Source organism: Somniosus microcephalus, chromosome 12 (genome assembly GCF_052327205.1).
Source record: "Somniosus microcephalus isolate GS21.2 chromosome 12, FLI_Smic_1.0, whole genome shotgun sequence".
Taxonomy (NCBI): domain Eukaryota; kingdom Metazoa; phylum Chordata; class Chondrichthyes; order Squaliformes; family Somniosidae; genus Somniosus; species Somniosus microcephalus.
In genome coordinates, this window is record NC_140998.1 from 192,118,897 (window position 1) to 192,190,985 (window position 72,089).

At 48.4% G+C, this 72,089-nt stretch overlaps 2 protein-coding genes across 2 annotated transcripts; one reads left to right on the plus strand and one right to left on the minus strand.

Annotated features, from left to right (window-relative positions):
• Positions 1 to 5,401: 5,401 nt before the first annotated feature.
• Positions 5,402 to 12,817, minus strand: LOC147109809 (uncharacterized). The gene is made up of 3 exons (XM_086002386.1): positions 12,772 to 12,817; positions 11,280 to 11,636; positions 5,402 to 5,712 (listed from the first exon to the last, which is right to left on the minus strand). Exons 1-3 carry the CDS (start codon positions 12,815 to 12,817, stop codon positions 5,402 to 5,404), a joined length of 714 nt encoding a protein of 237 aa, XP_085858512.1.
• Positions 12,818 to 14,691: 1,874 nt separating this feature from the next.
• On the plus strand, positions 14,692 to 26,558 carry LOC147109810 (large ribosomal subunit protein bL17m-like). The gene is made up of 3 exons (XM_086002387.1): positions 14,692 to 14,712; positions 24,571 to 24,639; positions 26,277 to 26,558. Exons 1-3 carry the CDS (start codon positions 14,692 to 14,694, stop codon positions 26,556 to 26,558), a joined length of 372 nt encoding a protein of 123 aa, XP_085858513.1.
• The last annotated feature ends 45,531 nt before the right edge of the window (positions 26,559 to 72,089 follow it).

Consider the following 72,089-nt stretch of genomic DNA (forward strand, 5'->3'; position numbering starts at 1 on the left):
TGTAATTGACTGCCAGATGGTAACAAACAATCTCCAGATTACTACCAGTGCCACGTGCTAGTGAGTACAGATATAGGAAGATAGAGCAGATGACTGCGGGCTGGAGAGATGGTGTCAGAGGGGGGGCTTTAGATTCCTGAGGAATTGGAACCGTTTCTGGGGGAGGTGGGACCTCCACAAGCCAGACAGGTAGAACCTCAATGGGAAAGGGCCCAATATCCTCGCGGGGGATTTTGCTAGTGCTGTTGGGGAGGGTTTAAACTAGCTTGGCAGGGGGATGGGAACCTGAGGGTACAAGCAGAAGGGAGAAAAGCTAAGCTGGAAATAGATGATAGGGGTTCAGGTGAAGGGGTATTTAGGAAGGCAAATAGAAAGGAGAAGGCAATAGTGCAGGGCAACGACAGGGGTAATGATAACCAGAATGCATCAGGAAGGCGCAGAGCGTACATGCGTAAGAGTGCACCAGAAAATAGAGTCAGAGTAAGGGAAAATGGTAAGATAAAATTAAAGGCTCTTGTTATGAATGCTGCGTGCATTGAGATAAAGATAGATGAGTTGACGATAGAAATAGAAATAAATGGGTATGATCTGATAGCCATTACAGAGATGTGGTTGCAAGGTGACCAAGGCTGGGAACTGAATATTCAGGGGTATTTAACATTTCGGAAGGACAGGCAGAAAGGAAAAGGAGGTGGGGTAGCTCTGTTAATAAAGGATGAGATCACTGCAGTGGTGAGGAATTATATTGGCTCAGAAGCTCAACATGTAGAGTCAGTTTGGGTGGAGGTAAGAAATATCAAGGGTAAGAAGTCATTGGTGGAAGTAATCTATAGGCCCCCTAACAGTAGCTATACTGTAGGACAGAGTATAAATCAAGAAATAATGGGGGCTTGTAAGAAAGGTACTGAAATAATCATGGGTGATTTTAATCATCATATAGATTGGACAAATCAAATTGGCAAGGATAGCCTTGAGGATGAGTTCATAGAGTGTATTCGGGATGGTTTCTTAGAGCAATACGTTGAGGAACCAACCAGGGAGAAGGCTATTTTAGATCTGGTAATGTGTAATGAGACAAGATTAATTAATGATCTCATAGTAAAGGATCCCCTAGGAAAGAGTGATCATAGCATGGTAGAATTTCAAATTCAGTTTGAAGGTGAGAAACTTGGGACTGAAACAAGTGTTCTAAAGTTAAATAAAGGCAATTACAATGGTATGAGGACAGAGTTGGCTAAAGTGGACTGGGAAAATTGATTAAAGGGTAAGATGGTAGATCAGCAGTGACAGACATTTAAGGAGATATTTCATAAATCACAGCAAAGGTGTATTCCAGTGAGAAAGAAAGACTCCACAAGAAGGATGTACCAACCGTGGCTAACTAAGGGAGTTAAGGATGTTATCAAATTGAAAGAAAAGGCATACAATGTTGCGAAGATTAGTGGTAGGCCAGAGGCTAAAAAAAATTAAGTGGGAGAAGTTAGAGTACGAGATTAAACTACCAAATAATATAAAAACAGATAGTAAGAGCTTATACAGGTATATAAAAAGGAATAGAGTAGCTAAAGTAAACGTTGGTCCATTCGAGGAGGAGACTGGGGAATTAATTAATAATGGGAAATAGAGAAATGGCAGAGACTTTAAACAATTATTTAGGCTCGGTCTTCACGGTAGAAGACACTAAAAACATCCCAATAAGAATAGATAATCAAGGGGCTATAGAGAGAGAGGAACTTAAACAATCTCTATCACTAGAGAAAAAGTACTAGGCAAACTAATGGTGCTAATGGTCGACAAGTCCCCTGGACCTGATGGCCTGCATCCTAGGGTCTTAAAGAAGTGGCTGCAGAGATAGTGAATGTGTTGGTTGTAATCTATCAAAATTCCCTGGACTCTGGAGAGGTCCCAGCGGATTGGAAAACTGCAAATGTAATGCTCCTATTCAAGAAAGGAGGGAGACAGAAAGCAGGAAACTATAGGCCAGTTAGCCTAACTTCTGTCATTGGGAAAATGCTGGAATCCATTATTAAGGAGGTAATAGCAGGACATTTAGAAAATCATAAGACAATCAAGAAAAGTCAGCATAGTTTTATGAAAGGGAAATCGTGTTTGACAAATTTGCTAGAGTTCTTTGAGGATGTAAAAAACAGGGTGGATAAAGGGGAACCAGTAGATGTCGTGTATTTGGATTTCCAGAAGGCATTTGATAAGGTGCCACATAAAAGGTTACTGCACAAGATAAGAGTGCACGGGTTGGGGATAATATATTAGCATGGTTAGGGGATTGGCTAACTAACAGAAAACAGAGAGTCGGGATAAATGGGTCATTTTCCAGTTGGCAATCAGTAACTAGTGGGGTGCCACAGGGATCAGTGCTGGGGCCTCAACTATTTACAATCTATATTAATGACTTGGATGAAGAGGCCGAGTGTACTGTAGCCAAATTTACTGATGGTACAAAGATAGGTGGGTGAGCAAGTCTTGAGGAGGACACAAGGAGTCTGGAAAGGGGTATAGAGAGGTTAAGTGAGTGGGCAAAAATTTGGCAGATGGAGTATAATGTGGGAAAATGTGAGGTTTTCCACTTTGGAAGGAAAAATGAAAAAGCAAATTATTATTTAAATGGAGCGAGACTACAAAATGCTGCGGTACAAAGGGATCTGGGGGTCCTAGTACATGAAACACATAACGTTAGCATGCAGGTACAGCAGGTAATTAGGAAGGCTAATGGAATGTTGGCCTTTATTGCAAGGGGTATGGAGTATAAAAAGGTTGAGGGAAGGTTGATGTAACTTCACAGGGCGCTAGTGAGACTGCACCTGGAGCACTGCGTACAGTTTTGGTCTCCATATTTAAGGAAGGATATACTTGCACTGGAGGTTCATGAGGTTGGTTCCTGGGATGAAGGGGTTGACGTATGACGAAAGGTTGAGCAGGCTGGGCCTATACTCATTGGAGTTTAGAAGAATGAGAAGTGATCTTATTGAAACATATAAAATTCTGAGGGGGATTGACAGGGTGGATGCTGAGAGGATGTTTCCCCTAGTGGGGGTATCTAGAACTAGGGGGGCACAGTTTCAGGATAAGGGGTTGCCCATTTAAGACGGAGATGAGGAGGAATTTCTTCTCTCAGAGGGTCGTGAATCTTTGGAATTCTCTACCCTGGAGAGCTGTGGAGGCGGAGTCATTGAACATATTCAAGGCGGAGATTGACAGACATTTGAACTACAAGGGAGTCGAGGGGTACGGGGAGCGGGCGGGGAAGTGGTGTTGAGGCCAAGATTGGATCAGCCAAGATCTTATTGAATGGCGGAGCAGGCTCGAGGGGCTGATTGGCCGACTCCTGCTCCTGTTTCTTATGTAAACAAACAGTAACCGTGGAGTTCATGAGATTAAAGTTTCACCTGATGTTGCTGTCAGTGGATTATCTGTAGCGAGAGAAGTAGGTGCAGTTCCTACAGAAAATGACAACAAATTAACATAAATAAAGGAATTTGATCAAAATAGATACTGAGGCTGAAAATTATCGATGAAGGTCGTTGCAAAAACGACCCCAATGGTTGACTCATGTCCTTCGGGGAGGGACCTGGGCTACAGGGGACTCCAGTCCCACACTACTTGGCTCAATCTTACTGCCCTGAAGCAACCACGGATGGACAATAAACACGGTCTTACCAACATCATTTGCAGCTTAAGAACAAACTGAACAATTAGGTGTTTCTGGAGGTAGTGATTGGGGTTCAATGCATGTGAAGATTTGGTAGGAAATTTCCAATAGGTTCTGGATAGATTTTGAAATGTGCTTTGGGTTATACTAACACTGAAAAAGCTTCAACATAAAACAGCCATGTTAAAGTACGGGTGGAAAACTCATTAATTGTCATTACCCTGTCCAATAATATCACGGAGATGTTTCGACCTGCTCAAACGGCAATTAAAGTACTGGACATAGCAATGTCTTACAAAGAAGGTAAATGTCATTGGGATAAACATGACACATTCACTCCCTGCTTTCAAATACCTGCTTGGAGCGAAGTTCAGCAAGATTATGTATGGACAGGGATCTCCCCAAGTATAAGTCAGGTACTGTCAGTGTGTAAATGGATTCTGTAGAAACAGTCTCCCACCCACTGCTACTTTACACAGAGCATTTGGGTTTATTGCTAACAGATTTGGAACATTGCACAATACCCGCAATCAACTGTTGCCCATTTGTTGAAAGGATCCATAATTCTGGTACAAATTTCACTGTATTTACAGCTCACCGACCCCCGCCTCACACATACATACCAACATTGAATGGTTTACAATGTCTCACCTCCTGATTCATTCCTGCAGTTACCAGACTTTGGTCGGAGCGTTCCCACCTCTGAGCCAGAAGTGGTATGGGATTGAACAATGCGAGAGGATCACTAGTTTGACATCCAGTAGGATACACGGGTCCGGTGGGTGTGAGTGACCTCCATTAGGAAGCCCATAAGAGTCGCCCTCTGGAACGAACCTCCCTATTGGCTGGTGTAAGGATGGTTACAGCCATGGAAGGAATGTTCAGGTGATGGCCTATCAGACTGTTAATCTGCCTGCGAATCCTTCCACTGCTGCACACTGTTCTCCAAGGGAAGTGTATGAAGGTACAAAAACCCACATTCACCATGTGCTGCTGCACTGTCAATCTTCAGGATGCAACATTCTATTGAGAATAACATCAAATCCTCATAGAAAAAAAATCTAATGTCAATGGGAGTCAGGTGTAACACTCTACTGAGTGAGTTTTGGATGACACACAGGAAGATGGCAGCTGGTGTCGAGGCCAATCATCACAGCGTTAGGACTTCACATCTGGGGTAACTCAGGCAGGCATCCTTGGCCCAACCACCATCCAGATGTTCTGTCAGTAACATTTTCTCTGTCATAAGATCGGGAGTGGGGTTATTCGCTGACCATTCTGCCGTGGCCAGCTCCTTTCACACTTACAGCAGGACAATGGCTGGTACGATTGATACCACAGGAGTGCCTGTTGACGACCATCTCAAGCAACAGAAAGACCACCGCCTCCCCATGACCTTCAGCAGCACTGCAACTTCCGAACCAACTAATAGAATCCTGGCCAGAAGCTTAAACAGAGCACTCTGGATCCAGGAGGACAGCAGAGGCTGGTTACTGTGCGGTGATTTGGATCACCTCCTGACTGTTTGAAGCCTTTTCACTGCCTTCATTGCTCAAGTCGAGAGTTCAATGAAAGACTCACCAGCTGACCGGCTGTGTGCAGTCACAACAGCACTCGGGCAGCTCAGCACCAAGCAGGACAGAGCAGCCTGCCAACTCCACTTTCTACAAGTGATACTGGCGAGATATTGACATCAATCATGTGGGCAAATGGAAGTTTTGTTTGAGATGCGGGCTAACCTGATATCTCCAAGAGACGACTACAAGAGCAAATCTTTCCATTCTTCAATCTTACAGTATATGTGTAGCATCCCGCATCAGGGAGTTGAAAATTATTGATGATTAAACTTCTGAAATCGAACTTGTGCCGCTTGTCTTTATGAATCAGCGCATTGTTCAGTTTCCACAGGATTTCAATCCCTTTCCAAGTTACTCGGGTATTTTCAATGCTCCAATCGATACTGTTGAAATAGGACAGCCCGGGCATCTCACAGGTCAGAGTTACGGAGCTTCCCAGGGGAATCGGGCCGGCTGGGATCACAGACACTGTGGGAAGAGGATAACTGGTTAAACTGACAAAAGACACCATAGATTAAATTATGGCCTCGAACTGCATTCGCGGCCGAATACTTGCGCACAGGGTCAGGCGCACATGCTGCACACGTCATGTCACATAGTCCCAGGCACCACCTTAAATTCCTGCTTGAAACTCATTAAAATGATACACGTGCCGCCAGCCCTTCCCCCACTGTGCAGTGGCATTTTTCCTGTTTCGGGTTAGGTCCGGAAATCGGGTGTGTCTCCCGACCCCTAACGGGAGACAGCAACTCTTAAAGGGGAGGTGCATGTTAAGTATGTGTATTGTATTGAACAATTAACACAAAGACTTAAACGTATAACTCAAACAGGTCTTTACTGGTTGGAGGTAGGGACTATACATAGGTCTTTACTTCATGCCCACAGGCGGGAACTGAGGGGGATCAGTACCCACAGTACTATTTATACCCCTATGGCCAGGAGTGGTACTGCGTATCACTACGCCCAACAAGTAGTGCAGTCCTGTCCATAGGTTCAAAGTAGCACACATATTACATACACAACATTCCTCCCTTCCTAGCTTTACAGTCATCTCCCCATTTAACATAACGTAATAACATATATACATATATAACTTCAGGTTTACATAACAGAATAACATAGATACATAGATAACTTCATGTCAAAACAGATCACAGATTCAGTCTCTGCGGAAAACAGTTCACAGATTCAATCTCTGTGGTGGAGTCGGTTCACGTTGCTGGAGTGACTCATTCAATAGTCCTTCCATGGATTTAACAGTTTGAACTTCCGAACTGAATTGGCTCCGTTCGGAGGGACCACGTGTGTGATCTGGTAGAGGTAATAATGGTTCAGATGGGTCATCTTCTGTTTCGACTTTTCCTTTTCTGCTTCTTGGAGACTCTCTGGGCTCCACTGTCAGCTGCCAGCTGCATGCGCAGTTCCTCCTTCTCTCCCTCCTTTTTCCGTAGTAGAGCCACCTTCTCCCGATGTTCCGTAGACTTTCGGTGCTCCTCCATGATTTCTGTATGGTGGGAGTCGAAGTTACAAGTTGGGCAGGACAGGACATAGTAATATTCGGTGTCGTCCTGATCTAGGCCAGCGAGAGGGTCTTCTATTTCCTCCATACCCAGCTGGGCGTTAGCCAGCTTTTGCTCCAAGTCCAGACATCTTTCCTGAAGAGACTTCTTCATGCGTACCTCTTCATCCAGCTTTTTCTGGGCTTTCAGCAAGTCGTTTACTAATGACCTCATTTGAGATTTTACTACTTCAACTTCTTTTGGAGATTGATTGATCGGACTATTCAATCCCTCTACCGGAGCAGCTGTTTCAGCGGTCTGTTGTTCTACGTTGACGTGAGTCAGCGTACTTTTGGCATCCAAGGGCTGCTCTGTTGCAGTCATCTCAGTCTGTGTTGCCACCTCAGCTCTTCCAATAACCTTTGAGAGCTCCGAACCCCTTTCGTTTGAATATTGAAGTTCGTGTTCAAGTTTTTCCCATTTCAGAGTCCTGTCCTTCAGCATATGCAGGAGTTGGCTGACCGTTAACTCCTCTGACATCAGACGTTTTGTGTGCTCCTGCTCCATTTTCTCCATCAGCTGCTTCTGTTGTCTTTCCAGATTCTCCAACTCTATATCAAAGAACTCTTTCGTTGCATTCAACTCTTGCTCACAACGGCGAAGCATTTGTTCTAATTGCTGTTGTAGTTTGAAATGGAGTTGAGTTCGAGCCCGGTGTCCCTCAGAAATGGGCACATCAGTAGACTTGCCAGACTCAGAATCCACAGTTAAACTATGTTGTTGTTGCTCAGTGGAATTCTGTGCTGAAACTTTGTCTTTTGCACCTGAGTTGGGCTTACCATCATCCGTTCCAGAGTCTGGGCCGACTATCTTCACCGAGTTCTCACTCGTTATTGTTTGTAGGAAATGCCAGTCCATATTCATTTTCCTAATCCACTCCCGTCCTAGTAGTGGAGAACCTCCTTCAGATATCACATATAAGTCCATTATTTGACTGTCTTCGCCCTTGTGGACCACTGCAACCTCTATTTTCCCGATGGGGTACACTCTTTGCCCCGTGTATGTTTTCAATATAATCCCCGTATCCTGTAGGGGAATATGTTGGAATAACTTTCCGTAATCTTTCTTATTTATGACCGTCAATGCCGATCCAGTGTCCAATTCCAGTTTTACTTGGACTCCTTCTATCTGAAGAGTGACCCAAATTGTCTGGAGGTCTGCACCCTTACCAGCGTTGAGTACTCTTAAGCTAGCCAGTTCATTACAGCTTAAGCTAGCCAGTTCATTACTGCTAGCGTCTGAATCGGACTCCTGTTCGGTCACCTTGTGTACCTTTGCGTATTTTCCTTGCGGTGACTTCTTGTTGCTGGTCTTCTTCCCTGACCTGCATACTCTAGCTATATGTCCAAGCCTACCACAAGTTCTACATTCTTGGTTTTTAAACCAACACTGGTTCTGATCATGCGTTGTCTTTCCACAACGATAACATTTGCCAGAACTCACACCCAATTTGTGTGCACTGAGCTCCGGTGACCGTAGCTGCATTACTGCCGTGCCTCTCGCTGCGGCTTCGTGTGCTGCTGCCATAGTGACCGCCTTCTCAAGCGTCAGCTCATTCTCCTCGAGCAGTCGCTTTTGTGTATCCTGTTTAAATAAACCACACACAAATTTGTCTCGAAGTGCCTCTGTCAGTCCCGTTCCAAACTGGCAATATTTCGCTAATTTACGCAATTCCAGCAAATAATCAGCATTGCTTTCATGCTGTAGCTGCCTTCTGTCGTAAAATTTAAATCGTTCCGCTAGCATCAGCGGCGTGGGGTTTAGATGATCTTTCAGGACAGTAACAATCTCATCGAACGTCTTATCCGCCGGTTCATCTGGTGATAGCAGGTGTTTCAATTGCCCGTATGTCTTCGCACCCATTAAATTTAATAATGTTAGAGCTTTATCTTGGTCATGAATTTTATTGGCCTTACAATAATTTTTTACTCTTTCAACATATATGGCCCAATCTTTGAGGTCACTATCAAAGGTGCTAATATTCCCGTGTTTAGTCATTGTAGATTTGCAATTTCTCAGATTTTATTTTGTTTACTTGTTATCAAAGATGGCGGCTTCCCGCTCTTGCCGTCGTCCTCCGCCCACAAAATGGCAGTTTTCCCGCGCTTGGCGGTCTTCACCCGTCCCCCGACGCCGTCTCCCTTCAGCCCCCGAGTGCGGCCCTTATCTTTGGTTCCGATCGCTGGCCCGGCTGGGCCTCGCACTTGAAGTGGCTCCCGGCCTCTGGCTCACCCGCTCGCGCGGCTCTTGCTCGCTCCCTCCCGGGCTCTGGCTTACCCGCTCGCGCGTTTCACCGCGGCTCTTATCAGGGATTGCGATCGCCCTTCTCTTCTCCAACTTCCCCAGCCCTGTCTTTGCAGCCAACACTGCACGGCTTACCCCACCACCTAGGTTGAACAAGGAAACTGCAGAAAGACTTCTGTCAGTCGCTGGAAGCTGTCAGGATGTTTGCTGCACTCCAGTGCTCAGTCGCTGATGGAGGCTTCAGAGTCCTAAAGCCTGTCGCTTCTAGTGGGGTGGTGATGTTTGAAACCTCTCTTCAACTGCCGCAGGGTAAGAACCTGACTCGTCGCCAGTGTTAAGTATGTGTATTGTATTGAACAATTAACACAAAGACTTAAACGTATAACTCAAACAGGTCTTTACTGGTTGGAGGTAGGGACTATACATAGGTCTTTACTTCATGCCCACAGGCGGGAACTGAGGGGGATCAGTACCCACAGTACTATTTATACCCCTATGGCCAGGAGTGGTACTGCGTATCACTACGCCCAACAAGTAGTGCAGTCCTGTCCATAGGTTCAAAGTAGCACACATATTACATACACAACAGTGCACTTTGTCTACAGACAGCGGGAAACGTTGTCAGAGGGATAACATTGCTGCAAAAGATCCAATTAGGGCCCCAAGTTTCTTCATTGTCACGTTGGTGGCATTAATGCAGACAGTGGACGGGAGGAGGGACATCCTGTTCCCGAAACACCTCCACCGCCAGTGAGGAGAGCAAGGCAAGGAACGTTCATCCCAGCACATGGCTGCAACACTGAAAGACGTTCAATGACCTCAGGAGAGTTGTCAAGGTAGCGATACTGCTCTTTCTCCCTGCTCACAGCTCTACCACTAACAAGATCATTATTCAAAATACTCACAATACAACCACCCCGCTTCCCTTCATTCTCCACAAATCAATGCAGCAAACCACTTTGGCTCCTTCTCCTCAAACTCACCACTATTACACAGTGCAGAATCACTATTCTATCAAGAAAGGCACAGCCTCAAAACAGGTAGGCCTATCGGGCCTTGGGCCTCATTAATGTCAGACCAATGTGCTGCAGGCACATGCTGGGCGTCCAGAGGCAGCTCGCCGGTGAAGACCAGGTTCAGGAATCCCTGCCTTGGTCGGGCTTCAGGGGTCGGTGCCTGGGTCGGGGATGAGACTGGGGTCTCGGGTCAGAGCTGGGGACGGGATTCAGCGTTCGGTGAACATGGCCTGTTTCAAGTGTCAGAGATTGGGGCCGGACTCAAGAATCGGGGATGGGGGCATATGTCGGGGATCGGGTTCACAGCCATGGTTGGGGGTTGATGATAGATGTCTGAGCCAGGGATCAGAGATTGAGCCGAGTCAGGGATCAGGGCCTGGATCAGGATTTGCGGGGTTCAATGTTGGGGTCCCGGGATCAGCAGGTCGTGTTTGGAGCAACGTGGAGGGGGTGTTGGGAGGTGCAATGGGGCCCTTTAATATGTGATCTTACATTAGTTTGCTTCTTTGTAGCAGGCAATTCCTAGAGCTGGTTTCCAAGAGTGCATCTGGAGAGGGGCCTGGCCGCCTCATGATAAACCAATCTTACAGAATTGGCCTCAAATTAGCAAATGCAAAGAGCCTAACGCCTGTTTCAGGCATTGGCAAAGGATGCCCCTCGCCTGTTCTCACCCAATATGTCAGGAGGCGCACTTTCAGTCGCAAATGTACACATTTCCTGCCCGCCATATTGGGACCTTACTAGTCCGAGCCTGTGGGCTGGAAATTCATTTTAACCGACAGTGTAGAACGTGTGGTCATGTATTGTCCGCCTGTTACACCCGCCGCCCGATATTCAGCTCCACTGAAGTCAGTTTCTACCTCAATGAGATTTGAGCAGAAGTGCTGAGGGAATTTTCCGGAAATGGATCTGATCTTTACCGGTTGAAACTTTACTGCGGGATTTCCCATAGTTTTCACAATAAAGATAAATAAATTGCTGAGAATTTACATTTACTGAACAAGAAAGTGTTTCCGAGGCCTACAATAACCTGCCCAGCAAGAAAGCAACACTGTTTTAATGCTGCGTTTTTCCACATCACAAATTGTCAAGATGTTGGCATTTAAAGACACGGAATTTAACGGAACAGTGGCGGATATACGGAAAATGGTGAAACAGTTTGTGTGAGACTATCATACACATATAATTACACCATAAACTGCTTCCAGTAACTCACCATTGATCACTATGAGGCGGATTAACATCTTCTTCTCCTTGTGTCCAGAATACAGCAAACAGTCGTAATTTCCGGCATCTTCCATTGTCGCCGTGAACAAGAGAGAATAATTCCCCGTCCTGAAACCCTCAGTCTCAGCCAGTGTTATATGTGGGAACCGCGGGGAGCTGCACTCAGTGTTGTTCTTATCAATTGCACAAAGTGCCATCCCATTGTCTCCTGAGGCAGGTTGAAATGTCCACTGAATCGCATCAATTTGAGTCGGAGACCGGGAGAAACAAGGCAGCAAAACCGGGCTGGACCCGTTCGAAAGAACCAGTTCCGGAATATCTCCATCATCTCCATCCCTCGCGGTGCCTGCACAGGGAGCAAAGTGTGATATTAAACCGGACTGTATGAGATTGGATAAATATCCACCTTTACCCACAAACTCTGTTCCCTGGGCACCAACACCATCCCTCTCCCTGGCCACTGCCCGATAAATATCCACCTTTACCCACAAACTCTGTTCCCTGGGCACCAACACCATCCCTCTCCCTGGCCACTGCCCGATAAATATCCACCTTTATCCACAAACTCTGTTCCCTGGGCACCAACACCATCCCTCTCCCTGGCCACTGCCCGATAAATATCCACCTTTATCCACAAACTCTGTTCCCTGGGCACCAACACCATCCCTCTCCCTGGCCACTGCCTGATAAATATCCACCTTTACCCACAAACTCTGTTCCCTGGGCACCAACACCATCCCTCTCCCTGGTCACTGCCCGATAAATATCCACCTTTACCCACAAACTCTGTTCCCTGGGCACCAACACCATCCCTCTCCCTGGCCACTGCCCAATAAATATCCACCTTTACCCACAAACTCTGTTCCCTGGGCACCAACACCATCCCTCTCCCTGGCCACTGCCCGATAAATATCCACCTTTACCCACAAACTCTGTTCCCTGGGCACCAACACCATCCCTCTCCCTGGCCACTGCCCGATAAATATCCACCTTTACCCACAAACTCTGTTCCCTGGGCACCAACACCATCCCTCTCCCTGGCCACTGCCCAACAAATATCCACCTTTACCCACAAACTCTGTTCCCAGGGCACCAACACCATCCCTCTCCCTGGCCACTGCCCGATAAATATCCACCTTTACCCACAAACTCTGTTCCCTGGGCACCAACACCATCCCTCTCCCTGGCCACTGCCCGATAAATATCCACCTTTACCCACAAACTCTGTTCCCTGGGCACCAACACCATCCCTCTCCCTGGCCACTGCCCGATAAATATCCACCGTTACCCACAAACTCTGTTCCCTGGGCACCAACACCATCCCTCTCCCTGGCCACTGCCTGAGTCTGAAGCTGACTTTTCACAACCTTGGCGTCCTATTGGACCCTGAGCTGAGTTTCCCGCCCCATATTCTCACCATCGCCAAGGCCGCCAACACCCACCTCTGTAACGTTACTCGACTCTGCCCTGCCTCACCTCACCTGCTGTTGAAACCATCAGCCAGGCCTTTGTTACCTCCAAACCCATTTATTCCACTTCTCCCCCGGCTGGCCTCTAACTCGCAGAAAACTGAATATGCTATAGTAGAGGCACTCAGCTCATCGATGTGACATTACTCTGTCCAATAATTAAACCGAGCCTTTACACCAATAAAAAAACAAGGAGAAAAAGGGATCAATGTTCAGTTAAAATAGTGGATGCATTAACGCCAAACAAACAGGTAAACATGACGGTGTTAAACTTGACGCAATAATTTCCTGCTTTCAAATTTCCCGCTGCTTTCCCAGCCCCGGCCCTGCCTTCCAGAGGGGCCTTTGTTTTGTTGCTCTCACATATTTGGAGCAATGCGCCGCCCCGCCGGTGAAGTGCTGCCCTTTTGATGGAAGGATCCAAATTCCCGGGCAAATTTTGACTTGTTTGCACCGCCCCTCCCCCCGCCACTATCCCCCCGCCACCACACCCCCTCCCCACACTCGCACCGAGCGGATCCCAGTGTCTCCTCATCCGGTTTATTTCTTTAGTCGTTGCTCATTCAACCATCTGTTACACTTTGTGCTTCACTGTGAGCCTTTCAGATGCAGAGAGCTGTGTCCTGTGTGGTCAGAGGAGGTGGAACTAAGGGGCTGACAGTCGCTTGGTGTCAGCTCCCCTCCCCCAGCCCTGGCCAGTATGTTACCCCGATGCTACCTTACAATTAATGTTGATGTGTTATCACATAATGCGATTCCACTCGCATGAGAATAGCGGGTCTTGGCTCGAACCAGGAAGCAGGACTATTGGCTGAAAATGTTACATTGTTGAGATACCGCGGCAAACGTGGGACTCGAGACCAGAGTTGGTGGAACACAACTGCTTTAATTCACATCATGGCAAAGAGAGAGCTTGAAAAGCCCGCGCAACCACTTAAATACTCCCCAGGCAGGAAGTGCTCCCGGCAGCCTGTCCCTGCGGGAAACAAGTTGCCGGAGGAAAGGGCCCCCGGCTGGGGGCGGCTGCTGCCGGCAGTGTGCCTGCGTAAACTGTCTGTGCCGCCGTGAGCGGATTATGTCCAATGGTGGCGTGTCGCCACAGAGCTCCCCCCAGAATCCGCTTAGGAGGAGTGGACGAGTCGTGACGGTGGTCTAATGGTTCTGCCGGAGCGGCTCTGAGTGGTCGCCGGTCTAGTTGGTGGGGCCGGGCGGTTCGCCGCCGGCTGTGCTGGCTTGCTGGAGGGACGGCCTCTAATTGGAGGTCGGGCCACGGGGACCTGTTCCCCTGGTTCTGTGTGTGCTGGTTTGAGTCGGTCGATGGAGACTGTTTCGACCCTGTCGCCGAGTCGCAGCTTGAAAACCTTGTTCCCGGTTTATAGTACCTCGTACGGTCCATCGTACGGGGGTCGCAGGGGTCCGCGGTGCGCGTCGTGTCGCACGAAGATGAAGCGTGCCTGCTGTAAGTTTGGCGGGATGTGAGGTGCGAGTTCGCCGTGTCGGTTGACCGGAAGTGGAGCGAACTGTTGAGCGGAAGAGAAAGAGTTGATCCGCTGCTATTCGGCCGACCAAGGTGTGGTAGCCTCCGGGAGGAATTCGCCTGGTACGCGCAGCGGTTGTCCGTAGACTAACTCCGCTGCTGAGGACTGGAGGTCTTCCTTGACCGCGGTGCATAGGCCTAGTAGCACCCATGGTAGTCGGTCAGTCCAGGTACTGTCCTGCAGGCCGGCGCGGAGTGAGGCCTTGAGTGACCTGTGGAAGCGTTCACACAGCCCGTTGGCCTGCGGGTGGTACACCGTGGTTCGGTGGAGCGTCACCCCGAGGTTGCGTGCTGTGGCCGTCCAGAGTTCGGAGGTGAACTGGGCGCCTCTGTCGGAGGTTATGTCAGCCGGTACGCCGAACCTCGCGACCCAGGTGTTAACGAACGCCCTGGCGATGTCGGCTGTGGCGGTGGAGGTCAGCGCCACTGCCTCAGGCCAGCGTGTGTAGCGGTCGACCATCGTGCGGAGATAAGCTTGACCTTGCGATGGCGGCAGAGGACCGACGATGTTGACGTGTACGTGGTCGAAGCGGCGGCTGGGTACCTCGAAGTCTCCCAGGGGTGCTTTTGTGTGCAGCTGTGCCTTAGCCCATTGGCAGGCGAGGCAGGAGGTGGCCCAAGTCTGAACATCTTTGCTGAGGCCACGCCAGACAAAGCGCTGGGAGAGGAGTTTGACAGATGCGCGGGAACCCGGATGGGAGAGCCCGTGGAGCGCGTCGAAGATGCGGCGGTGCCAGGTTGCAGGGACGACCGGCCTGGGTTGGCCGAGTGAGGCGTCGCAAGTGACTGCCGTGGCTTCGGGCCCATGCGCGACCTTGGCTAGGCGTAGCCCTGGCAGGCTGGTAGCCGCCGAGAGGAGGTCTGGGTCCGTCAGCTGGGCCGCTGCTAGTTGCGCGTAGACGACCGCTAGGTGATTCGCGCAGATGGCGGGACGGGAAAGGCAGTTGGCGACAATGTTGTCTCTACCGGAGACGTGCTGGATGTCCGTGGTAAACTCGGACACGGCCGCGAGCTGGCGTTGCTGCCTAGCGGACCAGGGTTCGGTGTGCTTGGCCATCGCATATGTGAGCGGCTTGTGGTCTACGTATGTGGTAAAGGGGCGGCCCTCCAGGAGGAACCTGAAATGGCGGACCGACAGGTGGAACGCGAGGAGCTCGCGGTCGAAAGTAGAGTATTTGACCTCCGGGGGGCGCAGTTGGCGGCTGTAGAAGGCAAGTGGCTGCCACGCGCCATTGACCCACTGCTCGAACACGGCTCCGACCGCATGGTCGGAGGCGTCGGTGGTGAGCGCGACCCGGGCATCGGCCCTCGGGTGCGCGAGCAGGGTGGCGTCGGCGAGCGCGTTTTTGGTGGCGTCGAAGGCGGCTGACGTGTCAGTGGTCCAGGCTACGGCCATCCTGCCGGATTTACCTCGGAGGGAGTCATATAGGGGCTTCATGAGGGCTGCAGCTCTGGGGATGAACCTGTTGTAGAAGTTCACCACCCCGAGGAACTCCTGGAGGCCCTTGATGGTTTTGGGGCGGGGGAATTGCTGGACGGCCTGCACCTTGTCGGGCAGGGGGACGGCCCCAGCAGGGGTGATGTGGTGGCCGAGAAAATTGATCTCGGCTAGGCCGAATTGGCACTTCGCCGGGCTGAGGATGAGCCCGTGTTGGGCTCGGCGCCCGAACAGGATGCGAAAGTGTTCGAGGTGTTCCTGTTTAGAGGAGCTGGCCACGAGAATGTCGTCTAGATAGACGAATAGGAAGTTCAGGTCCCGGAGGACTGAGTCCATAAGGCGCTGGAAAGCCTGGGCTGCATTCTTGAGGCCGAAGGGCATCCTCAGGAACTTGAACAGCTCGAATGGGGTGATGACGGCCATTTTGGGGATGTCCGCGGGGTGTACGGGGACTTGGTGGTAACCGCGCACCAGGTCGACCTTGGAAAAGACGGTTCGTCCAGCCAGTCGGGCCGAGAAGTCCTGGATGTGCGGCACCGGGTATCGGTCGGGGGTGGTGGCGTCGTTGAGGCGGCGGTAGTCCCCGCAGGGGCGCCAGCCTCCGCCGGGCTTGGGGGCGATGTGGAGGGGCGAGGCCCAAGGGCTGCTGGAGCGGCGGATGATGCCGAGTTGCTCCATGGTGGTGAACTCGGCCCGCGCGATTTCCAGCTTGGCCGGGTTGAGTCTGCGGGCGTGGGCAGAGACCGGGGGGCCGGTGGTGGGGATATAGTGCTCCACACCATGTTTGGCGGCTTTGGCCGAAAAGGTCGGGTTAGTGAGGGCGGGAAACTCGGCTAGAAGTGCCGAGTAGTCGTCCGTGGCACTGGCGAGGCAGTAGGTCGTCAGGCCGGCCGAACGGGCCGGGGTGAATGCGCCAGGGATGGGGGCCATAGTGTTGATGTCGACGAGGCAGTGCCTCGGAATGTCGACAAGGAGGCCGTGGGCGCGTAGGAAGTTGGCGCCGATGAGTGGGCAGAGGACCTTGGCTGTGAGGAACTCCCAGTGGTAGCGGCGGCCTGTGAGGTCGAGCGTGACCATGCGGGTGCCGTATGTGCGGATGTCAGAGCCATTGGCTGCGGCCAGCGTGATACCCCGTGCGCCGCGTTGGATTTCGAGGGCGGAGGCGGGGGTGATGCTGTGCTGGGCTCCTGTGTCGCACAGGAATCGGCGGTTGGTGCTGTCGTCGGTGACGTACAGCAGGGGCCCCTTTTGCCCCGCGGCCATCGTGGGGGCCGGTGCGGGGGGGGGTTTGAAAGTGCACGGTGGCTTGCAGCGTTGGGCCTTAGTGCCAAAACGGGTGTGGTAGTAGCAGTGACCCGGAGTGGAAGGGCGGTCGGGCCTAGTGGGCCAGGGAGACCGCGTGGTCATTGCCGTGAGGTCGGGCGCGACGTCGCGGGCGGTCTGCGCGGAGAGCAGCCGGTCGGCCTTTTCAGCTATCTCATTCAGGTCCGTGGAGCCAGACTCCACAATGAGCAGGCGGATGCTGGCGGGGAGCTGCCGAATGAAAAGCGTGCGAAAGAGGGCGCCGGGGTTTTTGTCGTCCGAGAGGGACAGCATGTGGGAAAGCATGTCCGACGGTGAAGCATCACCAAGGCCTGGGAGGTCGAGGAGTTGGCAGTTGCGCTGGTAAGAGGGCGCCTGAAATTTTTTAAGAAGCGCGGCCTTCAGATGTTCGTACTTGCCTTCCACTGGTGGATCCTGCAGCGCTGCCCAAACCTTGGGGACTGTGGCGTAGGTGAGCGAGGCGACGAGGTAGTCGTACTTCGTGGCGTCGACTGTGATGCTTCTCAGCCGGAATCTGGACTCGGCTTGAATGAACCAGGCCTCGGCCAGGTTCTCCCAAAAGTCCGGTAGTTTAACCGTGACTGCGTTTGTATCCACCATGCTAGCTTAGGATTCGTCCTGAGCATCGGGGTCACCAGTGTTGAGATATCGCGGCAAACGTGGGAGTCGAGACCGGAGTTGGTGGAACACAACTGCTTTAATTCACATCATGGCAAAGAGAGAGCTTGAAAAGCCCGCACAACCACTTAAATACTCCCCAGACAGGAAGTGCTCCCGGCAGCCTGTCCCTGCGGGAAACAAGTTGCCGGAGGAAAGGGCCCCCGGCTGGGGGCGGCTGCTGCCGGCAGTGCGCTTGCGTAAACTGTCCGTGCTGCCGTGAGCGGATTATGTCCAATGGTGGCGTGTTGCCACAACATAGAATTACATAGAATGTACAGCAGAGAAACAGGCCATTTGGCCCAACCAGACCATCCCGGCGGTTATGCTTCACTTGAGCCTTCTCCCATCCTTCCTCATCTAAGTGTATCAGCATAACCCTCTATTCCGTTCTCCGTCATATTCTTATCTAGCCTCCCCTTAAATTCATCTAGACTCAATCACTCCCTGCGGTAGCGAGTTCCACATGCTCACCACTCTCTGGGTAAAGAAGTTACTTCCTTAAATCCATCTCGATGCCATTTTTCCCTTTTTTCAGTAAATATTGCAGAGCCTCACGGACTCAGATCACTTTGCACAATGTGCAGCCTTGTCCAACGTGAGCTGAAACTTTTCAGATCATTCTATCTATGTCAATATTTAAATTATAAATTGCCCCCGCATTTCACTGAACGGAGCCCGGAACCACAGCGACCCGATACAGCGATTGCACACTGAAGGCAGCAGTATCACAGGAGCTCTGAAACTGTGTCTTAACATAAGAACATAAGAAATAGGAGCAGGAGCCGGCCATTTGGCCCCTAAAGCCTGCTCCGCAACTTAATGAGATCATGGCTGATCTGATCTTGGGCTCAGCTCCACTTCCCTGCCCGCTCCCCATAACCCTTCACTCCCTTATTGTTCAAAAATCTGTCTCTCTCCACCTTAAATATATTCAATGACCCAGCCTCCACAGCTCTCTGGGGCAGAGAATTCCACAGATTCACGACCCTCTGAGAGAAGAAATACCTCCTCACCTCAGTTTTAAATGGGTGACCCCTTATTCTGAAACTATGCCCCCTAGTTCTAGATTCCCCCATGAGGGGAAACATCTTCTCTGCATCTACCTTGTCGAGCCCCCTCAGTATCTTATATGTTTCAATAAGATCACTTCTCATTCTTCTAAACTCCAATGAGTATAGGCCCAGCCTAACTGGTCTACAGTTTCCTGCTTTCTGTCTCCCACCCTTCTTAAATAGGGACGTCACATTTGCGGTTTTCCAATCCGCTGGGACCTCTCCAGAATCCAGGGAATTTTGGTAGATTGCAACCAAAGCATCCACTTTCTCTGCAGCCACTTCTTTTAAGACCCTAGGATGTAGGCCGTCAGGTCCAGGGGACTTGTCCACCTTTAGTCCCATTATTTTACCGAGTACTTTTTCATTAGTGATAATGATTGTTTTAAGTTCCCCCTCTCTATAGCCCCTTGATTATGTGTTATTGGGATGGTTTTAGTGTCTTCTACCGTGAAGACTGATGCAAAATATTTGTTCAAAGTCTCTGCCATTTCCCTGTTCCCCATTATTAATTCCCCAGTCTCATCCTCTAAGGAACCAACATTTACTTTAGCTATTCTCTTCCTTTTTATATACCTGTAGAAGCTCTTACTATCTGTTTATATTTTTTTGCTAGTTTACTCTCATAATCCAGCTTCTCTCTCTTTATTACTTTTTTAGTCATCCTTTGCTGTTTTTTAAAAATGTCCCAATCCTCTGGCCTTCCCCTAATCTCGGCAACATTGTATGCCTTTGTTTTCAATTTGACACCATCCTTTACTTCCTTAGTTAGCCACAAGTGGTTCTCCCTTCTCTTAAAGTCTTTCCTTCTCACTGGAATATATTTTTGTTGAGAGTTATGAAATATCTCCTTAAATGTCTACCATTGCTTATCAACCATCTTACCCTTTCATCTATTTTCCCAGTCCACTTTAGCCAGTTCTGCCCTCATGCCATTGTAATTGCCTTTATTTAAGATCAGGACACTGGTTTGAGACCCAACTTTCTCACCCTCCAATTGAATTTGAAATTCAACCATGCTATGATCACTCTTTCCTAAAGGATCCTTTACTATGAGATAATTTATTAATCCTGTCTCATTACACAGTAGCAGATCTAAGATAGGCTGCTCCCTGGTTGGTTCCACAACGTATTGTTCTAGGAAACCATCTCGGATACACTCTATGAACTCTTCCTTGAGGCTGCCTTGGCCAATTTGATTTGTCCAATCAATAGGAAGGTTAAAATCGCCCATGATTGTTGCTGTACCTTTCTTACAAGCCTCCATTATTTCTTGATTTATACTCTGTCCAACAGTATAGCTACTGTTAGGGGGCCTATAGATTAGGCCCACCAGTGACTTCTTTCCCTTATTATTTCTTATCTCCACCCAAACTGATTCTACATCTTGCTCTTCTGAGCCACTTTCATTTCTCACTACTGCACTGATCTCATCCTTTATTAACAGAGCCACCCACCTCCTTTTCCCTTCTGTCTATCCATCCGAAATGTCAAATACCCCTGAATATTCAGTTCCCAGCCTTGGTCACCTTGCAACCACGTCTCTGTAATGGCAATCAGGTCATACCCATGTATATCTATTTGTGCCATCAACTCATCTATCTTGTTACGAATGCTGTGCATTCAGATAAAGAGCTTTTAAATTTTGTCTTTTTACTATTTTTCTGTGCTTTGACCCCACTTTCTGATGCACTCTTATGTTTATACGTTCTGTCCCTTCCTGTCACACTCTGGCCACCATTACCCCATCAATACCCGGCTCTATTGCCTTCTCCTTTCTCTTTGAATTTTTTAATTCCCGCTCACCTGATCCCCCCCTCCAGTATTTAGTTTAAAGCCCTCTCTACAGTCTTGTCTTTTGTCGAATACTGTTGCTCATTCTCGTGTTTCAACAGCAGACGATCACCCAGCGGGAGCAAGTAAATCTAACATGGGGACTGATGGCCATTTCTGTGCATAATTTACGGTAGTTTGAATTGCTGATCCATTATTAACGAAGGTGTTGTTTTAGTAAACTTAGCGAATAAGGAAAATGGCGGGGTCATGAACTGATTGTGCCTCGCGTTGTTTCAAATGCCGCTTCTACACAGATCCTCAGTCTTATCAAGCAAGTGATGTCAGTCATTGTTACATTCAAAATAACTTTGTGATTAATTTGATCATTCTTGCTACACGTTTGCCAATACCGCACGGAATATAAGCAAAGTCCACTTTGAAATGCAGCTACCATTTGGAGGCCACAACACGGAGGCATTAGACCGATGGGGACAGATATATCCACACAAGCAACAGTGCTGGAGACTATGATTGTCAATACTCGACTGAAAATAAAATTGAATGTGATTATAGATCATACCTGGATTTAGAACGGCCAGTAGAAGGGAGACCTCGAGAACGGAACACCTCATACTTGCTGCTGTTGAGTCTGAACTGGACAGAGAGAAATGACCGAACGTGTTAGTTAGCGAAGCAAGAGGAAGTTCTCGTTTCCTTCTGTTAAAAATATTTATCAGGCTCGGTCACGTGATTATTGGTTAGAATTTCCTCAGTCACTAACTTCAATAGTTAGATTCAACATCAAGACTTGGCTTCACCATCAATAGGGGTAGACAACATTCACGGTGCTTAATTCCTAGATTATCACCGTCTCGAACAAGGATAAGCCCAGCGACCATCCCGGGCCCTCAACAGCACCAACATTGTCGAATGACCCAACAGCATCTTGAAAGACAACATTGCGAAGAAGCTTAACTGTATCAAGTGTAACAACACAGTGACTAAAGAGCACAGCAGAGGCTGGGTACTCTGCGAGGATTGACTCACCACTTTCCCCCTCAATGTCTCTCCACCATTTACAAAGCTCTCTTCAGGAGCATGGTGTATACTTCCCACTCACTTGAATAGGTGCAGCCTAGACAGCCCACACAATGTTCAAAACAATGAAGCACCATGTTTTTTCGGTCTGCACCCGTGCCACTGGATTCAGTGCCCCCACCACATGCACACTGCACCTTGAAAGGGGAAAGGTAAAGAATAAAGTTCGTGTAGAGTAGAGTTGAATGACGGGGGCTCGGTTCTATACAGACAATGGTCAAGGAGAGCAGGGTGCAACTATAGGAGGGGCGGTACTGAGGGAGTGCCACACTGTCGGAGGGGCAGTACTGAGTGAGCGACGTACAGTCGGAGGGGCACTATTGAGGGAGCATCGCACTGTCGGAGGGGCAGTACTGAGGGAGTGCCGCACTGTCGGAGGGGCAGTACTGAGAGAGCGTTGCACTGTCGGAGGGGCAGTACTGAGGGAGCGCCGCACTGTCGCAGGGGCAGTACTGAGGGAGCGCTGCACTGTCGGAGGGGCAGTATTGAGGGAGCGTTGCACTGTCGGAGGGGCAGTACTGAGGGAGCGCCGCACTGTCAGAGGGACAGTACTGAGGGAGCGCCGCACTGTCAGAGGGGCAGTGCTGAGGGAGCGCTGCACTGTCGGAGGGGCAGTACTGAGGGAGCGCCGCATTGTCAGAGGGGCAGTAATGAGGGAACGTCGCACTGTCAGAGGTGTCATCTTTCAGATGAGAGGTTAAACCCGAGGCCCCATCTGCCCTCTCAGGTGGATATAAAAGATCCCGCAGCCACTATTTCAAAGAGGAGCAGGGCAGTTCTCCCCGCTGTCCTAAGGCCAATATTTATCCCTCAACCAACATCTGGTGATGATCACATTTCTGTTTGTGGGAGCTTGCTGTGCACAAACTGGCTGCCGGGTTTCCTACATTACAACAGTGACTACACTTCAAAAAAAAGTATTCATTGGCTGTAAGGAGCTGTGGGACGTCCTGAGGTAGTGAAAGGCGCTATAGAAATGCAAGTCTTTCTTTCTTCAATCAAAGGCTCACTCGGGGCGAGTTGGATCAGTGACTTGCTGTGCAGCAGATTGAAAGTTCCCGGTCTGTGCGGAGCCGCCTGATTGGTCAGTAGCCTGGAGCCCAGGGTTGCAGGACTGGTGGGGTGGGGGGTCGGGGAGTGTGCTCTGTACAAAAACCACTCACAACTGGGTATTTAGAACAAGAGTGGGAAGAGAAGAGCCGAAAGGGCGTTTGTAAATCTGATGCCAAGGTGTCCATTTAATCCAGCGGGCTGATCCACCATGTGGGCCATCGCAACCGGTGCAGCATGTGTGTCCATTCGCACACGGGCGGGCCTTTCAAACCACGCCGGGAGGGAGGAGGGGGGTGGAAAGGGGTGAGGGGAGGACAAAGGAGGTCACTGGATCGCAGTCGGGATCAGGAAGCCCGGTCGACGCTCCCGTCTCACACAGCCCAGGGAGGGCCCCAGTCAAACTGCAGCGTCGCCAAGGCGCTTTGCGATGGCCAGCGCAGTGAGATCGCGGGCGTGGCGGAGTGACGCTCGCGACACAGGCCGATTCTGAAGACCCCGCGGCCCCCCCCCCTCCACCAGCTGGAAAGCAAGGGCAGATCAGTCAAACCCGCAGGCTCCTTCCCAGCACAGACAGAGGCCAGTCGGCCCCTCCAGCCTGCCCTCCTTCTGTACGCGAGCAATCCCCAAACCCATCCCACTGCCCCGCTCTCTCCATTGACAAATATTGATCCCAAATTCCCCCTTTCACAGAGGCCACGGTCTCGGCCTCAACCTCCTCCCCATGGCTTCAGTGACGTGGAGGATTGGAGAAGCTGGGATTGTTCTTCGAGCAGAGAAGGTTTAGGGCAGATTTAACAGAATCATAGAATGATACAGCGCAGGAGGAGGCCATTCGGCCCATCGTGCCTGTGCTGGCTCTTTGGACCCACTCCCCTGCCCTTTCCCAGAGCCCGGAAAATGTTTCCTTTTCAAGTATTTATCCAATTCCCTTTTGAAAGTTACTATTGAATCTGCTTCCACCGCCCTTTCGGGCAGCACATTCCAGATCACAACAACTCGCTGTGTAAAAAATAATCTCCTCATCTCCCCTCTGGTTCTTTTGCCAATTCTCTTAACTCTGTGTCCTCTGGTTACCGACCCTCCTGCCAGTGGAAACAGTTTCTCCTCATTTACTCGATCAAAACCCCTCATGATTTTGAACGCCGCTCTTTACCAGAATGGTTCCAGGGATGAGGGACTTCAGTTATGTGGAGAGACTGGAGGAGCTGGGATTCTTCTCCTTAGAGCAGAGAAGGTTAAGGGGAAGGTTGTATTCAAAATCATAAATGGTTTTGAGAGTAAATGAGGAGAAACTGTTTCCGGTGGTAGAAGGGTCGGTAACCAGAGGACACAGATTGAAGGTGATTGGTTAAAGAACCAGAGGGGAGGTGAGGAGATTATTTTTTTTACACAGCGAGTTGTTGTGATCTGGAATGCGCTGCCCGAAAGGCCGGTGGAAGCAGATTCAATAATAACTTTCAAAAGGGAATTGGATAAATACTTGAAAAGGAAACATTTTCCGGGCCCTGGGAAAAGAGCAGGGGAGTGGGTCCAAAGAGCCAGCAGAGGCACGATGGGCCGAATGGCCTCCTCCTGCGCTGTATCATTCTGTGATTCTGTTCAATCTGCCCAAAACCTTCTCTGCTCGAAGAACAATCCCAGCTTCTCCAATCCTCCACGTCACTGAAGCCATGGGGAGGAGGTTGAGGCCGAGACCATGGCCTCTGTGAAAGGGGGAATTTGGGATCAATATTTGTCGATGGAGAGAGCGGGGCAGTGGGATGGGTTTGGGGATTGCTCGCGTACAGAAGGAGGGCAGGCTGGAGGGTCCAACTGGCCTCTGTCTGTGCTGGGAAGGAGCCTGCGGGTTTGACTGATCTGCCCTTGCTTTCCAGCTGGTGGATTACGCCAAGCGAGGGGACACGGACGAGAATGCCATGAAGATGGCCGACTTCTGGCTGACGGTCAGTATCTCTGGCGCGGGGCTGGGGGTGGGGGGGGCCGCGGGGTCGGGGGTGGGGGGGGCCGCGGGGTCTTCGAGGTCGGCCTGTGTCGCGAGCGTCACTCTGCCACGCTCGTGATCTCGCCGCGCTGGCCATCGCAAAGAGCCTTGGCTACTTGCATTTCTATAGCGCCTTTCACTACCTCGGGACATCCCACAGCACCTTACAGCCAATGAAGGTTTTTTTTTGAAGTGTAGTCACTGTTGTAATGTAGGAAACCCGGCAGCCAATTTGTGCACAGCAAGCTCCCACAAACAGAAATGTGATCATCACCAGATGTTGGCTCAGGGATAAATATTGGCCCCAGGACAGCGGGGAGAACTCCCCTGCTCCTCTTTGAAATAGTGGCTGTGGGATCTTTTGCATTCACTGGAGAGGGCAGACGGAGCCTCGTGTTTAACCTCTCATCTGAAAGGTGACACCTCTGACAGGGAATCGCTCTGACAGTGCGGCGCTCCCTCAGCACTGCCCCTCCGACAGTGCAACGCTCCCTCAGTACTGCCCCTCCGACAGTGCGGCGCTCCCTCAGTACTGCCCCTCCGACAGTGCGGCGCTCCCTCAGTACTGCCCCTCCGACAGTGCAGCGCTCCCTCAGTACTGCCCCTCCGACAGTGTGGCGCTCCCTCAGTGCTGCCCCTCCGCCAGTGTGGCGCTCCCTCAGTACTGCCCCTCCGACAGTGCGGCGCTCCCTCAATACTGCCCCTCCGACAGTGCGGCACTCCCTCAGTACTGTCCCTCCGACAGTGCAGCGCTCCCTCAGTGCTGCCCCTCCGACAGTGCAGCGCTCCCTCAGTACTGCCCCTCCGACAGTGCGGCGCTCCCTCAGTGCTGCCCCTCCGACAGTGCGGTGCTCCCTCAGTACTGCCCCTCCGACAGTGCGGCGCTCCCTCAGTACTGCCCCTCCGACAGTGTGGCGCTCCCTCAGCACTGCCCCTCCGACAGTGTGGCGCTCCCTCAGCACTGCCCCTCCGATAGTGCGGTGCTCCCTCAGCACTGCCCCTCCGATAGTGCGGTGCTCCCTCAGTACTGCCCCTCCGACAGTGCGGTGCTCCCTCCGTACTGCCCCTCCGACAGTGCGATGCTCCCTCAGTACTGCCCCTCCGACAGTGCGATGCTCCCTCAGTATTGCCCCTCCGACAGTGCGGCACTCCCTCAGTACTGCCTCTCCGACAGTGCGGTGCTCCCTCAGTACTGCCCCTCCGACAGTGCAGTGCTCCCTCCGACAGTGCGATGCTCCCTCAGTACTGCCCCTCCGACAGTGCGATTCTCCCTCAGTACTGCCCCTCCGACAGTGCGATGCTCCCTCAGTATTGCCCCTCCGACAGTGCAGCGCTCCCTCAGTACTGGCCCTCCGACAGTGTGGCGCTCCCTCAGCACTGCCCCTCCGACAGTGGAGCGCTCCCTCAGTACTGCACTGGGAGTGTCGGCCTGGTTTATGTGCTCCAGTCTCTGGAGTGGGGCTCGAACCCACGACCTTCTGACTCGGAGGCAAGAGTGAGCCGTAACTGAGAAGGGAGAGTTCTTATTGGGCCCGGTTGGGAGGAGGGGCAGAGTGGAATATTTCTGGGAATAAACCTTTTTTTTCCTGTTTGTGTCAGGAGAAAGATCTGATCCCGAAGCTCTTCAAGGTCCTGGCTCCGCGATTCCAGGACCACCGGGGGAGTTCCGTGCCAATGATGCAGATTCCCACCCGGGAGAACTTGGACCGGGCCAAGATGGCCATCGAGTACCGGCGCAACCCGCTGCCGCCTCTGCTCGTGCGGCGACAAGGGGCCAACGAGAAGACCCTGCTCAACCAGCTGCTGAAGGGGTACAGGGAGGAGGTGGCCGGGGCCAGGACTTCGGGCTCAGGCGAGTCCCAGGCTTCGAGTGCAGCCTAGCTGGGAGCTTGACCGGTGGAGAGCAAGGAAGCGACGTGTGATCGATCACCCGCCCCTCCCCCTCCCATCCCCGGGGGACGACCTTCTGCTATTGGCCCGCCTGGGAACAAATCTGGGGGCGGATTCCCAGAGTCACACTGGAATGACAGCCTCCTGGGAATCGCCGTCAGCCTCGGGCCTGAATCTGCGCAGCGCCCGTCTCCTGGTCGCTAAAAATATCAGAGGGATTTGGCTCTCCTAAAAGCTGTGCATCATACAGTTGACTTTGGATGCAAATTCTTGTGACCCATGTGCACATTTTGACCGTTACATAGTCCTGTGACCCCAAATGTTATCTTTACCACATTCCTCAATTAGTAGCTAACGGTTTGTGCACATTATTCAAGTAGCAACTGACAGTTTGACCATTTGGCCACATTCCACCATACTTCCCTATGGGACATGTACATTGGTTATATGCTCGGTTCCTCAATTCCCTTATTTTAGCCCTTTTAACTTTTTCAGTCCCCCCTTTTGATCCTGATTAATCCCTTTTAATCATTGACCAACCCGATTATTTCTCCTGTTATGGTGTCCTGCCGGGGTGGTGATCAAATCCAACCCATTGGGTCACCTCGTTTATATAATCCTATTATTATCCTGATTTCTATGCCCCCTACATCCTTTCCATCAACATATTATCCATCCAATTACATAGGTTATAAGCATTAATGTTATTAGTACTATACATCCGTTAAGCAGGTCTTTCTCCCAAGCCTTCGCTCGTTCGTAGTAATAGTCTGTCTGCTCGATGGGAATCTGCCCAGGAGGTTTCTGTAACAATTACCACCGAACAGCATACATTACTACTTTATCAAGGTCATGTACATTTCTTCCATTTCCTTCTTTTTTGTTTTTTACAGGCGGCACATGCTGCTATTCCCATTCCGATCACCAAAACCAATTGTACTATAACTAGTATGTGAGACGTAATGCTGTCCCATGGGTGGATGTTGACATTCATCCCCCAATCCCACAGCTTCTTATACCATGGGACCTCCTGTAGTTCTACTTCTAGGTCCCTTTCTAGTTCACCAAGGTTCCTTTGCAACATTACGTATTGTTTCACCATTTTACATAAGCCCTCTTTTATCTCTTGCAGATCCTCTTGCAGGCGGGGTATCAGAGCCCCCACTGGATCTTCATAATTGACCAATTCGTCCCTTAAACTATCTGTCACATTTAGTTTCATTTCCTCCCTTGAGTGTACATACACCAATCTGGTGTGTCCAATTGTCACAGGGATCTTTGGTGTAAAGCAGAAGTTAGGCATGGTGATTACACATACAAGGTTACTATATTGGTGCTCAGTCTCTGTGGTGGCTATACAATACTCCCCTCTGTCTCTATATCCCGAGCGGGTGTGATGGTGATTGACGTGATAATTCCAATATGCACCCCTCTGTCTTATTATAGCCGCACTCATCCTTAGTGCCTTCTCCAACCGGATGTGGGCATATCTTAAGTGTACCTTTCCCATGGCATCTGTTTAGGGAGACTCCTCTTATAGTATCATTCTTCCTGATGGCATAGGTATCAATTGGATAGTATCGGAGGTATGTCTCACCCCTCTATACCTATGTTTGTTACCTGGTACTGTGGGTATGGAGTCGTGTCTAGTCTCACCACTGGTATCATGAGTACCATGCCTATCATTGCTGTCACTTCTGCTTTGCATTTTTGTATCACTGGATATACTCTGGTCATCCCCTTGAGGGTACAGGCACTCAGAGGGCCTGGATTCTGGCTCAGGCCATAGAGCTGTGTGCTGTTAATCCAGTCTGGTACCTCACCTCGTTGTATCTGTGCCAGATTGTGCTTTAACTATCCGGTGGTCCATTGGCCATAGGCATGGCACAAGCCTCTCCCTACCCCATCTTTTGCCTGTTCCTCATCTCTATGGTTTAGTTTGTTGATAGTGCTACCATGGTCTTCTATAACTTTGATTCCCTCGAGTAATGTCCTTATCGTATGTTCTCCCAACTCTGATTCTTGTTGAACCAAACCAGTTTCTTTCTCTAAAATCTGTTGTATTACCCTTTGTAATTGTTCCACACTACTCTGGACTCCTTGTATATCCAGGGCATTAATGAATGACGTCCCCGTATTTATTCCCGTGAGTACATCGTTTCCTAAGCCCCTCTTAATTCTTTGGTGGAATGCAGCATGTCCCCTGAAACTAGAAGCCCCTGTTGCATCAGCAGCTTGGTTAATTACATTCCTTATCATATATGCATACAACTCTCTAGTTTTAGTAAATCTTTCACAATATCCTGGCCATTGTAGCATGGTTAAGTTCATTAGTACCGGTACAATTTCGTGTCTCACATTATCATACAATTGTTCTCCCTCGGTAAATAACACCAGTCCATTTTCAGGCCCAGGCGTCCATTTCGGGCACCTTCGTTCTTCAAGTGTCGTTGTGATTGGGGATGATGTTGGTTCTAGGGTTACTCCTTGTGGTGTGATCCTTGTTGTTGTTGGTTGAGGTGTTGTAATGCCGTGTACAATAGTCCATCTTATGATATTGTCCGTGCAGCTCAGGATATATCCTCCCCCTACTTGACCCAACACCTGCCAGTGTCTATTACATCTTACCATATTGCTGGTATCTGTCATTCTACAGGGTCCGCATGGTCGTTGATCCAAGTTCACCCAGATACCGTTACACCTGTAACATCCTTTTCCTGTTTTTCACACTCGTAACTGTGTGATATAATGAAGTTCCTCGTGGAGTCTCCACTAGGGGATCTTAACTTGCAGTCCATTTCTTTCAGCCCGTTATTTGGGCTTATAAGTGTTGTCATCAGAGTAGTTATAATAATCCATCTCACTGGATCCACGTTTATCTGTAATTTAAACAGAGGTCTGGTCGTCTTCTGAGCTCTTTCCCCTAGAGGAGAGGGTAGAATGGGGGTCTTTAGTGTTAAATGGTTTCACTTGGGCCCAGTGCTTCCATCGCATACCCGTCGGTTCCTGTAGACAAACACACGTATCACTTGTCATTAATTCAGTATATGGCCCCATCCAACGGGGCTCCATTCCCTTTCTTCCGATAACTTGCGTCATTACTTGTTGACCTATTCTGGGCAACTCGTCCGGTTTAAGTCCAGCATTCTGCCTTTCTAGATCTTTAATCTGTTGTTGGTTCCTTACTTCTTTATTTAGTGCTTGTACCTCCTGATTTAGTTGTACTTAATCTATCTTGTACTGGTCCTGGTTCTCTCACCCCTCCAGCCGAATCCTCTGGTCGTCTCATAGCTCGTCCTGTCATTAGTTCGTAGGGGGTCAGTCCGGTCGTTCGTCCTGGGGTGGCTCGCAACCTCATTAGTATGCTGGGTAATAATTCCGACCATCCCTTCCCTGTTTCTTGGATGGCTTTTGTCAGCGCGTTTTTCAGTGTCCTATTCATTCTTTCTACCATCCCCGAGCTCTGGGGGTGATATGGTATGTGATATTTTTGTGTTACGTGCAACAGCTTACAAGTTTCTCTCATTATTTTACCGGTGAAATGAGTGCCGTTGTCTGAGTCAATTTGCAGAGGCACTCCCCCAACGGGGTATAACCTCGGTAGCCAATATTAGTGCAACTGTTTTTGCAGAGCAATCTTGGGTGGCAAAAGCTTCCACCCACCTGGTAAATTAGTCAATTATTACCAGGCAATATTTCTTCCCCCGGTCCTGCTGGTAAAGTCCATTTGTAAGTTTTCCCAGGGTCCTTGGGGCCTGGGTTGGTTTGCTACTCTAACTCTACATCTCTGTCCTACATTATTCTTAGCGCATATTATACAGCGGTGGCAATATTTCGCTACTTCCCGACCCATCTTTGGCCCCCACCAGTACTGTGTCAGTAGGTGCAACATGTTACTTCTGCCAGTATGTGTTACACCATGGTATAGCGCCATCAGTTGTTGTCTGCAACATTCTGGTGCCACCACCTGGTTACGGGGGCCCCATTTCCAGATTCCATCCTGTAGTCGAGCGACCGCTTGTCTCCATCTCTCTTTTTCCTCTTTACTAGTATTTTCTTGTACCTCCATTATATTCACTTCCTGTACCCCACTGACTGTCATGACCATATTTATTTCGTTTTTGAACACATCCTTTGGTTGCATTTCTTTCGCAGCTAATTTGGCGGCTAGATCTGCATACCTATTCCCTATAGGGGCCTGGTCCTGGGGTTCCTGTGAGTCCATATCCTCTATCTTTGTGTGGGCTTTTATTTTAATTACCGCTGCCTCTAAAGGTGCCTGTGCAGCCTTAACTAACCTTTCTATTAGTTTTCCATGTTTTACTACCTCTCCCGTAGAGGTTATGTACCCCCTTCTGGCCCATAGTATCATATAATCATGCACCACTCCGAAGGCATAACGGCTGTCGGTATAAACATTTATCCGTTTGTTTTTTGCTATTTCCAACGCTTTTATTAAAGCCACTAGTTCCGCTACCTGTGCTGACTTATCCCCATAAAGGGCTCCTTTTAACAGGGTCTTTCCTTCTTGATTTACTACTGCCCACCCTGCTCTGGGTTCTCCGTTGATATATTTTCGGGATCCATCTACATAGATTACCATATGGGGATTTTCTAGTGGGTCTTCCTTTACTCCACTCCCTATTTCTTCCTCCATTTTCATCTGACAACTGTGCTCTTCTCCTTCCGTTAATATTCCTGTGGCTGGATTAACCCCGGTATGTTTTTGTATTATCACAGTTCCATCCCTGGGGAGTAATATAGTTTCCCATTTAGCTTTCCTGCTATCCGATATAGTCCACAATTTTCCTGTGTTGAGTAGTTCCACTAATGTATGTTGAGTATGCAAAATTACCTTTCCCATCATCACTATTGGTTCGCTTACTCGCACCGCCCGGGTGGCGCAATCTATTGCAGCCACACATCGTGGCATCGCCTTCACTACTGGGTCTTTTTTTGCAGAGTAATACGCAACGGGTCTCTGTTTCCCTCCGTGATCTTGCATTACCACGGCTGAATCACTCTCATGATCTAAATCACAATATAGGTGGAAGGGTCGAGTGGAATCTGATAATCCTAGGGCAGGGGCTGTTATTAATTCCTGTTTAAGGGCCCTATATGTTTCCTCCTGCCCCGTCTCCCATTCTATCTTATCGGTGGTGGGTCTCCCCCCTTTAACTAACCGTTGAATCGGCTCTGCTTTCCCTGCAAAGTCTGATATAAAATTCCTGCAGTAATTAAATAGTCCCAACACTTTCCTCACTCCCCGGACGGTCACTGGCCTTGGCTTGTCTTTTATGGCTGCCTTTTGTTCCTGCGGGAGTGCCTTATACCCCTGGCTAATTTCGTGTCCTAGATACTTTACTTTGGACAGTCCAACCTGTGCCTTTTGGGTTCAATTTAAAGCCAGCTTTGTTAAATGTCTGGAGGGTGGCTAGTAATGCTCCCATGTGTCCTTTGGCATCCTCTGATGCAATCATTATGTCATCGACATATTGGAGTAGGGCGCTCTGGTACTTTGATAGGTCTAACTCGTCTAAGGCTTGACGCAGTACACGGTGGAATATATTTGGACTATTATGGAACCCCTGTGGGACCCTGGTCCATGTATATTGTCTATTCCTGACGGTAAAGGCGAATTTCCCTTGTGATTCCTCTGCCAATGGTATGGACCAGAACCTGTTCGCTATATCCAAGACTGTCAATATTTTAAGGGCTGGTTTCAGACCATTAAATAGCTTATTCAATGCGGTTTACACAAATTTACACCAACCAGAATTTCACCGTGGCCACAATGAAAGCCTGGTTTTAATAGGTTAATTAACCTCATAACTCCAATCCAATCCAGATCAATTTTTTTAAACTAACCAGTATCACTTGGAAAAGAAAGAAACCATAGTCACATTAACAAGGAAACAATTACCCATGCCTTGTAAACATTCAAATTCATTTTCTTCCAGGCAAATTGGCAACTGTAACTTCAAGACTGAAGCTTATCTTTTGTAAAACAATTAACAAACTTAAAACAACACACGCTTGTCCATCCTTCAAGACAAGTCTTCAACGGGTTAAACAGCTTTTAGCTCTCTGTACCAAAGAGTGGGTGGAGCTAAAACACACTGGACATTTTTTTAAAGACAGGCTTTCAGACGAACGGAATACTGTAACTTCTTAAACATCCATAGTCAGGAAAACTTTCACACAAACTGAGATCCCAGTATTTTTTAAGGTTCCTTTCACTCAGCAATCTTGTGTTTTATTTGTTTTAGCACAGACGTTAATAACTTCCGTGTCGGTAAAACTTTAGGTTTCTCTTTGTAAATCCTCCCAATCAATCTCCTAACATTCCTTCCACTATGCACTGACCTTGTCTTCATTACAGCAGCACACTTGGTGCCTACCTTTTTTAACTGTTCCACTAACTCTTTTTCCCTCTCCCGTGTGGCCCCAATCTTACACACATTTTTCAGGTGGCCCTGACAAAGAACCACTACAGTTTTCTCCTCCTTATTCTTGCTCTCCTTACTCCGCCATTCTTTCTGTCGGTCGGGAACCCATTCAGGATCCCACCTTCCTTTCCCATTCTTTTTATTACCTTGTCATCATATCCCTTTTTTTACCATCTTTTCCTTAACTTTCTCATACTTATCGTGCACAAATTCATACGGCAAGTTACGTTACGCCATCCTGTTTGTCCGTCGATTTCTTTCCCAGGCATTTTCTAGCCGCTCGGGAATTTCCATGAGGTTTTCTCACTTCCCCGGGGTCTTTTTACCCTGCCCCATCAGAATTTCCGTTATCCGATACTATCGCGTACAAATTCATACGGCAAGTTACCTTATGCCCTACTGTTGTCCGTCGATACCTATCGCGTACAAATTCATACGGGAGTTTAGATCTTTTGGCGTCCTTTTTGTTCGCCATCCTTTTAGGGTGGATTTGCTAGTTTCCCCCCTCGTTTCCTACCTCCGGGACTCCCCCGGTCCTTCAGGGACCTTTCCTTGCTTACGTGGTTTTAACTCCGCCTAGATTGGATTTTCCCTATATCCAATCCTATATAACCCGAGCTCCTCAACTTATTCAGACATTATCATTTCTATAATGTCCTAGCATGCACCCAAGTTGCTTTACTCATGTATCTCGACTCCGCCTCTGATTCGTTCGATCTCCGGCCCTGAGCTTCGATGCGAGGAGACAATGTCTCTACTCAGCCCATCCGGTAGATCCTGCCGACTACGCCAAGTTGTAAGGGTAAACCGGGAGAGCTTCTTCTCCCCTAGACGGACCCTGTGATATAAAGGGTCGACGTCCGCCTTATTCCCAATCAATCACTCGGAGTCCGGAGGTGTGTTCAGTAAAACAACTTTATTCACAAGTCGACAGGGAAGACACCCATCCTGGGATGAATGTTCCCGATCGTTGAAAATCTCCTGCCTTATATACAGGTTTTGTTCTGAGTCGTGGCTACTGTTTGCAATGAGGTGCATTACACGTATACATTTCTTTCATCATACAGTTGGCTTCGGGTGCAAATTCTTGTGACCTGTGTGCATTGGTCTTGTGACCCCATACGTTATCTCTCAATACATTCCTCAGTTAGTGATTCACGGTTTGTGCACTTTGGCCACGACTACACCAGACTTTCCTTCTGGACATTGTTCATACCAATTCCTTATATGGTTGGAGATATGCTCTGTTCCTTAATCCCCTCATCTTAGCCCTTTCTTAACCCTTTCACAGCCTCTCTCCTGTGTGGATCCGCTGGTGTGTATGGAGGTCCCCTGACACTGTGAAACTCTTTCCACATTCAGTACATTTATACGGCCTCTCTCCTGTGTGGATCCGTTGGTGTCTCTGGAGGTTCCCTGCCTGTGTGAAACTCTCTCCACATTCAGTACATTTATACGGCCTCTCTCCTGTGTGGATCCACTGGTGTGTATGGAGGTTCCCTGACACTGTGAAACTCTTTCCACATTCAGTACATTTATACGGCCTCTCTCCTGTGTGGATCCGCTGGTGTGTATGGAGGTTCCCTGCCTGTGTGAAACTCTCCACATTCAGTATATTTATATGGCCTCCTGTGTGGATCCGCTGGTGTGTATGGAGGTCCCCTGACACTGTAAAACTGTCTCCACATTCAGTACATTTATACGGCCTCCTGTGTGGATCCACTGGTGTGTATGGAGGTTCCCTGACACTGTGAAACTCTTTCCACATTCAGTACATTTATACGGCCTCTCTCCTGTGTGGATACGCTGCAGTAGGTGAAGATCCCCTGATTTTATAAATTCTCTCCTCTGGACAGAGAGTGTGAATGATCCCTGCCCACTTTCGCGTTGTCAAAGATATTTTGTGCTGGGAGGCGAAGATTGTCCTGCTGAAATTTGTCCACAGGATTCAGGATGTCTTCTGATGTGCTTCTGAAGAAACTCTGCAGTGGTAAAAGCAACATTGCAATGAGGGCAAGGATGAGACTCATCTCGGTGCACTTTGTGAGCTGCTGGAGAAGGAAGAAAGAGAAATTGTCAGTGTAATGAAAGATCTAGAAGTTTCTTTTGGAAGTACAATTCGTGGTTATATCAATGTTAACGCAGGGGTCTTGGGGCGCTACCGGTGAATTTCAGCCGCGGGGCGTGACTCAATTTTCCCCCTTGGACTTTGCTTCCTATCGGTGAAACCTTCCTCATTCTTTGAATCAAGCTCAATCGGCCAATCCAGTTAGAAAAGTCCCTCTAAACCATCAGGCAAATCACTCTCGGGGACACTGCCACTTCTCAACTTTGCCCTTTCAGTTATGTCATCATCTTCTCCCCACACAACCTTCCCAAACCATGCTGACTCCCAACTTAATTCTGGCTGCACCGTCAATTCTTTGGAGATGGTCATTGCTTGACATTCATAAGTTTGAATGTTAGCTGCCGCTTGTCAGCCCAAGCCTGGATGTTGTCCAGGTCCTGCTGTAGGCTGGTATAGGATGCTTCAATATCTTAGACAAGGAGCTGCTATTCCCTGTAATCAGGGGCCATTAGTTTATGATTACTGAAAGTCCTATAATATTTCATGAGAAGATTCCAGAATTATTATCAATAGTTTGGGGATCATATTTGTGATTGTTTTTCCTCAATGATAAAGAACAATCGGTGCCTGTTTGTGGGCAAACGCAGGCCTGCACTCCTGTCCCACCACTCTGACATGCTGCATTGCTCCACCAATCCCCTGGCCTACCAAGGCCCCTGTGTCATCACACCAAAACACCCAATAAATTATTCCTGCCCTGAGGAAATGGATAGGTTACTTTTCACATACACAGGTAATCATCGTCACAAAGTTCCCTTTCTTCAGTGTAAACTTTTCTCTCTCTGTTTCTCAAACTGTATCTTCTGCTTTCAGTCTCTTTGGTGGTTTCCTCATTTGCTGACCCCAAGATCTTTCCAGTACAGACAACCGTGGAATAAATCAAAAAGATTATGAACAAAAATTGAACCAATTAATTGTAATATTCTTGCATGTAAGGTTTGTTTCTGGTTGCACAGAAGATGCTGAAGACATTTACATAATAATGCAAGACACTGTGTTAATCTGATTTCAATGACTACGGTAGTGGTCACATTATCAACATAGAGCATCTCTTCCTCATTAAAACACCCTCAATTATTCAAAATAGAAATACTTTACTGAAATCCTTTATTCCACGACAAATACCTTTATTGGATTCACTACGAGCTTCACTTTCACAAACCAAGGTACTCGTTTCTCTGTTGATGTTTTCAACTGAAACTTTCTCTTACAAAACTGAGGCAGTGTCTTCAGTGAAGCCCCTGGAAACTTCATCTTTATCCTCTTCTGAATGGGACACCATCTGTGATTGAGCTTTTTGGTTCTGAAATGCAGAATGTGACGGTAAAACTGTCCCTCACCGCTCCTGAATTAAAGAATAGCTGCCTCAAGACTGCCTGTAATACTAAAGAGATTATACACAAGTCGAAGTGTTTGTCTATTTTTCCTGTTCATTAGTTGTTGTAGCATATTTAATAAACAAACCTACCCAACTACCCATTGGATAAATGCTGTCGCTCCCCAGTGTAGTCCTGAGCCACACAGGTCAGAACGTTCCCATGTTTGATTCTGTACTCCTGTGTTCAGTTTGGTGATCTCAGCAAATGTGGTAAAATTAATACAATTAACCTCAGCACCCTTTTGCAAGGAAGGGAATAACATTAACCAGGATTTCCACTGATTGCTAACTAATCATCACTTCTGGAAAGTGTATGTGCGTGTATACGAAACCAGATTCGACTTTCTCCGACAATGAAGAGCTGAACACATGAAGAACAGCCATTTAGCAATTGCCAAAAGGGCTGCAAAATAAGCCAGCCCAGACTAGGAAACACATCTACTCATGAATCATCCCTTCAGGAAAATGGGACAGGAGCAGATTTGACACATAGTTTTACTACTTCACCTTTGGTCTTCCCAAACTATGCGTGATCGCTAAAAGAGAGGTAATGTTTGACAATGCCTAAAAACTAACATTATATTCCGCCTGATGTACACAAGCAACTGGTAACAAATACCTTCATTCTGTGGAACATGGAGTTATGGAATCCATTATTAAGGAAGTGGTACAGGGCAATTAGAAAATCATAATATGATTGGGCAGAGTCAGCATGGTTTTCTGAAAGGGAAATAGTGTTTCACAAATCTATCCGAGTTTGTTGAGGATGTAACTAACAGGGTAGATAAAGGGGAACCAGTGGATGTAGTATATTAGGATTTTCAAAACGCTTTTGATAAGGTGCCACATGAAAGGTTGTCCTAGAAGATAAGGGCTCATGGGGTTGGGGGTAAGGGTAAGGTTGGATAGAGGATTAGTTTAAAGGACAGAAAACAGTGAGTAGGAATAAATGGGTCATTTTCAGGGTGGCAGGCTGTCACTAATGGGGTGCCACCAGGATCAGTGCTGGGGCCTCTGCTATTTCCAATCTATATTAATGACTTAGATTAAGGGACCAAGTGTAATGTATCCAGGTTTGCTGATGATACAAAGCTAGGTGAGAAAGTAAGTTGTGAGGATGACATGGCGGCCGGGATTTTCCTTACCTCGGTGGGTCCGGGGCGGGCGATGTCAGTGGCTAGCTCCATCCCGCTCTGGAAAATGAATTTGCATTGATGGGGCTTGTTAAGCCCGCCCAGCGTTTTTCCCGGACCAATTAGAGGAAGCGGGTCTAGTGACATCATTCATGAAGTGTCATCAGCCAATTTCTTTAAAGGGACCATGGCCAACTTTCTTTTGACATTTGTGCTGTCAGTGTTCTGCAGCATTGAAGTGCTGCAAACACTGACAATCACTGCACAGAGGGGCAGGGCTGCACCCAGGCTCTCCCATGTCTCCCTCCATATACTTACGGAGTCAGAGCATGCAGGGAGGTCCTCTTCCCTTCGGATGGGCGGAAGTCACCTCCCCAGGAGAACAAAACAGCCTGGTTGCACATTGCACAGGAGGGCACAAGCAGGGATGTGGTCAGGAGGACCTGGGTGCTGTGGCGCAAACATTTCAATGATCTCATTAGATCATGAAACGTTAGTACAAAGCCACTCTCAACCTCATCCCGCTGTACCTCTCAACACATCCCCATCACTCTGCCTTCCCTACCCTACTCCTGCACATCCTTACTCACACCAACTTACCTTGCACCTCCACCCATCCCTCTCTATCTACATTATCACATCCCCATCTCACTAGCCACCCCTCACACTCACCCTCATCCTAGTGCAATCATACTAACTAACAACACACAAGGGTAGCCACTTGGGTGTTTTATCCAATGTTCATGTAAAGTTCCTGTTAATGTGCTGTCAAACATTGAAACATTTATTTTCAACACTTTCCGTTCTTGGACAGATTTGTGTGCATCTTTGGAAGTGTCTCAGTGAGTTCCAGTGAATAGTGGGACATAACAGTCACCAAAATGACGTTGGATCTTTCTGCAGCCCTGCATCACCGGATATGTTGCCCCTCAAATCTAGTTCCCAACATGAGAAATGCAACTCTTGACTATAACCACTGGAAAATCTAGGAACCTTCAGATGTTAGTATTGCAATTCTTGATTACGACGACAGGAAGAGGAACCTTGAAATGTTAGTACAGCAGCAGTGACCAAGGGGTTTTGTCTTCATGAACCAGCTAGATCCATATTATGGAGCCTCATGAGCAACATATAAAATTTATGTCCATGTTTTGATTAATTTGCAGATATTTGAAGCTGCTGATATTCACAGCTTTTGGGATGCTGGTGGAGGATTTATCCACCAACAGCGCTAAAAGGCCTTTCCAAATCTCCTGGCCGTGAATTTCAAGAACAAGTAAGCAACCTGGAGAACTGTGCACAGTTTGGGTCTCCTTATCTGAGGAAGGACATTCTTGCCTTAGAGGCGGTGCAACGAAGGTTCACTAGATTGATCCCTGGGATGAGAAGGTTGTCCTATGAGGAGAGATTGAGGAGATTGGGCCGATACTCCCTGGAGTTTAGAAGAATGAGAGGTGATCTCATTGAAACATGTAAGATTCTGAGGGGGATTGACAGGGTAAGTGCTGAGAGGCTGTTTCCTGTGGCTGGAGAGTCTAGAACTAGGGGGCATAGTCTCAGGATAAGGGGTCAGCCATTTAAGACTGAGATGAGGAGGAATTTCTTCACTAAGAGGTTTGTGAATCTTTGGAATTCTCTGCCCCAAAGGGCTGTGGATGCTCAGTCATTGAGGATATTCAAGGCTGAGATAGATAGACTTTTGGACTCTCGGGGACTCCAGGGATATGGGGCCGGGCCGGAGAGTGGAGATGAGCCAAAGATCAGCCATGATCTTATTGAATGGCGGAGCAGGCTCGAAGGGCCATATGGCCGACTCCTGCTCCTAATTCTTATCTTATGTAAGAAATATAAATACAAATAGAACCAAGTTGCCAGGGACCATGGGGCGCAAATTGGGAAGTCATGTAGCAAAATTAAAAAGAAAAATTGTTTTCTAGAAATGTGAGATAAAGACAGAAAATGCTGGGAGTGTGTAGCAGCTCAATTCGTGTCTGAAGGAGAAAGACTGGTTAATGTTTGGGTGGGAACTTGTATCGATATATCCTTCAGATGCTGACAGGCCTGCTGTGAATATCTAGCAGTTTGTTTCCATCTCGATTTATTAGTTTGATATGAATTTCTGTTCACTTTGAATTACCTTTCTGGTATTCTCGTTCTTAGTCTTCTTGGTACCTTCATTCTTAAAGAGAGGCTTAAAGAATCTCACCTCTTGGAAAAAAAGACATCACTGCTGATTGAGATAATCTCAGATTTCAGTTTTTTATGTTAACAACATAATGATTCTAAAAATATCTCGTTTATTTAGGCTCCGAAAAAATCAATACATTATGCAGATAAAATTGGAAAAGAAAACTTACACAAGTGGAAGGGAAAATGTGATCAGACAATTTACTTAAATCTCCAGCTCTCCAAAACTTCAAAGTAACTGCCTCCTGACAAAAATATGTACTAGCTGCTGGACAAACTGGTTATAATCAGGGTGTTAAAAAAGCACATTTAATACTTTAGCAAAGAAAACACATTCAATTTACTTGGTGGGTTTTTCACAAGAAGTTTAGGCGTCCACTCCTCATCCGAGTCACTAGAAACATACACACGGGGTTGGTGCCCACTGCTAGGTCTTGATATGAACGCTGGATTTGGTACATTCAATCCTGTGAAAATTAAAATATTCCAATCATCTACAGTTGATAATTGCCTGTATTTAATTTGACTTAACTTACTAACGTAAGGCATCTGTTGAATCGAACCATTTTAGAAAAATATCAGGTAAGAGCAGCACAGAGGCTTTCCTTTCATCAATGGCATCTGGATTTAAATCCAGCCCAGACTGATCAGAGGAAAAGGAGCTTTTATGTTATGTTGGGGAGCTGGGAGCACAGCACTCAGGCCCTTGCCCTCTAAGAGTCCTGTTCTCCCAGATTTTTATGCCACTGATCCCTATTGGACCCATTGGAGATGTTGTGTATGTAATATGTATGTCACTTTAAACCTATGGCCAGGGCAGCACTACTTTGTAGGGCGTAGTGATACCGTAGTGCCACTCCTGGCCATAGGGGTATAAATAGTACTGTGGGTACTGATCTCCCCTCAGTTCCCGCCTGTGGGTATGAAGTAAAGACCTAAGTTAAACCCTTCCAAGCTGTCTCTTCCTTTTTTGTATCAAGTATATGCGCATACTTTACAGGAGAGTCCAAAGGAAGGAGATGTACATTTGTGACAGCTGACGGTCACTCTCAGTACCGAGGGAAAGGAAGGTCCTTGATGGCATCTGAGATGTGGAGCTTTCCTCCCTTATTCCAATATTTACTGTTTTTATCCTTCATTTAGTTTTAATGACAATCATTTAGTCGTTTTGCACAAAAAGTGGGGGAAAAGCCGCACAGGTACAACAGGCGACTGGGAACGTTCGAACTCACCAGTACAAGGTGCAACAAAGGATCGGTAGCAGTACGGGGAGAGAAGCTTCTTACCAGCCTGCAGAGTCCAGCGTCGACCGAAGGAGGCCGCCCAGTTCAGGAGGAGCGGCAGCAACGGAGCGAGAGAGAGAGGTTCCAGCGGAGGCTGCGGCAGCTGAGAGAAGAGGCTGAACGGGCACTCCAGCCACGGGGCAAAAGTCCACCCAGGGTCAGGTAAACTGCAATCCTTCCCGGGGAACGCGAGCTGCAAGGGCCAGAACGGGCAGGCGATCTGGGGAACAAACGGAGCCACGAGGACTAGCGGGCCACGAGAGGGGAAGGTCGTTGTAATAGCGGCGGTGGCAATAACGGGAGCTGCAAGGGCCAAAAATAACGAACCTGGAGAGACGTCTTTGACAGCAGAGGGAGAAAAGGCGGGTAAAGCGCCATCTAGTGGACAAAGGGGAAAGGTTTTTCTCTTCAGCAGTTTAAAATGAACAACGCCATCTAGTGGACAAAGGGGAAAAGTTTTTCTCTTCAGCAGTTTTAAATGAACAGCTCCATCTAGTGGACAAAGGGGAAACGTTTTTCTCTTCAGCAGTTTAAAATGAACAGCGCCATCTAGTGGACAAAGGGGAAAAGTTTTTCTCTTAGAAAAAAACAACAGCGCCATCTAGTGGACAAAGGGGAAAAGTTTTTCTCTTCAGCAGTTTAAAATGAACACCGCCATCTAGTGGACAAAGGGGAAAAGTTTTTCTCTTCAGCAGTTTTAAATGAACAGCTCCATCTAGTGGACAAAGGGGAAAAGTTTTTCTCTTCAGCAGTTTAAAATGAACAGCGCCATCTAGTGGACAAAGGGGAAAAGTTTTTCTCTTAGAAAAAAAACAACAGCGCCATCTAGTGGAAAAAGGCGGGAAAACCTCTTCAGTAGTTTTAAAAATGGCTAAAGAAGCTCGGTTGTCAGAATTTGTTGCCGACATAGAAGATTGGGACGCATATGTAGAAAGGCATGAACTTTATTGCATAGTAAACAAGGTGAAAGATGACAAAAAGGCAGCAACCTTATTAAATTCTATGGGGGCAAAAACATACGGTCTGCTGAGGAATCTTCTTACTCCAGAAAAGCCAGCAGACAAAACGTATGCCCAAATTGTTGATACGTTAAAGGAACATTTAAACCCTAAGCCACCATTTATAGCGGAAAGGTACCGCTTTTACAGACGCGACCAAAGGAATGATGAGTCGCAGGCAGCCTATTTGGCTGAGCTCAGACGGTTGTCCAAACATTGCCAGTTTGGAGCCTTTTTGGCGGAAGCGATCAGAGACAGATTTGTCTGTGGCATGTTAAATGAGAGTACACGAAAACGGTTGCTGGCCAAGAAACAGCTCAGCCTAGATCAGGCGATGGAAATAGCATTGGCACATGAAGCGGCAGCACAGGGTGCTGCTCAAATACGACAAAATACAACCGGCTATGACACCCATGAGGTGACCTTTCACAAAGGTAAATGCTACCGTTGTGGCAAAACCACCCACGACCAAAGTAATTGTTGGTTTCGTGATAAAATATGCCGGCAGTGTGGGAAAAAGGGGCATATAGCGAAAGTTTGTCGGTCGGGTACGAAACCCAATAGTGGGGGCAATCCGAGCAGTACCAAGGCAAGGACAAAAATACATAAGATATCTGACAGTAGCTCAGACGAGTCACAGGAAGGCACAAAAGCAGAGCCTAAAGGTCTGGGATGTCTCAAGTTATATGGTGTAGACAAAACGGAGGACCACAGCACAATGTGGGTTAAAATGAAGGTAGCAGGCGTCGAAGTTAATATGGAGCTGGACACGGGTTCAGCCCTATCAGTAATTAATGAACAAGATTATAACAGGCTGTTCAAACGCATTCCCTTAAAGGATACCGAAATCAAATTAAAAACATATACGGGACAAAAAGTTTACCCGAAGGGAAAAATGCAAGTAACAGTTAAATACAACGGCAGAAAAGTGCCAGGACTTTATTTATACGTCCTACCAAACGGCGGACCACCACTTTTGGGTAGGGAATGGATAAGAAAAATCCATTTCGACTGGAAGTCGATACACGAGATAAAAGTAGAGACCACCAAGGATGATACAACCATTACAAGCAGGCTGTCGAAAATATTGGCAAAAACGCCAGAGGTGTTCCAACAAGGGCTGGGGACCTTAAAGGACATTAGAGCAAAAATAACTATTGCTCAAGACGCAAACCCCAAGTTTTGTAAGGCCAGACCGGTGCCTTACGCCATTCGGCCAGCAGTGGAAGCAGAACTGGATGCCTTAGAGAGTGCAGGTGTCCTTACAAAGATTGAGTGGAGTGAGTGGGCCACGCCCATCGTCCCAGTTATAAAGAAATCTGCAAATAACACGCCGGGGGAACCAAAGAAGGTTCGCATTTGCGGGGATTTTAAGATAACTATTAACCCAGTCCTGCACACGGTACAGTATCCGCTGCCGCGGATAGAGGACATATTCGCATCGTTAGCTGGGGGTAGACACTTTACGAAGATTGACCTTTGTCAAGCTTATTTACAGATGGAGGTGGAGCAGGACTCGAAAAAGCTCCTAACGATTAACACCCACAAGGGATTGTACCAGTACAATCGCCTGGTATTTGGTGTGGCGTCCGCCCCAGCCATATGGCAGAGGACCATGGAACAGGTCCTACAGGGCATTCCAGGAACGCAGTGCTACCTGGATGACATCCTGGTGACAGGACAAACGGATAACGACCACCTCGCTAACCTGGAGCGAGTACTTCTGCGGTTGCAACAATACGGACTCAGGGCGAACAAGCAGAAATGTGAGTTTTTCCAGGAACGTATCTCATACTGTGGTCACATTATAGATAAGGAAGGCCTGCATAAGTCCCCAGAAAAGATCGAGGCAGTAGTGAAGGCCCCGCCCCCTGAGAATGTATCTCAGTTACGATCATTCTTAGGCCTTATAAACTATTACCATAAGTTCCTCCCGAACTTATCGTCCATTTTACATCCACTAAATTCATTGCTGCAAAAGGGAGTCTCCTGGAATTGGGACGAAGCGTGTGAGGCTGCTTTTAAAAAGGGTAAACAACTCATTACATCAAAGGAAGTGCTCGCACACTTTGACCCAAAAATGCCAATGAGGTTGGCATGTGACGCCTCCCCGTACGGTATAGGGGCAGTGTTGTCATACAAATTTCCCAATGGGACGGAGAGGCCAATAGCATTTGCCTCAAGGTCGTTAACTACAGCCGAAAGAAACTATGCGCAAATCGACAGGGAGGCCCTCAGTCTGGTGTGGGGTGTAAAAAAATTCCACCACTATCTACATGGGCAACGTTTCACACTACTGACGGATCATCAACCGTTGGTGTCCATATTTAATCCAAAAAAAGGGGTGCCCCTGATGACGGCCCAAAGGCTACAGAGATGGTCACTGTTCTTAGGAGCACACCAGTACCTTATCGAATATAAGGGTACCAAACAGCATGGCAATGCGGATGGCCTGTCGCAGCTACCATTGCCTGCCGAGATCGAAGAGATAGTACAGGACCCCGTGGAAATATACCATACGGCGGTTATGGAACACTTGCCCATCACCAGCCAATGTATCGAGCGGGAAACACAGAATGACCCGACACTGGCAAGGGTTTACGAATTGACCGTGAAAGGCTGGCCGGCGCAGGGTGACGCATCATTGCCGGCCTTTTCGGCAAGGAAGGACCAGTTGTCCGTATGCCGGGGCACATTGATGTGCGGAGCCAGGGTGGTGGTCCCTCAAAAATTACAACATAAAGTGTTGCGGGACTTACACGAAGGTCATCTGGGGGGTGTCAAAATGAAAAGCCTCGCCAGAGCCTACGTCTGGTGGCCCGGCATTGACAGGGACATCGAGGAAGTAGCAAAAGCGTGCCAAGGGTGCCAGATGGTACAGAACGTACCACCCCAAGCCCCACTACATCCGTGGGAGTGGCCCTCAACGCCGTGGCAAAGGATCCACGTGGACTTCGCTGGGCCCTTCCTGGATGCGATGTTCCTTATTGTAGTGGACGCCCACTCAAAATGGCCGGAGGTCATAAAGATGTCATCAACGACAGCCGAAAAGACGGTCGCAGCCTTAAGGACCATTTTTGCCCGAAACGGGGTGCCCGAGCAAGTCTGTTCGGACAATGGGCCACAATTTGTGGCAGAAGAATTTCAAGCATTCCTAAAAAGGAATGGAGTGCGACATTATACGTCCGCACCATATCATCCGGCTACAAATGGGCTGGCAGAGCGATTTGTACAGACCTTTAAAAAGGCCATCAAGGCGATGGGGGAGGAAAGGTTGCCACTACAACACAAGGTGGACAATTTCCTATTCGCGTACCGTAATGCTGCACATACGGTGACCAACCAGGCCCCCGCCGTCATGTTCTTTAATAGAAGGTTAAGGTCTCGCCTCGAATTGCTCAGACCAAACATCCAGAGAGATGTGGAAAACCGAGTATTTCGTAGGGCTCCTGACAGACAGGCACGGAGCTTCGTGGTGGGACAGCAAGTGTTGGCCCGTGATTATAGAAATGAAAAGTGGCGGTCTGGTACGATAAAGGCCCGCCAGGGACCTTTGATGTACACAGTGGATACTGGGGACGGCATAATCAGACGACATGCTGATCAACTTGTGGAGTCCAGAAACCCAACTGATTCACTACCTCAAACGTCTCAGCACATTGTTCCAGCGGAATCACGGCCCAGCTCGTCGCTACAGAAGTCTCAGGATTGCGAGGAGTTCAGCACTCCAGTGAGCTCCACAGCACAGGATGTGCCATCAGACACCGACGACTCCAGCGATGAAGTGGTGACGGAAGTACCGCCGCCTACACCGAGACCGACTAGAGAAAGACGTTATCCTAGTCGAGACAGGAGGCCTCCTCAGAGACTGAATCTATAACATGTTTCTTTTTATATATATATATAGGTAGACAACTCTGATGTAAATATGTTATGTATGTTGTGTTACCAAATGTTATTAGCCCTAGTTATGGTGCATCTGTTGACTTGGTTGCACGGGTACGTTTTAATTAAAAGGGGAGGAATGTTGTGTATGTAATATGTATGTCACTTTAAACCTATGGCCAGGGCAGCACTACTTTGTAGGGCGTAGTGATACCGTAGTGCCACTCCTGGCCATAGGGGTATAAATAGTACTGTGGGTACTGATCTCCCCTCAGTTCCCGCCTGTGGGTATGAAGTAAAGACCTAAGTTAAACCCTTCCAAGCTGTCTCTTCCTTTTTTGTATCAAGTATATTCGCATACTTTACAGGAGAGTCCAAAGGAAGGAGATGTACATTTGTGACAGCTGACGGTCACTCTCAGTACCGCGGGAAAGGAAGGTCCTTGATGGCATCTGAGATGTGGAGCTTTCCTCCCTTATTCCAATATTTACTGTTTTTATCCTTCATTTAGTTTTAATGACAATCATTTAGTCGTTTTGCACAAAAAGTGGGGGAAAAGCCGCACAGGTACAACAGGCGGTGTTCTGATAGTCAGGTGAGATCGGGATCAGCTGCGCTGTCCCCATATCACAAGCCTACATACAGACAGACAGGAATTTTTCAAGGCAAGTAAATTAATATTCAGTGAATCACAGGTTGGGGGTGCTGCATTTCCTGATATGTGTTCCTAATCTGTGCCAGCAGCGGTGAAATGGAAAATCCCAACCAAAATATCTAACCACATATGAGGAGAACATCCACTTGGGTGTAATATTGGAAGAATTGTATGGCAGTACGAATCAGAATGTTCAGGAGAGGAAGAGATAAATGTTGAAAGCAAGAAAATAATTTATCTTGTACAATCCTATTGCAAGCATGGTTTCATAATTCTGCTGCACTTTCTTATAATGGATGTCGACCCATTCACTTAGCTCTGTCCAATCGTCTTTGGAAAGATAAACGGCAATGTCTTTCAGCTTCTCTAGAATCTGGAGACATAAAATGAATGTAATTTCTGATACATCTGGGCATTTTATCTGTAATCTTCACAAACTACAATTGTAAGATTAGCTACCCTGTCAGATCTGCCAATCTTTAAAAGAATATCCTCCACACCACTTGAATGGGCCGGCACAGCCAGCCTTTATTGGAAGCCATCAATATCGTGGCAGCATGATGTTGAAATGTCTTGAAGGAAAGTTGTCTCAAGACCTTCTACAATTAGTGTTGGTGCTACCATGCTCCAGAGAATGTCTGGAAAGGCAAAACAAAATGGCTAAAAATGCTCCCACACACCATCCCCTTTTCTAAATTATTCTTCCTCACCTTCTTTATGCTCACATGCAACATTCCAGAGCCAATTGTACACAAAAACCTTACAGCTGGTTTTTCGGTGCTGCTGTTTTTGAGCCAGTTGTTCAAGGACACCCATAGTGAAAGCCTCCGATTCCTCCCCCTCAGTGTGACATTATCCACACTCACCCGAACGTCGTGGTCGAGATCAGTCTGGTAACTTCAAGGAACACAGCAAAAGACCATTCAGCAAGTTTCACCATGTTGTTAACTATGGTAGATCTACTCTTTTAACCTCATTTTCCCCACTTTCTCCATTCAATTAATATCCATACAACCCAAGAATCTATCCACTTTTAAATACCTGAATTAAATCTGCATCAATGGCCTCCTGTGGTGGTGCATTTCACATTCACACAATATTTTGCTTTAAGATTGTTTTCCTGGATTGAATTTTCAACAGCTTAGTTCTAATTTTAATTTGATGTCGCTTGATTACAGAATTCACTATTAGAAAAATCACTCTTGGAAATCAGCTACCTTGTCAATTCCCTTTTTAAGTTTACTCACGATGTGGTCAATGCTAACAAAAGCATCTTTAATGCCCATCCCCAGTTGCCGTGAGAAGATGGTGGTGGACCTTCATTTTAAACACCTCAATCAGATCACTCCTCATGTTTTGGGAGGTTTGCTCAGTCTCTGATCAGACCTAAGGTGCTAACTGGAATAGGAAAGGCAAATCCACAGCAGTACTTTCAGTTAAATTGTAACTACAAGACTCGGATAAACCTGGTAAAAGAGAAGTTCAAATCTAAAGACACAGAAAGAATTAACAGTGTCGATGAGGTGAGACGGGAGGAGGCTCGAGCGGAGCATAAATACGGCATGGGCTGGTTGGGCCGAATGGCCTGGTTCTGTGCTGTATATCCCGTGTAATCCTCTGTTACAGAGTAAAGATCTCATCAAATACCTCCAGGGCAGGTACAGTGGGTTAGAAACAAAGTAAAGCTCCCTCTACATTGCCCACCAAACAGTCCCAGGGCAGGTACAGCACGGGGTTAGATACAGCGTAAAGCTCCCTCTACACTGTCCCATCAAATACTCCCAGGGCAGGTACAGCATGGGTTAGATACAGAGTAAAGCTCCCTCTACACTGTCCCACCAAACGCTCCCAGGGCAGGTACAGCACAGGTTAGATACAGAGTAAAGCTCCCTCTACACTGTCCCACCAAACACTCCCAGGGCAGATACAGCACGGGTTAGGTACAGAGTAAAGCTCCCTCTACACTGTCCCATCAAATACTCCCAGGGCAGGTACAGCACGGGTTAGATATAGAGTAAAGCTCCCTCTACACTGTCCCATCAAATACTCCCAGGGCAGGTTCAGCACGGGTTAGATACAAAGTAAAACTCCCTCGACACTGTCCCATCAAACACTCCCAGGGCAGGTACAGCAGGGGGTAGATACAGAGTATTGCTCCCTCTACAGTGTCCCATCAAATACTCTCAGGGCAGGTACAGCACGGGTTAGATACAGAGTAAAACTCCCTCAACACTGTCTCTTCAAACAATCCCAGGGCAGGTACAGCACGGGTTAGATACAGAGTAAAGCTTCCTCTACACTGTCCCATCAAACACTCCCAGGGCAGGTACAGCACGGGTTAGATACAGAGTAAAGCTCCCTCTACACTGTCCCATCAAACACTACCAGGGCAGGTACAGCACGGTGTTAGATACAGAGTAAAGCTCCCTCTACACTGTCCCCCCCTAACTGCCGGCCGATAGCGACCAAAAGCAGGAGGTACAGCTGGGAGGACAGGCGGTTTATCGCGACCGAGGTAGACAGGCTCCTGAAAGCGCATTATTGAACGCAGCAGCAGCCCGTGGCGCGCCCAAGTGGTAGTGGTAAGGGGTAGCGAGAAGAAACGGATGGTGATCGACTATAGCCAAACGATCAACAGGTACACCCAACTAGACGCCTACCCGCTACCCCGCATATCAGAAATGGTGAACCAAATCGCCCAATACCAGGTGTTCTCCACCATCGACCTCAAGTCAGCGTACCACCAGCTCCCTATCAGACCAGAGGACCGCCCGTACACCGCCTTCGAGGCGAACGGACGCCTCTACCAATTCCTCAGAGTCCCCTTTGGGGTGACGAATGGGGTCTCGTTCTTCCAGAGGGAGATGGACCGCATGGTCGATGACCACCACTTGCAGGCAACCTTCCCCTACCTCGACAACGTCACCATCTGCGGTCACAACCAGCAGGATCACGACTCGAACCTCGAGAGGTTCCTGAAAACCGCACAAAAACTCAACCTCACCTACAACGAGGACAAGTGCGTTTTCAACACCACGCGTCTCTGCATACTAGGCAGCGTGGTGGAGAATGGGGAAATCGGACCAGACCCCGACCGAATGCGCCCCCTACGGGAGCTGCCCCTGCCCAACACTCCCAAAGCCCTGAAAAGGTGCCTGGGGTTATTTTCTTATTATTCCCAATGGGTCCCCAACTACTCCGACAAAGCCCGCCCCCTCTTGAAAGCATCCTCTTTTCCGCTCTCTGCTGAGGCCCACGCCGCCTTCAAAAGCATTAAGCAGGATATTGAGCGGGCCACGCTACAGGCAGTGGACGAGAACACTCCCTTTCAAGTGGAAAGTGATGCGTCTGACTTTGCCTTGGCGGCCACCCTCAACCAGGCGGGGCGGCCCGTAGCTTTCTTCTCGAGGACCCTCCAAGGGCCCGAGATCAGACACTCCTCCGTAGAAAAGGAGGCCCAAGCCATCGTGGAGGCAGTGCGCCACTGGCGCCACTACCTAGCCGGCAAACGCTTCACCCTACTTACCGACCAGCGGTCGGTAGCGTTTATGTTCAATAATAAACAGAGGGGGAAGATTAAAAATGATAAGATTCTTAGGTGGCGGATCGAGCTCTCCACCTTCGAGTATGACATCATTTACCGGCCAGGGGCCCTTAACGACTCCCCTGACGCCCTCTCACGAGGGATGTGTGCCAGCGCCACCGGGGATCGGCTACAGACCCTCCACAACGACCTCTGCCACCCAGGGGTCACGCGGCTGTTCCACTTCATAAAGTCCCGTAACTTACCCTACTCGATTGAGGAAGTTCGGTCTCTGACCAGGAACTGCCGCACTTGCGCTGAGTGCAAGCCTCGGTTCTACCGCCCAGATAGAGCCCACTTAATCAAAGCTACACGGCCCTTTGAACGGCTCAGCTTAGATTTCAAGGGCCCCCTCCCGTCAGTCGACCGCAATGTTTACTTCCTGAACATTGTGGACGAATACTTCCGTTTCCCATTCGCCATCCCCAGCCCAGACATGACCAGCGCCACGGTCATTAAATGCCTCAACAGCCTGTTCTGCCTGTTCGGTATGCCGAGCTACATCCATACGGATAGGGGGGCATCCTTCATGAGTGAAGAGCTACGCCAGTACATGCTGTCCAGGGGGATCGCCACGAGCCGTACCACCAGCTACAACCCCCGGGGTAACGGTCACGTGGAGCGAGAGAACGGGACAGTATGGAAAGCAGTCACTCTAGCTCTAAGGACCAAGGGCCTCCCTATCTCCCGCTGGCAGGAAGTCCTCTCAGATGTGCTCCATTCGATACGGTCGCTATTGTGTACTGCCACTAATGCCACGCCTCATGAACGAATGTTTGTCTTTCCCCGGAAATCCACCTCAGGCGTATCCATGCCGTCATGGCTCTCCACCCCAGGTCCGGTATTCGTGCGAAGGCATGTGAGGGGCCACAAGACGGACCCTCTCGTGGAGCCAGTGCACCTAATCCACGCCAACCCCCAATACGCGTATGTCCGGCACGCTGACGGAAGGGAGGACACCGTGTCCATAAAAGACGTCGCCCCAGCCAGTAACGACAACAACCACGGCAATAGCAACAACAACGATCACAGCAACTCTTACCCACCCACTACTCTTTCATCACCCCCGGAAGAACATCGACCAACGGCACCCCCACCAACTACCCCTTCAACAACCCTGGCGGCACCCCTGGCAGAGACCCAGGAGGCCACCGGGGACACCCAGCCGACACCCGCGACACCACAGCAGCCACGTCGGTCGCAGAGGACTATCAAACCCCCGAGCAGACTAAATCTATAGAAGGGGTGAATGTGATGAAATATTCCATTCATCACTGCCTGTGACTGTGGTTGGTTTCAGGTTTCAGTTCCCTTACCTCAGTTCCGTCTCCTCACCATTGTATTGTATATTGTAATGTATTCTGTGTAGGGCTCCGCCCATACCTGGCCCCTATGTAAGCAAGCTCAGTCTGGCCTCATATCCAGTACTGCAGACCTCCAGATGGAAGATACCTCTCTGCACTGCGTGTTACCTTCTAAGTTAATAAAAGCCTTGTTTTGTTTCGCTAACATCGAGTCTCGGAATTATTGAGGCACATCAATTTTATTAACTTAGAAGGTAACACGCAGTGGAGAGAGGTATCTTCCATCTGGAGGTCTGCAGTACTGGATATGAGGCCAGACTGAGCTTGCTTACATAGGGGCCAGGTATGGGCGGAGCCCGACACAGAATACATTACAATATACAATACAATGGTGAGGAGACGGAACTGAGGTAAGGGAACGGAAACCTGAAACCAACCACAGTCACAGGCAGTGATGAATGGAATATTTCATCACAGTCCCATCAAACACTCCCAGGGCAGGTACAGCACGGGTTAGATACAGAGTAAAGCTCCCTCTACACTGTCCCATCAAACACTACCAGGGCAGGTACAGCACGGGGTTAGATACAGAGTAAAGCTCCCTCTACACTGTCCCATCAAACGCTCCCAGTGCAGGTACAGCACGGGGTAGATACAGAGTAAAGCTCCCTCTACACTGTCCCATCAAACACTCCCAGGGCAGGTACAGCACGGGTTAGATACAGAGTAAAGCTCCCTCTACACTGTCCCATCAAACACTCCCAGGGCAGGTTCGGCACGGGTTAGATACAGAGTAAAGCTCCCTCTATACTGTCCCATCAAACACTCCCAGGGCAGGTACAGCACGGGTTAGGTACAGAGTAAAGCTCCCTCTACATTGTCCCACCAAACACTCCCAGGGCAGGTACAGCACGGGTTACATACAGAGTAAAGTTCCCTCTACACTGTCCCATCAAACACTCCCAGGGCAGGTACAGCACGGGTTAGATACAGAGGAAAGCTCCCTCTACACTGTCCCATTAAACTGTCCCAGGGCAGGTACAGCACGGTTAGATACAGAGTAAAGCTCCCTCTACACTGTCCCATCAAATACTCCCAGGGCAGGTACAGCACGGGTTAGACATAGAGTAAAGTTCCCTCTACACTGTCCCATCAAATACTCCCAGGGCAGGTTCAGCACGGGTTAGATACAAAGTAAAACTCCCTCGACACTGGCCCATCAAACACTCCCAGGGCAGGTACAGCACGGGGTAGATACAGAGTATTGCTCCCTCTACACTGTCCCATCAAACACTCCCAGGGCAGGTACAGCACGGGTTAGATACAGAGTAAAGCTCCCTCTACACTGTCCCATCAAACACTCCCAGGGCAGGTACAGCACGGGTTAGATACAGAGTAAAGCTCCCTCTATACTGTCCCATCAAACACTCCCAGGGCAGGTACAGCACGGGTTAGGTACAGAGTAAAGCTCCCTCTACACTGTCCCACCAAACACTCCCAGGGCAGGTACAGCACGGGTTACATACAGAGTAAAGTTCCCTCTACACTGTCCCATCAAACACTCCCAGGGCAGGTACAGCACGGGGTTAGATACAGAGTAAAGCTCCCTCTACACTGTCCCTTCAAACTGTCCCAGGGCAGGTACAGCACGGTTAGATACAGAGTAAAGCTCCCTCTACACTGTCCCATCAAATACTCCCAGGGCAGGTACAGCACGGGTTAGATATAGAGTAAAGCTCCCTCTACACTGTCCCATCAAATACTCCCAGGGCAGGTTCAGCACGGGTTAGATACAAAGTAAAACTCCCTCGACACTGTCCCATCAAACACTCCCAGGGCAGGTACAGCACGGGGTAGATACAGAGTATTGCTCCCTCTACACTGTCCCATCAAATACTCCCAGGGCAGGTACAGCACGGGTTAGATACAGAGTAAAACTCTCTCAACACTGTCTCTTCAAACAATCCCAGGGCAGGTACAGCACGGGTTAGATACAGAGTAAAGCTCCCTCTACACTGTCCCATCAAACACTCCCAGGGCAGGTACAGCACGGGTTAGATATAGAGTAAAGCTCCCTCTACCCCATTAAACACTCCCAGGGCAGGTACAGCATGTGTTAGATACAGAGTAAAGCTTCCTCTACACTGTCCCATCAAACACTCCCAGGGCAGGTACAGCACGGGTTAGATATAGAGTAAAGCTCCCTCTACACTGTCCCATCAAACACTACCAGGGCAGGTACAGCACGGGGCTAGATACAGAGTAAAGCTCCCTCTACACTGTCCCATCAAACACTCCCAGTGCAGGTACAGCACGGGGTAGATACAGAGTAAAGCTCCCTCTACACTGTCCCATCAAACAGTCCCAGGGCAGGTACAGCACGGGGTAGGTACAGAGTAAAGCTCCCTCTACACTGTCCCATCAAACACTCCCAGGGCAGGTACAGCACGGGTTAGATACAGACACTGACATCCCAGTGATGGGCCGTAACCAGGGGCGGGGCCCTGTCTCCAGGTGACATCACACGGGAGCCAGGGGCCAATCACACAGCAGCAAGGAGCGATGTCACAAAGTGGCCGGAGCCCCTCCCACTCGAGGTGTCACAGGGTCACATTGACCAGGCTCTGCTCCTGGTGTGCAGTATCACTGGGCATGAACACAGGGTATACAATCAGTCCCGTCTCCAGGAATGAACCGGGATCCTGCCCTACATCTCTCCCGAGTTTTATTTCCATCGGTGTAAAATGAGTGGCTGATTCACAATCTCCTGGTTTGTACCATAGCACCTACAATAAGTCAAATTCTACCCCAGTGTTTCTTTTCCTCTCTACGTATCTGCTCCCTCACAATCTCTGCCTCTCTCTCTCTCCGCAGTGAGGGATATGTCTGGGGCTGGGATCATACTGTGCGGAAATGATCAGAATATCAGTTAGCCTCTCTTCCCGCTCCCACATCGTTACCTCTGGTGTCCCCCAAGGATCTATCCTTGGCCCCCTCCTATTTCTCATCTACATGTTGCCCCTTGGCTGTTACGTCCGTGAATAATTGAGACACGGACAGCAGGAGTGAACAAACTAAGCCTTTACTGGTGGAAGTCAATAGTGAAACTAAAAACACAGAGGCTCACTAGCGCCTTTTATACAGGGGTGGTCACTGCCGGTACTGCAGTCCGAGACCAGTTATTCTCTTAAAGGTACATACACAATTCCTCCCCTTTTAGATAAACAGTACATAACATTCATTTAACAACTAAATGATAACTAATTACATTCACAATTACTGTTGCTAGATACATTGGTTAAGTTTAAGCAATTATAAGTTCAGTCTTTGAGGAGGCTTCCTGATTCTGTCTGGATAACGCCTCTTTGGGGTATCAGGTTCTTCTGGCAATGTTGAGTCGGGATCAATGTCGTTGTTTGGTTCATCTGCTTCCAATATTACCGGTTCTGCGGTAGCTGCAATTGGAACGTCGATTTCATTACCAGGTGTATCAGATCGTGGTGTGGAGTTGACGTTTTCCAGTGACTCTAGAATCTGGTCAGCATGGCGTCTTACAATGCTCTCCCCAACGTCCACGGTATACATGAGAGGTCCTTGTCGTGTACAAATCGTTCCTGGCTGCCATTTCTCAGTGCGGTAGTCCCGGGCCAAAACTGGTTGACCTATCTTAAAACTCCTGGTCGGCCTTTCATTCATATTCTGAAACTGCCTGTTCTCCACATCTCTTCGGACGTTTGGCTTAACCAAATCCAAGCGGCATCGTAGTCTTTGATTGAAGAACATCATGGCTGGAGTTTGGTTGGTAACCGCATGTGTCGCATTCCGGTAGGCAAACAAGAAGTTGTCCACCTTGTGTTGTAGGGGTATATCTTCATTACACATTGCCTTGATAGCCTTCTTGAATGTTTGGACAAACCTCTCGGCCAATCCATTAGTGGCTGGATGATATGGGGCAGATGTGTAATGCTTAACACCATTGTTCTTTAAGAACCTCCGGAACTCTTCAGACACAAACTGTGGTCCATTGTCAGAGCAAATCTGTTCAGGCAGCCCATTCCTGCCGAATATGGTTCGTAAAACTGTGATAGTTTTTTCCGTGGTGGTTGAGGACATTTTTATTACCTCTGGCCACTTTGAATGTGCATCCACCGCAATTAAAAACATTGAGTCCATGAAGGGACCAGCAAAATCAATGTGCACCCTTTGCCATGGAGATGAGGGCCACTCCCATGGATGCAGAGGAGCTTGTGGTGGGGCGTTTTGGACCTTCTGGCATCCTGCACAGCTCTTGGTCATCTCTTCGATTTCTCTATTGATTCCCGGCCACCACACAAACGCTCTGGCTAAGCTCTTCATTTTTACCCCACCCAGATGACCCTCATGAAGCTCATTGAGCACTCTATCCGTCAACTTAGGTGGAATTACTACTCTGGATCCACACATCAAGGTTCCTCTGCACACTGACAGCTGTTCTCTTCTCGGCGAGAATGCTGGCAGCAGTGGTTCGCCATGTGCTGGCCATCCCTTCACCGTTAAATCATAGACCCGTGATAGTGTCGGGTCATTCCGTGTTTCCTTTTCTATGTTTGCATTCGTCACAGGGAGACATTCGACTATGGTCGAGTGGAATAACTCCATTGGATCCACTGCAAGGTCTTCTTCTTCCACCGTCAGCAACGGTAGACATGACAATCCATCAGCATTTCCATGCTGTTTAGTTTCTTTGTACTCGATGTCATATTGGTGTGCCCCTAGGAAAAGGGACCATCTCTGCAGCCGTTGTGCTGTCATTATTGGTACGCCCTTCTGAGGGTTGAAAATGGAGACAAGAGGTTGATGATCGGTTAGTAGAGTAAATTTTTGACCGTGCAGGTAGTGATTGAACTTCTTCACCCCCCACACTAGGCTGAAGGCCTCTCTGTCAATCTGGGCGTAGTTACGCTCGGCAGAAGTTAACGAGCGTGACGCAAAAGCTATCGGCCTCTCTAAACCATCAAGGAATTTATGTGACAGTACCGCCCCAATGCCGTAGGGAGATGCATCACACGCCAGCCTGATTGGCAGTGCTGGGTTGTAGTGAGCCAATACTTCCCTTGAAGTGATTAAGTCCTTACTCTTCTGAAAAGCACGCTTACAATCATCGTTCGATTTCCATGCTGCCCCCGTTCGTAGCAGGGCGTTCAGTGGGTGCAGAATTGTCGACAAATTCGGCAAAAACTTATGATAGTAATTCACCAATCCGAGGAATAACCTCAGTTGCGACACATTTTCAGGCGCTGGGGCCTTAACAACCGCTTCAATTTTGTCAGGGGACTTATGTAACCCCTCTTCATCAATCATGTGGCCACAATACGATATCTGTTTCTTAAAAAATTCGCACTTGGGGCGGTTGGCTCGCAGCCCATGTTCCCGTAGTCTAGTGAGCACCTGTTCTAGGTTGTTAAGGTGTTCACTGTCATCTTCACCTGTTACAAGGATGTCGTCCAAGTAACACTGAGTCCCCGGAATCCCTTGCAGGACTTGTTCCATCGCTCTTTGCCATATCGCCGGAGCCGATGCTACTCCGAATACCAATCGATGATACTGGTAAAGACCTTTGTGAGTGTTTATCGTGAGATACTTCCTAGAGGACTCTTCAACCTCCATCTGCAAATATGCTTGTGCTAGGTCAATTTTTGTAAAACGCTTCCCTCCAGACAGTGAGGCGAAGATGTCTTCTATCCTTGGAAGAGGATATTGTACTGTGTGAAGGACTGGGTTCACCGTCACCTCGAAATCCCCACAGATGCGAATCTTCCTTGGCTCCCCGGACTTATTGCTTAACGTTTTCTTCATGACAGGAACGATGGGTGTCGCCCACTCGCTCCAGTCGACCTTAGACAACACGCCCGCCTTCTCCAGATTCTCCAGCTCTGCCTCGAGGGCTGGGCGAATTGCATATGGTACCGGTCTTGCTTTGAAAAACTTGGGAACTGCATTCTCTTCTATTTTTATCGAGGCGGTTACGCCTTTAAGCGTGCCCAGTTCTTGTTGAAATACCTCTTTGGCGTTAGCTAAGATTGTTGACAATCGTCCAGGAGTGACGTCTTCATCTTTTTTACCATCCACCGTCATTGCATGAATGGAGTGCCAATCTAAGTTTATCTTCCTGATCCATTCCCGTCCCAATAACGGTGGTCCACCATTTTGCAGTATGTAGAGATATAATTTCCGTATTTTCCTGCCGTTGTATTCGACAGGCACCCTTATTTTTCCTCTGGGGTATACTTTTTGCCCCGTATACATCGTCAAGACGATGGATGTCTCTCTCAAGGGTATGTGTGAAAATAGCCGCTCGTAGTCTCATCGATTCATGACGGTTAGCGCTGATCCTGTATCCAATTCCATTTTAACTTGGGACCCTGCTATCGTGAGGGTGACCCAAATGGTTCGGTGATCCTCTTTTGCGATTACATTGTGAAGTTTGAGACAGCTTAGTCTCCTGTTCCCGGATTCACTATCGCTCATCTGGTCTTCGGAACTACTGTCCGTTATCTTTTGTACTTTCTTGTACGGTTCCTTAGTAGCCTTTTTGTTGTTGCTGGTCTTCTTCCCAGACCTGCAAACTCGTGCAATGTGTCCCATCTTCCCGCACTGCCTGCATATTTTGTCTTTGGACCAGCAGTTCTTCTGGTCATGGTTAGTTCTGCCACAGCGATAACATTTTGCAAATCCCCGTGTCATTTCGTGGGTGCCGTATTCCTGTGGTTTTTGTTGAATTTCTGCAGCTCCCCTGGCTGCTGCTTCATACAATACTGCCATGCTGAAAGCCTTATCTAGCGTCAGCTCTTTCTCTGAGAGTAACTTCTTCTGTGTTCCTTCACTCAGGAGTCCACAGACAAATTTGTCCCGTAGGGTATCTGCCAGTCCTGCTCCATACTGGCAGTGCTTTGATAGCTTGCGTAGTTCCGTAAGATACTCAGCATTGCTCTCATCTTTGTGCTGAGTTCTCCTGTGGAATTTAAATCTTTCTGCTATCAACAGCGGTGCAGGGTTTAAGTGTTCCTGTAGGACAGCAACAATTTCGTTAAAACTCTTTGCCTTCGGTTTGGCTGGAGTAATCAGGTCCCGCAATAGGCCGTACGTTCTAGCACCCATTAAGTTTAGCAATATCGATGCCTTTTTCCCCTCCGCTATTTCGTTTGCCTCGAAATATACCTCGACTCTTTCCACATACGTGGTCCAGTCCTCTATTGTATTATCAAAAGCAGTGATACAGCCAATCTTCGGCATCCTGCAAATCTAAAATGGCGCCTCCCGCGTTTTGCCTTCTTCCCTGATTTAACAAAATGGCGCCTCCCGCGCTTTGCCTTCTTCCCCGCTGTTGTTACCGCTGCTTTCCACGGTTTCTTGCGCGTTTAATATTGATTTTTTTTCTTTTATTATTTTCCCGTCGTGGAGCGGACCCTCTGGGACACTTCCCTCCCTCTTCTTAGGTCCGAAGCTTTGAAGCACCGGCCGCGCCCTGTGTGCTCCACCCTCTCTCTCTTTGCTTCCCGACTCGCTGCCCGGCCCCGTTGAAAAGCCACCCGATCGAGCTCTAGCCCGCCGCAGCCCAGGAAGGATCAGTGCACTACCTGCCACCAGCCCGATTAGCTGGGAAACCACAGACCGAGGAACCAAGCCTGGCTCTGGACAGTCTCTCCTGCAAGTTTTCAATCCGACGATTTGGAGGGCGGTTGCCCACGGTCGACGCCCGTTTCTCGAGTTTCTTTGGATTTTATTTATTTATTTTTTTCCTTTCTTCTGGCTTCGACCTTCAATAACGTCGTCTGAGGTGCTGCCGAGTTGCAGGTAAGTTCGTTTCTTACTCGTCGCCAGTGTTACGTCCGTGAATAATTGAGACACGGACAGCAGGAGTGAACAAACTAAGTCTTTACTGGTGGAAGTCAATAGTGAAACTAAAAACACAGAGGCTCACTAGCGCCTTTTATGCAGGGGTGGTCACTGCCGGTACTGCAGTCCGAGACCAGTTATTCTCTTAAAGGTACATACACAACATTGACGACATCTTCCAAAAACACAGCGTCAGTTTCCACATGTACGCTGACGACACCCAGCTCCAGCTCACTACCTCTTCCCTCGACCCCTCCACGGCGTCTAAACTGTCAGACTGCTTGACTGACATGAGCAAAAGTTTCTCCAATTAAATATTGGGAAGGCCGAAGCCATTGCTTTTGGTCCCCGCCACCAACTCTGTTCCCTCGTCACTGACTCCATCCCTCTCCCTAACATCTGTCTGAGGCTGAACCACACTGTTCACAACATTGGTGTCATATTTCACCCTGAAATGAGCTTCCGACCACATATCCGCAGCGTAACAAAGACCACCTACTTCCACCTCCGTAACAACGCCCGTCTCCGCCCTTGCCTCATCTCATCCGCTGCTGAAACCCTCACCCATGCCTTTGTTACTTCTAGACTTGACTATTCCTGGCTGGCCTCCCACATTCCACCCTATGTAAACTGGAGGTCATCCAAAACTCGGCTGCTCGTGTCCTAACTCGTACCAAGTCCCGTTCGCCCATCTCCCCTGTGCTCGCTGACCTACACTGGCTCCCGTTTAAGCAGCACCTCGATTTCAAAATTCTCATCCTTGTTTTCAAACCCCTCATGGCCTCGCCCCTTCCTATCTCTAATCTCCTTCAGCCCACAACTCCGCCCCCCCCACCCCCCGAGATATCTGCGCTCCTCTAATTCTGCCCTCTTGTGCATCCCTGATTATAATCGCTCAGCTATTGGTGGCCGTGCCTTCTGTTACCCAGGCCCTCAGCTCTGGAATTCCCTGCCGAAACCTCTCTGTCTCGCTACCTCTCTTTCCTCCTTGAAGACGCTCATTAAAACCTCCCACTTTGACCAAGCTTTTCGTGGCCTGTCCGAATTTATCCCTATGTGGCTCGGTGTCAAAATTGTTTGTCTTAAAATACTCCTGTGAACCGCCTTGGGACATTTTCTACGTTAAAGGCGCTATTTAAATACAAGTTATTGTTGTTGTACATCTCTGGCTCGAAAGAATCATAGAATGGTTACAGCACAGAAGGAGGCCTTACGGCCCGTCGAGCCCGTGCCAGCTCTCTGCAAGAGCGCTTCAGCAAGTCCCACTCCCCCACCCTCTCCCCAGAGCCCTGCAATTCTTTTTCCTTCAGGCACTTATCCAATTCCCTTTTGATATACCCCACACCCCTCACTGTAACACTGATATACCCCACACCCCTCACTGTAACACTGATATACCCCACACCCCTCACTGTAACACTGATATACCCCACACCCCTCACTGTAACACTGATATACCCCACCCCCTCACTGTAACACTGATATACCCCACACCCCTCACTGTAACACTCCGATATACCCCACACCCCTCACTGTAACACTGATATACCCCACACCCCTCACTGTAACACTGATATACCCCACACCCCTCACTGTAACACTGATATACCCCACACCCCTCACTGTAACACTGATATACCCCACACCCCTCACTGAAATACAGATATACCCCACACCCCTCACTGTAACACTGATATACCCCACACCCCTCACTGTAACACTCCGATATACCCCACACCCCTCACTGTAACACTGATATACCCCACACCCCTCACTGTAACACTGATATATCCCACACCCCTCACTGTAACACTGATATACCCCACCCCTCACTGTAACACTGATATACCCCACACCCCTCACTGTAACACTGATATACCCCACACCCCTCACTGTAACACTGATATACCCCACACCCCTCACTGTAACACTCCTATATACCCCACACCCCTCACTGTAACACTGATATACCCCACACCCCTCACTGTAACACTGATATACCCCACACCCCTCACTGCAACACTCCGATATACCCCACACCCCTCACTGTAACACTGATATACCCCACGCCCCTCACTGTAACACTGATAAACCCCACACCCCTCACTGTAACACACCGATATACCCCACACCCCTCACTGTAACACTGATATACCCCACACCCCTCACTGTAACACTGATATACCCCACACCCCTCACTGGAACCCTCCGATATACCCCACACCCCTCACTGTAATACTCCGATATACCCCACACCCCTCACTGTAGCACTGATATACCCCACACCCCTCACTGTAACACTGATAAACCCCACACCCCTCACTGTAACACACCGATATACCCCACACCCCTCACTGTAACACTGATATACCCCACACCCCTCACTGTAACACTGATATACCCCACACCCCTCACTGTAACATTGATATACCCCACACCCCTCACTGTAACACTGATATACCCCACACCCCTCACTGTAACACTCCGATATACCCCACACCTCTCACTGTAACACTGATATACCCCACACCCCTCACTGTAACACTGATATACCCCACACCCCTCACTGTAACACTCCGATATACCCCACACCCCTCACTGTAACACTGATATACCCCACGCCCCTCACTGTAACACTGATATACCCCACACCCCTCACTGTAACACTAATACACCCCACACCCCTCACTGTAACACTGATATACCCCACACCCCTCACTGTAACACTGATATACCCCACACCCCTCACTGTAACACTGATATACCCCACAACCCTCACTGTAACACTGATATACCCCACACCCCTCACTGTAACACTGATATACTCCACACCCCTCACTGTAACACTGATATACCCCACACCCCTCACTGTAACACTGATATACCCCACACCCCTCACTGTAACACTGATATACCCTACCCCTCACTGTAACACTGATATACCCCACACCCCTCACTGTAACGCTGATATACCCCACACCCCTCACTGTAACACTGATATACCCCACACCCCTCACTGTTACACTGATATACCCTACCCCTCACTGTAACACTGATATACCCCACACCCCTCACTGTAACACTCCTATATACCCCACACCCCTCACTGTAACACTGATATACCCCACACCCCTCACTGTAACACTCCTATATACCCCACACCCCTCACTGTAACACTGATATACCCCACACCCCTCGCTGTAACACTGATATACCCCACACCCCTCGCTGTAACACTGATATACCCCACACCCCTCGCTGTAACACTGATATACCCCACACCCCTCGCTGTAACACTGATATACCCCACACCCCTCACTGTAACGCTGATATACCCCACACCCCTCACTGTAACACTGATATACCCCACACCCCTCACTGTAACACTCCTATATACCCCACACCCCTCACTGTAACACTGATATACCCCACACCCCTCGCTGTAACACTGATATACCCCACACCCCTCGCTGTAACACTGATATACCCCACACCCCTCGCTGTAACACTGATATACCCCACACCCCTCGCTGTAACACTGATATACCCCACACCCCTCGCTGTAACACTGATATACCCCACACCCCTCGCTGTAACACTGATATACCCCACACCCCTCGCTGTAACACTGATATACCCCACACCCCTCGCTGTAACACTGATATACCCCACACCCCTCACTGTAACACTGATATACCCCACACCCCTCACTGTAACACTGATATACCCCACACCCCTCACTGTAACACTGATATGCCCCACACCCCTCGCTGTAACACTGATATACCCCACACCCCTCACTGTAACACTGATATACCCCACACCCCTCACTGTAACACTGATATACCCCACACCCCTCACTGTAACACTGATATACCCCACACCCCTCACTGTAACACACCGATATACCCCACACCCCTCACTGTAACACTGATATACCCCACACCCCTCACTGTAACACTGATATACCCCACACCCCTCACTGTAACACTCCGATAAACCCCACACCCCTCACTGTAACACTGATATACCCCACACCCCTCACTGTAACACTGACATACCCCTCAACCCTCAGTGTGACACTGAAAAACCCCACACCCCTCACAGTAACACTCCGATATACCCCACACCCCTCACTGTAACACTGATATACCCCACACCCCTCACTGGAACACTGATATATTTCACACCGCTCACTGTAACACTGATATACCCCACACCCCTCACTGTAACACTGATATACCCCACACCCCTCACTGTAACACTGATAAACCCCACACCCCTCACTGTAACACACCGATATACCCCACACCCCTCACTGTAACACTGATATACCCCACACCCCTCACTGTAACACTGATATACCCCACACCCCTCACTGTAACATTGATATACCCCACACCCCTCACTGTAACACTGATATACCCCACACCCCTCACTGTAACACTCCGATATACCCCACACCTCTCACTGTAACACTGATATACCCCACACCCCTCACTGTAACACTGATATACCCCACACCCCTCACTGTAACACTCCGATATACCCCACACCCCTCACTGTAACACTGATATACCCCACGCCCCTCACTGTAACACTGATATACCCCACACCCCTCACTGTAACACTAATACACCCCACACCCCTCACTGTAACACTGATATACCCCACACCCCTCACTGTAACACTGATATACCCCACACCCCTCACTGTAACACTGATATACCCCACAACCCTCACTGTAACACTGATATACCCCACACCCCTCACTGTAACACTGATATACTCCACACCCCTCACTGTAACACTGATATACCCCACACCCCTCACTGTAACACTGATATACCCCACACCCCTCACTGTAACACTGATAAACCCTACCCCTCACTGTAACACTGATATACCCCACACCCCTCACTGTAACGCTGATATACCCCACACCCCTCACTGTAACACTGATATACCCCACACCCCTCACTGTTACACTGATATACCCTACCCCTCACTGTAACACTGATATACCCCACACCCCTCACTGTAACACTCCTATATACCCCACACCCCTCACTGTAACACTGATATACCCCACACCCCTCACTGTAACACTCCTATATACCCCACACCCCTCACTGTAACACTGATATACCCCACACCCCTCGCTGTAACACTGATATACCCCACACCCCTCACTGTAACGCTGATATACCCCACACCCCTCACTGTAACACTGATATACCCCACACCCCTCACTGTAACACTCCTATATACCCCACACCCCTCACTGTAACACTGATATACCCCACACCCCTCGCTGTAACACTGATATACCCCACACCCCTCGCTGTAACACTGATATACCCCACACCCCTCGCTGTAACACTGATATACCCCACACCCCTCGCTGTAACACTGATATACCCCACACCCCTCGCTGTAACACTGATATACCCCACACCCCTCGCTGTAACACTGATATACCCCACACCCCTCGCTGTAACACTGATATACCCCACACCCCTCGCTGTAACACTGATATACCCCACACCCCTCACTGTAACACTGATATACCCCACACCCCTCACTGTAACACTGATATACCCCACACCCCTCACTGTAACACTGATATGCCCCACACCCCTCGCTGTAACACTGATATACCCCACACCCCTCACTGTAACACTGATATACCCCACACCCCTCACTGTAACACTGATATACCCCACACCCCTCACTGTAACACTGATATACCCCACACCCCTCACTGTAACACACCGATATACCCCACACCCCTCACTGTAACACTGATATACCCCACACCCCTCACTGTAACACTGATATACCCCACACCCCTCACTGGAACCCTCCGATATACCCCACACCCCTCACTGTAACACTCCGATAAACCCCACACCCCTCACTGTAACACTGATATACCCCACACCCCTCACTGTAACACTGACATACCCCTCAACCCTCAGTGTGACACTGAAAAACCCCACACCCCTCACAGTAACACTCCGATATACCCCACACCCCTCACTGTAACACTGATATACCCCACACCCCTCACTGGAACACTGATATATTTCACACCGCTCACTGTAACACTGATATACCCCACACCCCTCACTGTAACACTGATATATTTCACATCCTTCACTGTAACACTGATATACCGCACACCCCTCACTGTAACACTGATATACCCCACACCCCTCACTGTAACACTCTGATATACTCCACACCCCTCACTGTAACACTGATATACCCCACACCCCTCACTGTAACACTCCGATATACCCCACACCCCTCACTGTAACACTGATATAACCCACACCCCTCACTGTAACGCTCCGCTATACTCCACACCCCTCACAGTAACACTGGTATACCCCACACCCCTCACTGTAACACTCTGATATACCCCACACCCCTCACTGTAACACTCCGATAAGCCCCACACCCCTCACAGTAACACACCGATATACCCCACACCCCTCACTGTAACACTGATATACCCCACAACCCTCACTGTAACACTGGGACACTGGCACCAGTACTGGGACAGGAGGGAGCTGTTCCGTTGGGACGGGCTTGACTTGGCCAGTGCTGGGACTAGAGTCCTGGCGGATCATATAACTAGGGCTGTAGAGAGGGCTTTAAACTAACTAGTGGGGGGGAGCTTCCTAGAGAACAAATAATAAAAATGACAACAGAGAAGGTCAAAGACTTAGGTAGCAGTGGGGAAATTAAAAACCAGAGCGTGTCAGGAAGGGGCAGAAGGTGTGGAGTAAAAGGTAAAGTAATAAAAAGGGCAAAAGCAGGAACTAAGTGTCACAAAACATATTTGAAAGTTCTCTATCTGAATGCACGTAGCATTCGTAACAAAATAGACGAGTTAAAGGCACAAATAGCTACATATGGGTATGATCTTGTGGCCATTACAGAAACATGGCTACAGGGTGACAATGCCTGGGAATTAAACATACCAGGTTATTTAACAATCAGGAAGGACAGGCAGGAAGGAAGGGGAGGTGGGGTGGCTATGTTAATAAAGGAAGGAATCACTGTAATAAAGAGAAATGATATTGGGTCAAAAGATCAGGATAATGAAACAGTTTGGGTGGAGATAAGGAATAATAAGGGGAACAAAACACTAGTGGGCGTAGTATATAGGCCTCCGAACAGTTGCAACTCGGTTGGACGGAGTATCAATCAGGAAATAGTTGAGGCTTGTAATAAGGGAACATCTATAATTATGGGGGATTTTTACTATCATATAAATTGGACGAATCAAATTGGGCAGGGCTGCCTTGAGGATGAGTTCATTGAGTGTATTAGGGATGGGTTTCTTGAGCAGTATGTAACTGAACCAACCAGGGGGCAAGCAACCTTAGATCTGGTCCTGTGTAACGAGACAGGATTAATTAAAAATGTCCTAGTAAAGGATCCCCTTGGAATGAGTGACCATAACATGGTTGAATTCCATATTCAGTTAGAGGGTGAGGAGGTTGTATCTCAAACAAGCGTGCTAAGCTTGAATAAAGGAGACTATGAAGGTATGAGAGCGGAATTGAGTAAAGTGGATTGGGAAAATAGGTTAAAGGATAAGACGATACATGATCAGTGGTGTACATTTAAGGAGTTATTTTACAACTTCCAAAAAAAGTATATTCCACTGAGAAAAAAAGGGTGTTAAAGAAAAGACAGCCATCCGTGGCTAAGTAAAGAAATTAAGGATAGTATTCGACTAAAAACAAGGGCATATAAGGTAGCCAAATCTAGTGGGAGGATAGAGGATTGGGGAAACTTTAAAAGACAGCAAAAAATAACAAAAAGATTGATTAAGAAAGGTAAGATAGATTATGAAAGTAAATTGGCAAAAAATATAAAGACAGATAGTAAGAGTTTTTATAGTTATATAAAAAGAAAAAGGGTGGCTAAAGTAAATGTTGGTCCCTTAGAGGATGAGACCGGGAAATTAATGGTGGGAAATATGGAGATGGCAAAAACACTGAATGAATATTTTGTATCAGTCTTTGCAGTAGAGGACACCAAGAATATCCCAACACTGGACAAACAGGGGGCTATAGGGGGGGAGGAGATAAACACGATCAAAATCACTAAGGAAGTGGTACTCGGTAAAATAATGGGACTCAAGGCGGATAAATCACCTGGACCTGATGGCTTACATCCTAGGGTCTTGAGGGAAGTGGCGGTAGGGATTGTGGATGCATTGGTAATAATCTTCCAAAACTCCCTGGACTCAGCAAAGGTCCCGGCAGACTGGAAAACTGCTAATGTAACACCCTTATTTAAAAAGGGCAGCAGACAGAAGGCTGGAAACTATAGACCGGTTAGCCTAACATCTGTGGTAGGTAAAATTTTGGAGTCCATTATTAAGGAGACAGTAACAGGACATTTGGATAATCATAATTTAATAAGACAAAGTCAGCATGGTTTTATGAAGGGGAAGTCATGTTTGACAAATTTGCTGGAGTTCTTTGAGGAAGTAACATATAGGGTGGATAAAGGTGAACCAGTGGACGTAGTGTATTTAGACTTCCAAAAGGCATTTGACAAGGTGCCACACAAAAGATTATTGCTTAAGATAAAAAATCACGGGATTGGGGGTAATATTCTGGCATGGATAGAGGATTGGCTATCTAACAGAAGGCAGAGAGTTGGGATAAATGGTTCATTCTCAGACTGGCAATCAGTAACCAGTGGTGTTCCGCAGGGGTCAGTGCTGGGTCCCCAACTCTTTACAATCTATATTAATGATTTGGAGGAGGGGACCGAGTGTAACACATCAAAGTTTGCAGATGATACTAAGATGGGAGGGAAAGTAGTGAGTGAGGAGGACATAAAAAACCTGCAAGGGGACATAGACAGGCTAAGTAAGTGGGCAGAGATTTGGCAGATGGAATACAATACTGGAAAGTGTGAGGTTATGCACTTTGGCAGGAAAAATCGTAGAGCAAGTTATTATCTTAATGGCAAGAAACTTGAAAGTACTGAAGTACAAAGGGATCTGGGGGTCCTGGTGCACGAAACTCAAAAGGTTAGTATGCAGGTGCAGCAAGTGATTAAGAAGGCCAATGGAATGTTGGCTTTCATTACTAGGGGGATAGAATATAAAAATAGGGAGGTATTGCTTCAGTTGTACAAGGTATTGGTGAGACCGCACCTGGAATACTGCATACAGTTTTGGTGTCCATACTTAAGAAAGGACATACTTGCTCTCGAGTCAGTACAAAGAAGGTTCACTCGATTAATCCCGGGGATGAGAGGATGGACATATGAGGAGAGGTGGAGTAGATTGGGACTCTACTCATTGGAGTTCAGAAGAATGAGAGGCGATCTTATTGAAACATATAAGATTATGAAGGGGTTGGATCAGGTGGATGCAGGGAGGATGTTCCAGATGATGGGTGAAACTAGAACTAGGGGGCATAGTCTTAGAATAAGGGGCTGCTCTTTCCAAACTGAGATGAGGAGGAACTACTTCACTCAGAGGGTGGTAGGTCCATGGAATATGCTGCCCCAAAAAGCTGTCGAAGCTACATCATTACATAAATTTAAAACAGAAATAGACAGTTTCCTAGAAGAAAAGGGAATTAAGGGTTACGGTGAGCGGGCAGGAATTTGGACATGAGTCTAGGTTCGGATAGGTCATGGCCCTGTGGGTAGCGGAGCGGGCCCAGGGGCCATGTAGCCTGATCCTGCTCCTGTTTCGTGTGTCTAATTCTGTTAGATTCAGGAGATAGTCCTGTCATAGTGGATTGGCGGTTAGGATCAGATCAGCCATGATCTTATTGAATGGCGGAGCAGGCTCGAGGGGCCAATTGGCCTACTCCTGCTCCTATTTCTTCTGTTCTTATGTTCTTATGATATACCCCACACCCATCACTGTAACACTGATATACCCCACACCACTCACGGTAACACACTCATATACCCCACACCCCTCACCATAACACTGATATACCCGACACCTGTCACTGTAACACACGGAAATACCTCACAGCCCTCACTGTAACACACTGATATACCCCACAGCCCTCACAGTAACACTATGATCCAGTGGGCAAGTGAGCTGCTGGTTTAGTGGGCCAGTGAGCTGCTGGTTTAGTGGGCCAGTGAGCTGCTGGTTTAATGGGGCGGTGAGCTGTTATCATTCGTTGTGCTTGCCCATTAATCTCTATTAGTTTGTTCTTTACACTCCCACACAGGAGTGTTAATTACCTGCTTGTGTAACCTTCAAACTCTCACAGCTTCCAATGTCCTTTACAAAAGGGACTGATTCTCTGGCCACTCTCCCCAGCAGTCCTCCAGACACCCTGCTGCCATTAAATTCAATCTTCACACTCACCCATGCTCAGCAGCAGATATGTGTCTATCTGGAGTGTGTTTTAACCTAACAATCCCTAGTTATTCTATCTTAATATTGATATAATTCTATATGTCAACCAGTGTATTCTATTTAATAATCTATACACACCAATACTTACAAGAACTTTTATAAGGTTTGCTTTCAGAGTGAATTCCCTGGTATTTCAACAGACTGAATGACCTTGTGAATCCCTTCACACGCGGAGCAGGTGAACGGATTCGCTCCAGTGTGAACATGCTGGTGTTCAATGAGGTGGGATGACTGAATCTCTTCCCACAGTGAAAGCAACTGAACGGTCTCTCGTCAGTGTGAACTCACTGGTGTTTCAGCAGGATGGATGACCGACTGAATCCCGTCCCACAGACGGAGCGGGTGAACAGTCTCTCCCCAGTGTGTCTGCGCCGATGAATTTGCATCTCAGATAGATAATTGAATCCCTTCTATCAGTCCCCACATTCCCACGGTTTCTCCATGGTCCATCCGTCTCTCCTGGTTGGACGATCGGTTGAAGCCTCGTCCACACACAGAACACGTGTATGGTTTCTTCCTGCTGTGAATGGTGTGAAGGTTTTTCAGGCTGTGTAACTGGTTAAAGCTCTTTAAACAGTCTGTGCAGTGGAACATTCTCGCTCAAGTGTGAGTGGGTCTCGGTGCTTTCCCAGTCACAATAATGTTTAAAATCCTTTCCCGCACACAAGAACAGGGAAAGATTTCTCCTTCCGCATTCAAAGGCCGATGATATTCAGGTCCTGATGAATCGAGTGACTGTCATATCTTGGCATGATGCTTGGTTTGAGTTTCTTGTCTGCAAATCCTCCCCTTCTAATACCCTGAAAAAGGAGATTACAAAAGTCATCACTGTAAGTACAGGACAGAAATTCAGAACAGACAATTCTAGTTCCTATGGAACAATCTTTCCTCTCGTGTTTCCACCAAAAGCTGTACATTCCTGTCCCACACACACACTCCCTCTCCTGAAATCCTTACACATTGCACCATATCGTTGCCCCTCTCCCACTCTCTAACTCCCTCTGCACTCCACTTTTACAGCCCCTGTGTGCGAGGAGTGTGATGGAATACTCTTCACTTGCCTTGATGAGTACAGCTCCAACAACACTCAAGAAGCTCGACACCATCCAGGACAAAGTAGCCTGCTTCATTCACAACCCATCCACCACCTTAAACATTCACTCCCTCCACCACCGGCGTACCGTGACTGCAGTGTGTACCATCTACAAGATGCACTGCAGCAACTCGCCAAGGCTTCTTCGGCAGCACCTCCCAAACCGGCGACCTCTCCCACCTAGCAGGACAAGGGTAGCAGGAGCATGGGAACACCCCCACCTCCAAAGGCAAATGGAGTTAGGTCACAGATCAGCCATTATCTCATTAAATGCCAGAACAGGCTTGAGGGGCTAACTGGCCTACTCCTGTTCCATTCCTATGGTGTTGTTTTTTAACAACAGGGATAGTATGCCATGTAGTATATCAGAGACACCAACTTAGTGAATAAGTAAGTCAAAGAGTGATTTCATTACATGGTATTCTGGGATTTTTACCAGTATTTTGGGGATTGAATTTGCAGTTTTCCATGAAAAACTATAAAACAGTGTTCTTTATTATATGTACCTTTACCTATGCTCTCAATTTTTACTTTTTTTTAAAGTCCAGGATACACAGCAAGATAGTAGTCGGCACTTAATTGATTAGCAGCACTGGTAAGGGGGAGGTCCTGGGTTTTAGTAATATAGGGACAAGCAACCTGGATTTTGTAATGTGGAGTGGATGAGCCTGGGATTTGATGGCACTAGGTTGGGGTCAGTGTTGCCAGATTTGGCAAGACAATTAGGTTAGGTTTTTTCTTGCTGTGTGGGGAAAAATGGCTTTGGGCAGGAGCCTAATTTTTGGGCTAGTTTGTTAACCGAAAGTGGCATTTCTTTGCAGGTCTCACTTAAATGTGCTGCTGCTAAACTCATAATTGGAACGTTGAATCCCATCTGCACGTCGCACAAGTGCACCCCGTTGCTATGGGGACTGGTTGGCCCATACACAAGCGCATAAACTGGGCAACGGTGCAAGGCGGTGTGGGGAGAAGTCTCAGATCACGATAGTTTAAGCAATTGATGACTGTGCTGATTTTGGCTTGAGTGGCGTGCTTAAGCTTAGCATTTGGCTGCGCGGGGACAAGTCCCGCCTTCCTTCACCAAGATGGCGGCCGGTTGCCGGGGTAACCCGGGCCTGTCGCCGGGGAGAAATCCTTCAGCA

Coding starts and splice junctions, on each gene's coding strand:
- LOC147109809 (XM_086002386.1), bottom strand. CDS start 12,817: ATGGGTTTGGAGGTAACAAAGGCCTGGCTGATGGTTTCAACAGCAG. Junction 11,637..12,771: donor GCTGATGGTTTCAACAGCAG/GTGAGGTGAGGC, acceptor CTCCCTGTGCAG/GCACCGCGAGGGATGGAGAT. Junction 5,713..11,279: donor CCGCCTCATAGTGATCAATG/GTGAGTTACTGG, acceptor CTCTTCCCACAG/TGTCTGTGATCCCAGCCGGC.
- LOC147109810 (XM_086002387.1), top strand. CDS start 14,692: ATGTCGGCTGTGGCGGTGGAG. Junction 14,713..24,570: donor TGTCGGCTGTGGCGGTGGAG/GTCAGCGCCACT, acceptor CTTGCTTTCCAG/CTGGTGGATTACGCCAAGCG. Junction 24,640..26,276: donor TGGCCGACTTCTGGCTGACG/GTCAGTATCTCT, acceptor TGTTTGTGTCAG/GAGAAAGATCTGATCCCGAA.